General features: G+C 45.4%; 1 protein-coding gene across 3 annotated transcripts; it reads left to right on the top strand.

The window, feature by feature from the left end:
- The first annotated feature begins 31,131 nt into the window (after positions 1 to 31,131).
- On the top strand, positions 31,132 to 48,265 carry LOC143930370 (uncharacterized). Of its 3 annotated transcripts, none has more exons than XM_077454648.1 (6): positions 31,132 to 31,251; positions 32,842 to 32,898; positions 36,545 to 36,894; positions 42,528 to 42,653; positions 45,152 to 45,257; positions 48,014 to 48,265. In XM_077454648.1, the coding sequence occupies exons 2-6, from the start codon at positions 32,844 to 32,846 to the stop codon at positions 48,070 to 48,072; spliced, it is 696 nt and encodes a 231-aa protein (XP_077310774.1). In that variant the 5' UTR covers positions 31,132 to 31,251; positions 32,842 to 32,843; the 3' UTR covers positions 48,073 to 48,265. The 3 variants fall into 3 exon arrangements, with proteins under 3 accessions (XP_077310774.1, XP_077310772.1, XP_077310773.1); XM_077454646.1 differs by having other exon boundaries at positions 36,542 to 36,894; XM_077454647.1 differs by lacking the exon at positions 31,132 to 31,251 and adding an exon at positions 31,253 to 31,315 and having other exon boundaries at positions 36,542 to 36,894.
- The last annotated feature ends 23,824 nt before the right edge of the window (positions 48,266 to 72,089 follow it).

Genomic DNA, 72,089 nt, shown 5'->3' with positions numbered 1-72,089 from the left:
AAGTACACAACTCCAGAAGACATATTTACAAAGCAGTAAAATGTGACATTCTGCTAGGCCGGAGATTGGGCCTATCCTGGGAACATCTGGCTGCTTTGTCAGGGTGGACGGGGCGAGTTAGCTTGACGGGATATAGCATACTGTATATCAAGGACAACTCTCTCAATCGCTTCTTTATGGGATGGAAGGAAGCCCTCTGTTTTTGTGCGGTAGCAGAAAAATAAGGGTATATTGAAATGCGACTTCCATCGACCATTAGCCCGTCCTAGCCCCTCTCAGTATGTTCCTTTAAATATCGTGCCTGGGGGGTGTCTATAGTATGCCTGTGAAGTGGCATATGTTTCCCATGTTTAGAACAGTCCCTGCACAAAATGACATTTCTAACAGAAAAAAAGTAATTTAAAACTGCTTGCGGTTTTAATGTAATGTCTGGTTCCGGCAATACGGATGAAAATCATTGAGAAAAATGGCATGGGTAGCCCCCCTGCCCATTACCAGCCCCTTTGGGTCTTGTACGGATATTAAGGGGAACCCTGTACTCAAATTATAAAAAGGAAAGGTGTAGGGGCTCCCAGGCTCTATATATTCAGAACAGCAGTATACAGGCGTGCAAACAATACAGGAACTGTGTAGGTTTGTTGTGTTAAGTAGAATCTGTTTGTAATTTTGAACTGGTACATTTTTAAAGTTTAGTTCCAGTCAAAAAAAATCTATTTTTAAGCTTTTTGGAAAACATAGGGAAGAGTTATCACCCCTGTATAATTTTTTTTGACTGTCCGTCTTTTTTCATCTCACTTCCTGCTGTCTCCTTCCGTTTGCAAGTAGGAGACATTTGTAAGTTGGATGTTTTAAAGTAGGGGCCTGCTCTATATGCTCTGCAGAAATTTGGGCCTAAGGTGTTGGTGTTGCCACAACACTATGAATGAATGAATGAATGAAATACTTGTATAGCGCACAATGCGAACCGAATCGCCTCCAGGCTATGACTATGACTATGAGCCCTCAAAGTGACTCTTGGTGGGCGCTGGAACAGGCCCTGCTGTGAAATATTATATCAAGAATTGTAATTACATGCACCTGTTAAACACGGGCTGAAAATTTGGGCCTTAGGCACTGGTGCCATGACACTGCAACCCCTCACAGATACTCTAGTTGGAGAGCAGGAATGAGCCCTGCTGCAAAGTATTGCATTAAAAATTGTAATTACTTGCCCCTGTTAAACAGGGGCTGACAGATTGGGCCTTAGGCACTAGTGCCACAACACTGCAACCCCTCACAGATGCTCTAGTTGGAGTGCAGGAATGAGCCCTGCTGCAAAGTATTGCATAAAATGTTTTAAATACATGCCCCTGTTGAACAGGGGCTGAAAAATTGGGCCTTAGGCACTATCAACAGGATCATTGAGGAGGAAGAGGATAGTCAGTCAACATAACAGGATAGTCACTCAGCATCAGCATAGGCAGTCTTGAAGTGATGTGACATTTCAAAAAAAAATATTCGGTTACATCAGCTTCAGGTGCTTTGTAGCTGGTGGTGATCCAAGACTGACTCATCTTTATGAAGGTCAGTCGATCAACCGAGTCGGTAGACAGGCACATCCTGTGATCGGTTACAAAGCCTCCAGCAGCACTGAATGTGCATTTCGAAAGAATGCTGGATGCAGGACAGGCCAGTAGCTCAATTGCATACTGTGCACGCTCTGGCCAGTGATCCATCCTCAAGACCCAGTAACCCAGAAGATTTTCGGTGGGAAAGGTGTCCAAGTCTGACCTTGCCCCTAGGTATTCCTGCACCATGTAAATCAGACACTGGCGATGGTTAGTGGAACCGATCATACCTTGAGGCTGCGGACTAAAAAATTGTCTGAACGCATCGATCAGAAGGCCACCTTCTCCACTGCTCCTTCTGTGACTGACCGAAGCCTCAGCAACACGTCCAGGACCAGGAATTTGTAACCTCCCAGTCTCTGGGAACTAGTTGCACAGACCTTTCTGCAAGGTCTCCCAGAGATGTCTCATCCTCTGCTCCCTCTGCGATGGCAAGATAAGTCCTACAACCTTACCCTTGTACCGTGGATCAAGGAGAGTTGCCAGCCAGTAATGATCCCTCGCCTTGATCCGCTGGATCCTTTCAGGGATGCCATGCAGCATAGGTTAGCTGAGGCATTCGGTCTAGAATCCTCTGGATCACTAAGGACGACATGATCCACAGCCACCTCCTCCCAGCCACGTACAAGTCCACGGGTTTCTTGGGACTGTAAATCATCCCTAAAAGACTGCTGCTGCTGATGCTGAGTGCCGGGCTCCACCTCCATGTTGACACCATCCTCCTCCTCCTCTTCCTGTGTGATTGGCGGGACAGCAGGAACACTGTCTGGATAATTATTATTATAATTATTCCCTGCAGCGTGTGCTCCAACAGGTGGACAAGAGGTACAGTGTCACTAATGCATGCACTGTCACTGAGAAGGCCATGAGTATGGTGAGCAAATGGTGACAGGACAGTACATGCATCCCTGATCATGGCCCACTGGCATGGGGAAAAAAAAACAAGCTCCCCTCACCCTGTCCTGGTGCTGTAGTTGCACAGGTACTCATTGATGGCCCTCTGCTGCGTGTGCAGCCGCTGCAGCATGGCCAACATTGAGTTCCACCTGGTGGGCATGTCACAGATAAGGCGGTTCTTGTGCAGGTTCAATTCCTTTTGGAGCTCAGCCAGCCGAGCACTGGCATTATATGACCAGTGGAAATGTACACAGACTTTCCTGGCCTGCCTCAGGACATCTTGTAAGCTCAGGTCCCTGCCAAAGAACCGCTGCACCGCCAAGTTAAGCACGTGAGCCACACAGGGCACATGGGTCAGTTGTCCCTGTCGGTGGGTGGAGAGGAGGTTGGTGCCATTGTTGCAAACCACCATTCCTGGCTTAAGCTGACATGGCGTCAACCACCTCTCAGCCTGCCTCTGCAGAGCTGACAGAATATATAGTATAGTAGCCCCTTGAACGCCTACGGAGCACCGCTGGTTCTGAGGACAAAGCACAGGAAAAGGCCATGGAGGAAGAAGAAGAGGAGGGGGTGGAGCAGAGAGGTGTGTCACAACCAGTAGTAGCATTTTGGAGGCGTGGTGGCGGAACAACCTCCAACACTACTGCACCTTGTCCTTTATCCTTCCCAGCTGCCAGAAGAGTGACCCAATGCGCTGTGAAAGATAGGTAACGTCCCTGATGTTTTGAGAGATATTTTGCAAATAGCAGCAGTGTGATCTGATGCACTCGTTTCAAAAAAGGCCTACACCAAAGAACTTTTGGAATAGCGTGCAGAGGCAGTGCCCTGCACAAGTGGAGCTCTGCGATGTGATTCAGTCTGTGTGCTGCCCTTAAGCTGGCCCCTGGAGGGCATCCTGCCTCGTTGGAGATCCTCCTCCTCTCTCCTATCAGGCACCCACGTGGAGTCAGTGACCTCATCATCCCCTCCCTCTTCATCACTGGAGCAAACCTGGCCGTATGCTGCAGCTGGTGGAACATGACTGCCAGATTGCTGTCCTTCTTGGGCATCCCCTCTCTCTGGGCTCACGCTACTGCCTTCCTCTAGTTGGGTATCATCATCAGAGCCTTCAAAACGCTGGGAATCCTTCTGGAGCATGTACCCAACACTGTGCTCAAACAGTTCAGGGGACTCCTCAGGAGGACATGATGGGTCTAGGGAAGGAGTGCCTGATGCCATTAAGACGAGAGATGAGGCCGCATTGGCAGCTGTTTTGCCAGTACCCTGAGACTGCGTAAGAGAGGATGAGGAGGGCTTGGTCATCCACTCTACCAAGTCTTCGGCATGTTGTGGTTCAACATGTCCAGCTGCTGAAAATAAGGACAAGTGTGGCCACATGCTGATGATGATGCACCGCGTCCACGACCAGCACTGTTGCCTCTAGACACAGAGCCTTCTTACTCTCTTTTATTGGCTTGTGACTATCTGCCTCTCCTTGTTGGCCTTCCAGACATACAAATGGCCTGCAGGGAGGTGAGAATAGCAGTAATTGGGGTAGCTTTAGGTGCACACTGAGCAAACACCTGAGCACACTGAGCAAATGACACAGTACACCGACTGTAATTACTGCAGCTGCCTGCCTGTGATATAGGATCTGAAGAACACAAGCATTTGGGGTAGCTTCAGGTGTACACTGTGCAGGTGGCACAATACACCGACTGTAATTGCTGCAGCTGCCTATGGTATAGGACCAGAACAACACCAGCAATTGGGGTAGCTTCAGGTAAACACTGTGCGGGGCGCACAATACGCCGACTGTATCTGCTACAGCTGCCTGTGGTATAGGACTAGAACAACACGAGCAATTGGTGGTAGCTTCAGGTGTACACTGAGCAGGTGGCACAATACACTGACTGTAATTGCGCTAGGTTCACAAGAAATGAAGACACTGTCCCTGCCTATCTGTCTCTCTATGAATGACGCAACACACTACACAAGGCTGCTGCGCAGGCGGCCTTATATAGTGTGGGTGTGTACTAAACCCCCTAAGCTATAATTGGCCACAGGCATCCTGCCTGTGGCCTTATGGCTCTCCTAAGTTCAGGCGCTGTGATTGGCCAAGGATGCAGGTCACAGTGCATGCTTGGCCAATCATCAGCCAGCAATGCACTGCGATGCCGTGGTGCATTGTGGGCCGTGAGCGCCACACGAACATGGCGCGAACAGCCCACAAAGTTCTGGCATCTCCGAGCGGGCGAACACCCGGTGTTCCAGTCGAACATGTGAACTGAGCTCATCCTTACTCTACACAAAGCATTTGAGCAATGGGGAACCAACGGCCTCACGAAAGTAACATCCATGTACCAAGGCAAACCGGAAGAATTCCAACCCTTTCAATCATTATCAAGAGAATTTTCCCTACCAACAACGCACATATTCTTCTACCATCAATTAACTGACTATCTGAGGTCTTGCTATAGACCTAAATCTGATCCCTTTAGGAAATCCTTCATAGACACAGTGCTACAGAAAGATGACTACTCCATCACCAACGTGTACTCCTACCTCATCCAACACCAATCTGAAAAATACCACCTCAAACCGTTTCAAAAATGGTCTGTCCTCTTTGGAGATGACAAACTACCGGAAAAGATCCTGGAAGGATACAAACACGTTCGCAAACTCACGATATCAGAAATGTGGCGTGAAACCCAATTCAAGATCATACACAGAGCCTACTACCCATTCTACATCAACAAAGAAAGCCCAATTCAAATGCAATGCCCTTGGTGCTCTCTACCCCATCCCACCTTGCCCCACCGTTTCTGGGACTGCACAGCCATCACCAAATACTGGGACTCTGTATTGGCTCACATTGGCAAAATCAATAAAACACAGATCCCGAAGCACCGGTTGTTATGCTTATTTGGCTAAACACTCCAATCATCCTCTCCAACAGCTAGGGGGCCTATAAATATTCCACAATGGGCTCACCTATGCCTTCTAGTAGCCCGCGGAATGATAATGACTCACTGGATTTCTAAGGCTCCACCTACCCTACCCGCAGTGAAAAAAGCTATGGAGTCGCTTTTCTACATGGAGAGGCTAGAGACACCATCATGCTTAACTTTCTCTCTACTTCACGCTTCTTCACAAGATGGCGTCAATATACAGAAGCCACATTTACATAGAAAGCTCTGCAAGAAGTCATGCGTCCATTCTGTTATATGGACTGGTACTTGAAAAGAGACCTCACCGATTCACTGGGCAACATTAAAGTACCTGACCTGTCCAACCCCCCTGCCTTTCAACGGCCATAAAACATCCAACAATTATTGCAGCTCCTTGACTTCCATGATCCCAGTATCTCTACAACTGGTAACTCTTGCAACTAACTTTGTTACAACTGGGCCAATTTACATGAACATCGTATAATATTTTCCAAATTTTGCTTCAACTCCTGAGGGTAAAAGGATACAAGTTTTTATCTCTGTGTAAAACATGCTGTTTAACTTTATTTTTGTAGTGCGACAATCCGGGGTGATTAGGTTCAAGTAGTGCATACAATTTTCCAGAAACATGTCACTCCAGACTTGCGTTTTTAGGGCATGGCAGCCCATTTTTATTTAAAAGAAACGAAAAAGTTCAAACAAACAGTAATCTTCCCTCGCAGGGTGTTCTACCATCACTGTATAAACAAATGGAAGCTTCCTGGCTTACTGTCAACTTTGTGCTGCTTTAGTCACAGGCTACACCTGCCTGCTTCAGACATACACACAGACTGTCACCTGCAGTCTTAGAAAGAGACCCCATGTCTCTTTCTTCTGGAGGCATCTCCTACTGGAACCCTCCTGGCCAGACTTCCTGTCTGCCGGGCGGAGCTGTCTGCAAGTCTGAGCCCTGACTTCTTTTCCTGGCATGTTTATGAACCCAGTCCACAGGTATGTAATTAGTATTCCTGCCAAAATCAGGCATATACTGCTTATATGCACTTGTGACATGGGGTCGCATCTCCATAGTAGGTAAATAAGACCCACTTGTCACCCCCCCTCTTAATTAGAAGTCCACCTTCTTTACAGAAGTGTATTCATCTATATATATATACCTGTTAACCTGCCTCGGAGATACTGTATTATGCATGTTTATAATATGTAAACCCCAATAAAAAAAAATTTCAAAAAATATCTCCTTTCAAAAGAAAAAACCAGGAGAGTGCCTCTAATGCCGTGTACACACGAGCGGAATGTCTTTTTTATTAACATATAGAAATACTGTGACAAGGATCTGTTCAAGTGATATACAATAATGGTACCAGCATCCCAAAGGAAAATATATGCACAAAAAGTTTGGAGGTAAGGGACTTTTGCGGCACCAAATATTGAAAGTGAAAAACAAAAATTAATTAGAAGAAATATACTAAAAGAATATACAAGTTTATTTCACATATACTTCACAGAATATAAAAGAAGTCAAACATTTAATACAGTTCCCTATGGTCAATAATTGACACCTAGTCCATAAGCACAGGTGGCATTCTCTTTAAAGACCAACAGAGGTTCCATCCCAGTACATTCATCATGTTTTCGCCTGGATCGGCTTCTTCAGGAACAAGGGAGTAGAAGTATTCATATCACACAAAGACAAATATGTTACTCTTTAAACTATACATACAAAGAAAGAAAAAAGAAAAGAAAAACCAATTCAAAAAAATTGCATCAGAAATACAAATCTTTATGTAGATAACAAAGCAGCAAGCATAAAATATAATAATATAGTATCAAAAATCGCAAGTGCGTGAAGGAGAAAAAAAAAACCCAACAACACCCCTCCCAAGATCCAGTTATTAAATACTCCCCTTACCTCCAAGAAAGGGGGAAAAAAGAAACATCTACACCAGAAGGGATTGATCCTCCTCACAAAATATTTTTCCATTCATCAACATCGCAGATAATGCCGATCTGCCCTCATGTATGGCCAGAGAGACCCGCAAAGAGGGTGGTGATTATTACAAATGTCTCTGAAAAATATACATAAAATAGTACCTGTCAGGTCACCTTGAGGCGAGGTGACAGATGCACACCGTAGGGATCAGGAGTGCACCGCAAGGTTGTGGACCCAACGGCTGACTGCTGAAGAAGGGAGACAGAACCCACTGGGGTTAGAGTGTAAGAATCCCTGGGGCGCGGAGTCTAAGAGCCAGCAGGTGTTCACCAGTAGCGATGGACGAACTTCCGACGGGACGTTTCGCGAACGCGGACCGCAAACGTGGCCGATAGTTCACGAACCTTAACGTTCGCGGTGGGCCCCATTGACTTCAATGGGAGCCGAAATTTGCAAACCTACAGGTCAAATTTGCAGCCACAAAATAATTACTAGCTGTGCAAACATAGTCCCACCACATGGCCAATGGCATAACACATGTATGAGGTGAATCTGGGATCGACAACTACAAGCATTCTTTTTTTATATGTGAAATTGTTGTGACAATTCAGGACTGTGGAGCGCATGAAGGCAATGGAGGAGAGGGAAGGTCAGGGTAGGCAAAGAAGAGGGTGCAGGAGATGATCACCAGCAGCGTGACATACAGCAATGACACCTGCACCGTGATAGAGTGATCTGACACCAGCACCGTGATAGAGAGCACTGACATGAGCAGCGTGACATACAGCAATGACACCTGCACCGTGATAGAGTGATCTGACACCAGCACCGTGATAGAGAGCACTGACATCAGCAGCGTGACATAAAGCACTGACACCTGCACCGTGATATACAGCACTGACACCTGCACCGTGATAGAGAGCACTGACATCAGCAGCGTGACATACAGCAATGACATCTGCACCGTGATAGTGCTTTATGTCACGCTGCTGATGTCAGTGCTCTCTATCACGGTGCTGGTGTCAGATCACTCTGACACCAGCACCGTGATATACAGCACTGACACCAGCACCGTGATAGCGAGCACTGACATCAGCAGTGTGACATAAAGCACTCACACCAGCACCGTGATATACAGCACTGACACCAGCACCGTGATATACAGCACTGACACCTGCACCGTAAGCAGCCCCAGGAGGAAGTCAGCATAGCACAGGGATGGTGGGAGCCCCTCATAATGAGCATAGCACAGGGATGGTGGGAGCCCCTCATAATATGCACAGCAGAGGTACAGCCCCAGGAGGAAGTCAGCACAGCACAGGGATGGTGGGAGCCCCTCATAATAAGCAGCCACAGGAGGAAGTCAGCACAGCACAGGGATGGTGGGAGCCCCTCATAATAAACAGCCCCAGGAGGAAGTCAGCACAGCACAGAGATGGTGGGAGCCCCTCATAATGAGCATAGCACAGGGATGGTGGGAGCCCCTCATAATGAGCATAGCACAGGGATGGTGGGAGCCCCTCACAATATGCACAGCAGAGGTACAGCCCCAGGAGGAAGTCAGCACAGCACAGGGATGGTGGGAGCCCCTCATAATAAGCAGCCACAGGAGGAAGTCAGCACAGCACAGGGATGGTGGGAGCCCCTCATAATAAGCAGCCCCAGGAGGAAGTCAGCACAGCACAGGGATGGTGGGAGCCCCTCATAATGAGCATAGCACAGGGATGGTGGGAGCCCCTCATAATATGCACAGCAGAGGTACAGCCCCAGGAGGAAGTCAGCACAGCACAGGGATGGTGGGAGCCCCTCATAATAAGCAGCTCCAGTAGAAATATGACACCGCTCAACCTCTTCAAACAGGAGGGTACGGGCATATAGTACGGTGTGCTTTTTTTGGACAAGGAAGTGAGCCAAATGAAAAAAAAAGGTCTGTGTGCTCCATTAAAAAAATTGTTTATAGACATATACATGGTCTACTGGTCACATGTGTTGAATTCCTCCGAGATCCATGCCTCATTCATTTTTAGAAATGTGAGGTAGTTAACACTGTCGTGAGCTAGGCGAGTACGCTTATCAGTCACGATCCCCCCTGCTGCGCTGAACGTCCTTTCGGACAGGACACTGGACGAGGGGCAAGCCAACAGTTCGATTGCAAATTGGGCAAGCTCTGGCCAGAGGTCAAGCCTGCCCACCCAGTAGTCCAGGGGTTCATCACTCCTCACAGCTTCCACATCGGCCGTTAACCCGATGTAGTCGGACACCTGACGGTCTAGGCGTTCCCTGATGCTGGATCCGGATGACACCTGTCGATGGGTCAAACCGGCCTCTTCTTGCAGGCGCTGTTGGATTGGTACACGCAACTCCTTCTCTGGGAGTGGGAATTGCTCCTCTGCCAGCGCACGCAAAAGCAGAATGCAGCATTTCTCAAAGCAAGGCCTGGAAGTGCTCCATTCTGACAGCCCTCTGTGACGGCGGTAACATTTCTGCCATTTTGTGTTTGTACCGGGGGTCTAAGTACATTGCCACCCAGTACTGGTCCTTTACCCTTATGCTTTTTATACGGGGGTCCCTATTAAAACACTGGAGCATGAAGGCCCCCATTTGCACTAAACTGGAAGCGGTGTGGTGGCCTGGCTCCTGCTCATCATCCAGGATAATGTTGTCCTCCTCATTCTCCTCTCCCCATCCACGCACAACAACAGGGATCCCAGAAAGGTTTAAAGCATGCTCTTCTTGCTCCTCCTTATCCGCCCCGGCACCATCCTCCACTGACTCCTCTTCAGACTCCTGTTGTTCACTTGTCTCAGATAGAGAAGCCCCCCCTGGGAATTCATCCAGCATTGCGACTTCCTCATCTTCCCGCTCCTGCTCCTCCACGGCTTGATCAATGACATGACGCAATGCACGCTCCATAAAGAAGGCATAAGGTACCATGTCACTGATGGCGCCATGCCTGCGACTGACCAGTTTGGTGATCTCCTCAAATGGCCGCAGAAGTCTGCATGCGTTGCGCATGAGCAGCCACTGGCGCGGTGAAAAAAAAAACTGCGGCAGAACAGGTTCTGGGAGCTGAGTTCATACAGGTAGACGTTAACTGCACGTTTTTGTTGGAGCAACCTATCAAGCATATAGAAGGTTGAGTTCCATCGCGTCGGGCAATCGCAAATAAGACATCTGACCGGCAGATTGTGTCGCCGCTGAATGTCAGCAAGGCGAGCCATGGCCGTGTAAGAAATGGGCCGAGATTTTCCTTGCCTGCCGCAAGATGTCCTGGACCCCAGGGTATTTGACAACGAATCGCTGCACGACCAAGTTTAAGACGTGTGCCATGCATGGCACATGCATACGTTTCAATGCGCTAAGCAGATTGGCACCGTTATCACACACCACTTTACCAACTGTCAAATTGAGAAGTGTTAGCCACTGATCTGCCTGTGAACGCAAAGCTGAAAGGAGTGCCGGGCCAGTGTGGCTCTTGGCTTCCAGGCACAACAGACGCAGCACGGCATGGCAACGTCTCACCTGGCATGTCGAATAGGTTCTGGGGAGCTTGGGCGGTGCAGCGGAAGAGACGCTAGCAGCGGAAAAGGAGGAGTCAGCCGAGGAGGAGAGGGAGGAGGATGGAGTATGAGGAGGAGGAGAAAAAGAGCCAGGCCTGTATGCAATCCGTGGCGGTAAAATCAAATCTACACGGGTGCCACGGGTTACATGCTTGACGGCCGTCAGAAGGTTCACCCAGTGGGCAGGAAATGTAATATACCTTCCCTGCCCGTGTTTGCTAGACCACGTGTCTGTGGTCAGATGTATCTTGGCACCGACAGTGTGTGCCAGAGATACATTCACTTGCCGCTGAACATGGCCATATAGCTCTGGGATGCCCTTCTCTGAGAAATACTTCCTTCCTGGGACCTTCCATTGTGGTGTTCCAATGGCCACAAATTTTTGACAGGCCTCCGAGTCCACCAGTTTATATGGCAGTAGTTGGCGGGCTATCAGTTCTGACAAGCCAGCCGTCAACCGTTGGGCAAGAGGGTTATCCGGCGTCATCATTTTTTTACGCTCGAACATTAGGCCTTTTTGCAGAAAAACGTGAGCTTGGCGTGATGGAAGGTGGAGTGGAGGACAATTGTGAGGAGAGAGGAGAAGGAGAAGTAGAAGACGAGGCTGGACGGTGAGAGCCTGGAGTGTGGCTTTGTGTGTTCCGTTGCTCCCACTCGGCTCGGTGATGGCTGCTCATGTGCCTTCTTAAGGCGGTCGTCCCTAGGTGAGTGTTGGGCTTACCGCGACTAATGCGTTGACTGCAAAGATTGCAGATGGCAACACTATTGTCAGCAGCGGACACGTTAAAAAAAGCCCACACTGCGGAGCCATGTGACGGCGTCCTGGGAGCGCCAGATGTGACCGTACATGGTCGATGACTCGCTCCTGATACATTCGCATTCTGCTTTGTCCCTAATGTGCAATGTACGTTCTTCCTGCTTCTCCTCCCTATCTGCTGGTCCATATCTCCCTCTGAACACCCCTCCTCTTCCTCTCTTGTGGGTACCAACATGACATCACTAGACACGTCATCATCGATGTCACCTTCCCCACCGCTATAAGTAGAGATCTCGGAGTAGGCAGCAACACCGGGGACCAACCTCCTCCTTGTGCTGATCTAGGGTACTGTCGTCAGACTGCAGAGTGGCGGTTGTTGCTACCTCCTCTTCCAGATCCAAGGCCAAGAGTGGCTGCGCATCAGAAATGTCTTGATATGGATCGGAAAATAATTCCTGTGACTCAAGCGGAAGGTATGTGGTGGTGGTGGTGTTGTTGGTGGTGGTGTCTTTGGGGGTGCACATAGCAGAGAGTGAAGAAGAGGGTGCAGATCGAGAGGGTGAGGAGGGTGCAGAAGAGTAAGTAATTAAACGCACCTTCTGCAACTTCCCACTTTGGCTCAAGCCTGTTGCTCCTGCCCTACCCCTACCACCCCTGCGGAAGGGCCTGCCTCTTCCTCTGCCTGTCATTTTTTAAAAGACCCTGTGACAAAACTCTCAGTCCCTATACTGATAAAGGACTGCTGCAGAATAGGGCAGCAGTCAGCAGTAGTGCACCCTATATATTGTGGACCTATACCAGTCCTTAAGGGATAGCAGACTGTACCTCACTCAACCCTATGTACTGTAGTACACTATACCTTACCAGTCCTTATAAGGACCTTTGTGGAACTAGTAGGTTGTGATTAGCAGACTGTACCTCAGTCCCTATACTGATAAAGGACTGCTGCAGAATAGGGCAGCAGTCAGCAGTAGTGCACCTCAACCCTATAAATTGTGGACCTATACCAGTCCTTAAGGATTTGCAGACTGTACCTCACTCAACCCTATGTACTGTAGTACACTATACCTTACCAGTCCTTATAAGGACCTTTGTGGAACTAGTAGGTTGTGATTAGCAGACTGTACCTCAGTCCCTATACTGATAAAGGACTGCTGCAGAATAGGGCAGCAGTCAGCAGTAGTGCACCTCAGCCCTATATATTGTGGACCTATATCAGTCCTTAAGGAATAGCAGACTGTACCTCACTCAACCCTATGTACTGTAGTACACTATACCTTACCAGTCCTTATAAGGACCTTTGTGGAACTAGTAGGTTGTGATTAGCAGACTGTACCTCAGGCCCTATACTCATAAAGGAATACTGCAGCAGAAGGGCAGAGTCAAGTATAATATTCTTTCTATATTTGGAAGAAAGAATATTATACGTGTACAAGCCTATTACCATACCAGTCCTGAAAAGAACCTTTGTGGACCTAATAGTAACAGCTACTGATTAAACTGACTGTCCCTCACTGCCACACATAGCTTCCTGCCTGTCCCTATTTAAATTGACAAAACACAGGCTGCTGCAACAATAAATTGAATAGCACTCAAAACTATATCCTGTACTACTTTACCATACCAGTCCAGAAAAGGACTTTTGTGGACCTAATAGTAACAGCTAATGATTAAACTGACTGTCCCTGCTGCTCACATTGTCCTGTCCCTCTCTCTACACTGACAAAAGACAGGCTGCTGCAACAATGACTTGAATAGCAGTGCCTCAAACCTATATCCTGAACTACACCTAACACCTATACCATACCAGTCCTTAAAATAACTTTTTGTGGACCTAATAGCTAGCGATTTGGGTCACTGCAGTCTCTCCCTGCTCCACACAGCAACCTCTCCCTATAGTGACATACGAAAGAATGTAAAATGGCCGCCGGATCGGGTCTATTTATAAGTTAGGGAGAATGTCCAAGTGTCCATGTGCTGTAATGTCTCAATTGGCTGTCCTGTACCACATGATGGATGTGTCATCATAGGTCAAAGTTCTTTTACACAGTAAACACAGAAGTCCGCCGGGCGAACAGCGGCAATAGTCCGCCGATCGGGCTATCATATAAATGTACTCACCGAGGCCAAGATGCCGAGAGCGGTCGCTGTTGCGACTCGGCGCAGACCACCCCTGAAGGTGGCACAGAGGGTGGTTGCACCAAGAGGCACAAGCTACCAGTAGGACAGTCAATTGCTAGTAGATTAGCAGGTAGCTTGAGCAGAGCTGAAATGTGATGTCCCGTGGGAAGGTCCAGAAGCAAAAGTAGCAAGTCCGTAAGGCAAAGGCAGAATCCAGGAGACAGGCCAGGGGTCAAACACAGTCCAGATCAGAAGACAACAACTACCAGGAATGCTGAGACAGAAGGATAATCCAAGACAAGCCGGGGGTCGAACACAGGAGATAGCAGGTAAGTCCAGATGCAGGCTGAGGGTCAAACACGTTTAGAAAGCGGGAGTCCAAGGTCAAGCCAGAGGTCGGGTCAGGAGAAGATCAGCGAGGTCGATGAGGCAATCTGGGTCACAACGGGTAATAGAGATCACAGGAACAGACGTGGGAATCACAGGAAGCTGAAGACAAACCAGCAGTGTGTTTGGATTACCTCACTTCCTTTATAGGTCAGCGAGGGGTCACACCCTGTGTGTGTGTGCTTGTGTGCTTTCGTTTATTCCTATTGCACACATCTATGTGCCAAAGCGCTTTACCCGTGCGAATCCTATGACACGGGCGGACCGCGAACAGCCGAAATTTGCCGCGAAACGACCGCCGGGCGAACCGTTCGGCCATCCCTATTCACCAGCGCCTCTAGTGGTGAGGATGGACTTGGCTGCAACTGGCTCTAGGGCGCGACCCCCAGGGTCCCCCAGCTCACACCTACAGTAGGCAACTGGAGGATAGGGAAAGTGCTTGTGGCCCCGACCTTGGCTTTTTCCCTCAGACAGGAATAGTCAGGGACACGCCAAAAGGTCAGGATCACAGGCAAACATGTATAGTCAAGGACGCGCCAAAGTCGGTAACGGAACAACAGAAGAGCACACGGCAGGTAACAGGAAGCTAACACACAAAGGTTGATCAGCAGCGTTGGCCTGCAGTGCACAGGTTAATATAGAGCTCCCTGATAGGAGCTAGGGTGGAGCCATGCCAGAGGATGGATTACAAAAGCAGACAGGTGAGGGTCGGCTGGTCTCTAGATGGACACATGGAAACAGGTGAACAGACAAACTATTGCATAACCATGACAGTACCTGAGTGAACTATGAAACAAAACTATCTCCTGGATCATAAAGACATAAGTATACAGGCCAGTGGAGGTCCCACCCAGATGACCATTAAAGGGACCACACCTACCCACCTTATAAATCAGTTAAATGGAGTTACTATAGATCAGGGAGCTTGGGAAAAAGGCAAAAGATCCTTTTTTTTTTTTCTCCTTCACACACTTGCAATTTTTGATACTATGTTATTGTATTTTATGCTTGCTGCTTTGTTATCTACATAAATATTTCTGATGCATTTTTTTTAAATTGATTTTTCTTTTCTTTTTTCTTTCTTTGTATGTATAGTTTAAAGAGTAACATATTTGTCTTTGTGTGATATGAATACTTCTACTCCCTTGTTCCTGAAGAAGCCGATCCAGGCGAAACATGTTGAACGTACTGGGATGGAACCTCTGTTGATCTTTAAAGAGAATGTCACCTGTGCTTATGGACTAGGTGTCAATTATTGACCATAGGGAACTGTATTAAATGTTTGACTTCTTTTATATTCTGTGAAGTATATGTGAAATAAACTTGTATATTCTTTTAGTATATTTCTTCTAATTCATTTTTGTTTTTCACTTTCAATATTTGTTGCCGCAAAAGTCCCTTACCTCCAAACTTTTTATGCATATATTTTTTATTAAGCTCAAGGTTGGTGTCCCTTGTTAATTTGACATTGTCTTCTTTAAATGTACCTGCTTACTCACAAACTGTCCTTTTTGAGTAAAAACACATAGGGAAGTATTTTCTACAAATAAAATATACATTTATTCTGGGTAGCAAAATAAAAAAGGAAGTCAACACTGGAGAAACTTTTGGAATTTGCAAAGCCTTTTGGTCCCCAGGGCACACATCACGTCTGTGGAAAAGAAAATTGTAAGCTTGAGGAGTCCATATAATAGGGAGCACAATCTGGTCCAGGAATCCCAGAGATCAGGACCAGAAGCAGATGACATATCTGTCCCCAAGCTGTGGTACTACACCAGCCTGCGTCTTCTGTCAGACCAGACTGAACCCAGGCCATCACTTTCTTGTCTTCCCTGCAGCCTTCCTTGGAGGCTGTGGCTCTGGTGGTGGACTTGTGGCAGCAGGAGGAGGAGGATAGGCTTGCTCATATATGTGGCTGTTCTCAGTCAGCTGGCCCCTCAACCCCTTCTGAAGGGCATCAAAAAAAATTTCCTTAAAGAGGAAACGTTGGCCCTTCTCCAATTCTAGCAACCTGGTGGCTAGATAGCAGCCACAGGCCTCTTCAGCGTTGTGGGGGGGGGGGGGGGGTGCTCCTGAGGAAATCACTGGCTTCCCTAATGAGGCCCAGTGCTGCCTCCTCCATCATTGTCCCCTTCCTGGGCCTTTTGGTGGTAAGGCAGAGGGGAGGCACCTGGGATTGGATGAGGCTCCTACTGGGCCCAGCCACCTCCTGGCTGCCACTGAGCTGGCTGGCGCTTTGCAGACCCTCCTTCTGGCTGAGCTCATCCTGTGTATAAAAAAGGGACATAGTTTTAGTTTTTGCTTCATCAATTGCACACAATTTTCAGCTCATGACTTGCAAATTGAATGTTAATAGAAAAGACTATCATTCTGACCCCAGCATTTTTCAAGCTGGTCCCAAACATTTTTGGCCACTACTGTTATCAGAAACCATGAAACAGACTGAGACAGATGTACAATCAAATCACACTTGTTTATTAATAAAAATAAAAAGGTAAATAGAAAAAAGCGTAGTCAAGCATAGCCAGAGTCCTTTAGCCAGATCGGGTAGTCAGCCAATCCAAAGTTCATTAACCAGATCCGGTAATCAGCCAGGCCGGAAGTCAGGGATCCAAGGAGAGCAACTGAAAGCAGGATAAGAAGCCAGGTGGGATGTCAGCAAGCCAGTCTTGAAACAAACAGCAGGAGATGGTTCCCTGTGATGTGACCAACGCGAAGGCAAATGAAAAAGAGAGCAGGAAGGCTTTAAATAGGCAGGTCAGATGAGCATCATCGGGGACAGCTGGTAACCGTGGAAAGAGAAGAGAGCTGGCAATTAGCCGACAGCCTAGAGGAGGAAAGGCTAAGCCAGCCCTGACATCTGTCACGTATCTGGTGTGACCAGAGCTGTGTGGACAGCAACAGAGGAACAAACGCAGATAAAGTAAAAATATATAATTTATTAAGATAAGTGAATAAATACAACCGCCTCCAATATACTATAATGTGCAACCAACCAACCCACAGAAACCCACAAATAGTAGGGTCGACAACAGGGGGTCAGCAGCTGGGAATGGAAGACAAACAGGACAAGGAGAGGATGGATGGGTCACCGGAGGGACAGATCAGATACAAGGCTCATGGTCCAGGGTTCAGGGCACAAGGAAGATACCAAGACAAGGTATCAGTGTGTCTGCCGGGTACTTATACACACCTCCTGCAATTACTTAGGTGAGGCCTAATTGCAGAAGGTGATGTTGTTCCTCATCAGCCTCTGCTGGGGTTGAGGGAACGGTGGCGGGAAGGGTCAAAAGAGATTCCATGACTTCAGTCTGGTCGTCCAGAAACCGAAGTTTGTTGAAGTACCACAGCCTGGGGACATAAACATTGTCTGCTGATGCTCCTGATTGGAGTGATTTATGGATCTTATTATGCTCCTTCTTATACATGTTCCTCAAGATCCCAATTTTAGTTTCCAAAAACTTAATGTTTGAATCGAGGACCAGAGTCTTCACAAATTCCAGAAGTTTCGCCAGCGATGACCTCCTAGCTTGTTTATTATAATATAAGCTGTGTTTCACCTCCCAGAAATTCCTCATCTCCCTGTATCTGTCTATGGAACTGGCCATGAATTCTGGGTCCTTAAAGTTATTCATATTTGATACAGTATAAGACAATACACAAGACAAAAACACTAATCCATATTAATAAAAATAAAAAGGTAAATAGAAAAAAGTATAGTCAAGCATAGCCAGAGTCCTTTAGCCAGATCGGGTAGTCAGCCAATCCAAAGTTCATTAACCAGATCCGGTAATCAGCCAGGCCGGAAGTCAGGGATCCAAGGAGAGCAACTGAAAGCAGGATAAGAAGCCAGGTGGGATGTCAGCAAGCCAGTCTTGAAACAAACAGCAGAAGATGGTTCCCTGTGATGTGACCAACGCGAAGGCAAATGAAAAAGAGAGCAGGAAGGCTTTAAATAGGCAGGTCAGATGAGCATCATCGGGGACAGCTGGTAACCGTGGAAAGAGAAGAGAGCTGGCAATTAGCCGACAGCCTAGAGGAGGAAAGGCTAAGCCAGCCCTGACAACTGTCACGTATCTGGTGTGACCAGAGCTGTGTGGACAGCAACAGAGGAACAAACGCAGATAAAGTGAAAATATATAATTTATTAAGATACGTGAATAAATACAACCGCCTCCAATATACTATAATGTGCAACCAACCAACCCACAGAAACCCACAAATAGTAACAGACAAATATATACAAGTAAAGGGGAATACCGGAATCATAAACAGGGCCAGGCCAGGGTCGACAACAGGGGGTCAGCAGCTGGGAATGGAAGACAAACAGGACAAGGAGAGGATGGATGGGTCACCGGAGGGACAGATCAGATACAAGGCTCATGGTCCAGGGTTCAGGGCACAAGGAAGATTCCAAGACAAGGTATCAGTGTGTCTGCCGGGTACTTATACACACCTCCTGCAATTACTTAGGTGACGCCTAATTGCAGAAGGTGATGTCGGCCCCATACTGCCAGGAACCCCCCCCCCTCCCGCTGGTGGACGCTAGTACTGCGGCCCAAGGATCATATAATACTATTAACAGGGGAAAGCTCCCCAGGCAGTTCCAGACTGCCCGGAGACACCTGCTGGTGGACCACAGTACTGCACGCCAAATGTCAGACAGTATCATCAGCAGGTGGAACCTTTCCTGACAACTACTGTCTAGTGATATGTATTGTACAGGATGCCGTGGCTGGGTCCTGGAAGGACGCTATATTTCCCCTCTGTTTGGGTTGTGGTCTCTTTAAGGGAATAAAAATTGATTAACCCACCTGTTAAGGAAGTGTCTTTAAAAAACAAGACAGGAAGTGGTAGATGGGTGTGGAGGAGTGGAGAAGACATGGTGGATGGTGAATGGTGTTTATTTTGGACTGCAGCAACTGAAGTGGACAGCAGTGTCCTGTTTGGAAGGCTCCTGGCAGGGGAAGCTACCTGCCATCAAGATCAAGCTCTGTTTTGATAAGGACAGCTGTTCTGGACTTTGCAAGTCAGTGAGACTACAAACCTTTTTCCTTTTGTTTTTGGCTGCTGTAAAGCTATTTAAGTTAATAAACCCTTTGTTGTATGAAAAGCCTGTGTCCTGCGATCTACCTGGTCCCCCGAACATCATTTTTTGGATAAAATCATTGATTTTATTAATGATGTTAACATCTAGTTAACATCATTAATATTAGGACAATAAATATGTAAAAAAAATTTTTTACCTGACTCCAGCTGGGCACATCCACTTCTTCCAGGATGGAAGGCCCAGGTTGTTCCTCATCAGCCTCTGCTGGGGTTGAGGGAACGGTGGCGGGAAGGGTCAAAAGAGATTCCATGGCTTCAGTCTGGCCGTCCAGAAACCGAAGTCTGTTGAAGTACCACAGCCTGGGGACATAAACATTGTCTGCTGATGCTCCTGATTGGAGTGATTTATGGATCTTATTATGCTCCTTCTTAAGCCGCGTACACACGGGCGGACTGTCTGGCCTACTTAGTCCGCCGAAACACATTTCAGCGGACAGTCCACTCGTGTGTGGGCTTCAGCGGACTTTTTCAGCCTGCAGTCTGTCGGACTAAGTATTTCAGAATTTCCGTAATACAGTCCGTCGGACTCGCATTTCAGCGGACAATCCGCCCGTGTGTGTGCCAGTCCGCCGTACTTTTGAAATGAGCGGACTTTTCCCGCCCGGAGAAAAGTCCGCTCATTTCGAGCGTGTCTCCAGGTAGGCGGGGCCCGCGAAGGAGACGTCGCTGGCCCCGCCGCCTGGTATAGACTTAAAGGGGAACCCCAACGCCGAAAAAAATCGGCGTGGGGGTCCCCCCCAAGTCCGCAACAGACCCTTGTCCGAGCACGCTACCTGGCCGGCCAGGAAAGGGGGGCGAGCGAGCGTGGCCCCCCCACCCCAAAGCACCTTGTCCCCATGTTGATGAGGACAAGGGCCTCTTCCCGACAACCCTGGCCGTTGGTTGTCGGGGTCTGCGGGCGGGGGGCTTATCGGAATCCGGGAGCCCCCTTTAATAAGGGGGCCCCCGGATACCGGCCCCCCACCCTATGTGAATGAGTATGGGGTACAATGTACCCCTACCCATTCACCTGTGAAAAAAAGTACAAAAAAAACACAACACAGGGTTAAAATATTTTATTGCACAGCTCCCGGGGTCTTCCGTCTTCGGGGGTCTTCTCGCCGGACTCCTCCGCTATCTTCTTGTAGCTCTTTTGCTAGCGGAGGAGTCCGGCTTTCTTCCTCGCCGCCGGCCTCTTCTCCCGACTTCGGGGGTCTTGTCCCCCTCTTCGGTTCTTCTGCCGGGCCACCGCGCCTTCTTATAGCTCTTTTACAGGCGGTGGCCCGGTCTTCTGTCGCCGCTGTCGCCGCCGCCTTCCGTTCTTCTTCTTCTTCTTCTTCTTCTTCTTCTTCTTCTCCAGGAGATGTTGCCTCGACGATCTCTCCGGCCGGAATGCCAGGGACGCACTGCGCGGCCACTTATATAGGGACAATGGGGCGGTGTCACATGGCTTTATGTCACATGGGTTGGTCACATGGGTTGATGTCACATGGGTTGATGTCACATGGCGACAGTCCCAGCATCCTCCAGGACTGTGACATCGTAAGGGGGCGGGGTCACCATGTGATAATCAACCCATGTGACATCAACCCATGTGACACCGCCCCTTGTCCCTATATAAGTCGCCGTGCAGCACGTCCCTGGCATTGCGGCCGGAGAGAACATCGAGTCAACATCTCCAGGAGAAGAAGGAGAAGAAGAAGAAGAACGGAAGGTGGCGGCGGCGACAGAAGACCGGGCCACCGCCTGTAAAAGAGCTATAAGAAGGCGCGGTGGCCCGGCAGAAGAACCGAAGAGGGGGACAAGACCCCCAAAGTCGGAAGAAGAGGCCGCGGTGACGAAGAAGAAAGCCGGGCTCCTCCGCTAGTAAAAGAGCTACAAGAAGATAGCGGAGGAGTCCGGCGAGAAGACCCCCGAAGACGGAAGACCCCCGGAGCTGTGCAATAAATTATTTTATCTTGTGTGTTGTGTTTTTTTTTTGTACTTTATTTTACAGGTGAATGGGTAGGGGTACTTTGTATCCCATACTCATTCACATAGGGTGGGGGGCCTGTATCCGGGGGCCCCCTTATTAAAGGGGGCTCCCGGATTCCGATAAGCCCCCCGCCCGCAGACCCCGACAACCAACGGCCAGGGTTGTCGGGAAGAGGCCCTTGTCCTCATCAACATGGGGACAAGGTGCTTTGGGGTGGGGGGGCCGCGCGGCCCCCCTTCCCCAAAGCACCCCCCATGTTGAGGGCATGCGGCCTGGTACGGCTCAGGAGGGGGGGGGGGCGCTCGCTCGCCCCTCCTTTCCTGGCCGGCCGGGTAGCGTGTTCGGACAAGGGTCTGTTGTGGACTTGGGGGATACTGTGGAGGCTGATCCACCCCGGACGGGGTCGTATTTCTGGTGAGAGCAAAATTCATAAACACGAACAGATAAGCAAAGTTACTCCCTCCATTCCTCTTCTATACATAGAAAATCTCTTTTTTCACTATCTAATTTCCATTTTTATTTGTATTTTTCATTTTTCAATTTTTTACCCTATTAGACTTTCAAATCTGATTTGTCGCTGCAAGATTTTTTCATATTATTTATTTATTTTTTATATTATGGACTAAATCTCTATTTCTTATATTCTTTTATATTTTTTATTATGGACTAAATCTCAATTTTTTCTTGTATTTTTTCCCAATTTTCATATCTATAATTGGGAATTTTTTGAAACCTAACACAGTGTGTATATATTTGTTGCACTTTTCTTATTTCATTTTTTCACTTGTGTTTCACAATTGTACAAATTTGAATTTTTTTGTTTTTGCTTTGTGGTCATTTGATTGAATTTGTATACCAAAGCTCTTGGTTACGCCATCACCACAGTCACAGGCACATTGAGTATTTTTTAGTATTTTTTAGAATTTCACTGTTGATTATAGATTGTGTTTAGCAAACATAGCATTAATTATTCATCCATTTATTTTAGGCATCTAATTCATTTATTGTGTAATTCACATCTATATATATATATATTTTTTATTCCTATTCCTATTTTCACCCTTATTTTTATATTAATTTTTTATATTAATTTATTAACCAGCACGCTGGAAAATTTATATTCATTTTTGTATTCACAATTTAATATTGACTGATACTTAGCACTATATTATTTATTGGGTCTATCATTTTAGTATATCTTGGTTCTTTTAGAGTTTAAAATCATTAGCCAGCAAGCTGAAAAATCTGTACATTTCTATGACATTTATATTTAGTGAGTTCAAAAAGGTATAGCGCCATATCTATTTTCTCTACCTCACCTTTCTTACTGTTCCATCCATTAGGACGGAAACAAAATAGAGGCTGCTCTTACCTACATTACATTATATTCTATTATATTATATATACTCTCTGTTTAACAAATTCCATAGCGCGCCCTATCCTTTTATTTTTATTCTAATATATAGTATATCTACACTATTTGGCCAAATATTTGTGGACACCTAACCATCACACCTATACAAGCTTGTTGCACATCTCAGTCCAAAACCTGGGGCATTTATATAGAGTTGTATATAGTATATATTCTATAAAATATTCACACATAATTTCTTACTAAGCGGCAAATACAACCTGTGATTTGGAACAAAATATATATCAACTGATTCATGTTATGAAATGTTGGTAAACCAATTGTGGTCGTTGAGTATCAACAAGACATACTTCTCCAAATATTATCAGCTACACACATTTGCAGTGGAACTAACAGACCATATTATAGCAATATCTTATCAGGAACTCCATAACATCACAATAGGTTTTACTTTACACTGTAAGGTCAAATGCTTGTGGACACTTGACCATCTCACCTATGCTTGTTGGACATCCAACTCCAAAACTACAGGCATTAATAAGGAGAAATCACCCCAACTCTCTTTTGCGGCTATAAAAAAACCTTCATTCTGGCTGGAAGGCTTTCCACTAGATTCTTGAGTGTATCTGTATTAATTGGTGCCCATTCAGCCATTTATGAGGTCAATTACTGATGCTGGATGTAAATACCTGAATGCGTGTTTGTACTTTGGACTTTTGTGGGGTGGATTTGTGTACTGACAATATGAAAATCTGACAACAGACTGTTGTCTGCCGAAAATTTACTAGCCTGTCATCCAACATTTGTTGGCTGAAAGTTGGACAACAATTGTCAAAAGGAGCGTACTTAATAGAGTTGTCCGGATACCACACTGACAGATGACAGGCACTGACAGATGGCAGATGGCACTGATGGCTACCACTGACAGGTGGCTGGCACTGATAGATAGCACTAATAGGTGGCATTGACTGCTGGATGGGACTGATAGATGGCATTGATAGGTGGTGCTGGCACTGATGGCACTGACAGATGGCTGGCACTGATAGGCAGCACGTATGGGCAGTGGGCACTGATAGGTGGCATTTATGGGCACTGATGGGCAGGCACTGAAATGCCATGAGGAAAGGCTGCCTGCGACGGCCCATCTTGGTACTCCTTGCACTTGGCCACATAAAAGCAGAAGCAGCCACCTTGTTACACCCAGCCTGAACACTATGGGCAGGGTGTAACAAGATGTCTGCTGCTGGCTTACCTCGGCCGAGTGCAGAGTGTACCAAGATGGGTGTCGTGATGTCCAACTGCTGAATTTGACACGGAGCATCACTTCCGGTTGCGCCGGGTCACTTTATTTATTTCTCCCAAGTATCAGAGTTTTTCAGGCGCTACAGCGCTAAAAATAGCGTCTGCATAGCGCCTGAAAAAAGCCTCAGCTGCAAACCCAGTGTGAAAGCCCGAGTGCTTTCACACTAAGATGCTGTGCTGGCAGGGCGTCACAAAAAGTCCTGCCAGCAGTTTCTTTGCAGCGGTGGAGAAGCGGTGAATACACCGCTCCTCAACCGCTTGGCCCATTGAACTCATAAGGGCAGCACTGTCATACTGCCGGAAAAACGCTGCTACAGCGGCATTTTGCGACTGGATTTAACCCCTTTTCGACCGCTGGCAGGGAGTTAAAACCGCAGTGCTAGCCATCGAATAGCACCACTTTACCGCTGACGCCCGCAGCGGAGTGTGAAAGGGGTCTTAGGTCAAACAGACAAGTCTTTAGGACATAGCTAACAAAATCAAGACAAATGCATATACTTTCAAACAGCTAAGTAAGTATATCAAAGAAAAAGGCAAGTTATTAGTCTAAACACACATCCTTCCAAATACATACTACAATTACATACATTTACCTCCCTGTCTTATGTGTATCATGCTACACTTTCTAAGAAATTGAAGGTTAAAATAGGTAACCGCTAAAAAAAAATTTGTAAACAATTCTTATTAGTGAAGTAACCAAGATTCCCATATATTTTGAATAGTTACTAAATTCTAAGCAATAATAAAAATAATGCCTGCATAACAAAGTATACATACAGCAAGGTTGCCTAACTTTAGGTGAATGTGTACAAATGCTGTTTGGTGCGAACATGTGCGCGTGCGCATGCGCAATGACAATTCTCACATGCTGCCTGTTCATTTTCACACGCACAATGAAAAATTCTCCACTTAGTTAATATTGAAATACCTCAAAAAGGTGGGATTTTAAAGGCAATGTCATTAGAGGTTATATAAAAACAATATATTTATTGAAACAAAACAGACCATTTTTCAAAATACATACACAATTATACATACAAATTTAACACAATACACCATACATTATATACAAAAAAAAACAACAAAGACCGCCTTTTCCAACGCGTTTCGATTGACACAAAAAATTATCTTCTTCAGGGAAGCCACTCTCTGGAAACCCAAAATATCCAATCAAAAAAAAAAATATCAATAGAAGAAAAATCAAACCAGAACATATATAATGTCCATGCTGGACTACTCACAGCACCACCTTCTGGCTCCAGTTATATTTGTCTCACAACCCAAGCGGACAGCCTTATATGGATCATTTGAATACACTGCAAAAAAGCCCGCAAGTCAGATAAGACACTTTGGTAGATGTATACAATGCTCCAAAATTGATGTCACCAAATACAGATATGTAATTGTATATCAAGGCAAGGGGGGGGGGGGGGCATAAAACCTAAAAAAAATCACAAATAGATATTCAATTCAATTCAATTTGATATGACATATGTGAAGGGGGAGAGAAAAAAAAATTGTGCCTACAAAAGGCTTTTAATCATGTAAAAAATCAGGATATACATGAGCTATTGTTCAAAAAGAAAAAAATCCCAAAAAGTGAAGATAATACAAGAATAATATTACGTTGTTCTAATGAACACCATCAAATAAGAACAATTCTTACCAAACATTGGCCAATACTTACAGGTGACCCAATCTTTTCAGGTTTGATCACCTCTAATCCTCAAATTACCTTCCGAAAAGCGGGTTCTATTGGGAACCTAATTACCCAGAGAGAATATAAGGGTAATCAACGACTTGACCCCTGTAAGCCCTTGTACACACGGTCGGACATTCCAATGGACAATGTCCGATAGGACCGTGTTGTCGGATAATCCGACAGTGTGTGGGCTCCATCGGACTGTTTCTGTCGGAGTATCTGACGGACCAAGTTTTCCAACTTCGTTATAACATTTTCCGACAACATGCTCCGATCTGACATAGTCTGATCATGTGTAGCCTACTCCGACGGACAAGGTGCCACACATGCTCACAATCAAATTCGGACACGGAAGCACTAGCTCAGGTAAAACTACCGCTCGTAATCGATATAGCACATTCGTCACGCTGCAATGTTAAAAATTCTTTCATGCAGCGCATTCTCTTGTTCTTTAAAATGCTGCAAGAATGAACTTGTTTTAATGCTCATATTCACACACACTTTTCCCAAACGCATTTCTTTCTTCTTTTTTCTCATTTCAGCAATACAATATTTTAAATCGTCTTCTAAATCTTTTTCTTTTTCTTTTTTATTTTTTTATTTTGTGGTTGGTTTTTTTAATCAACATCTCCTTTTTTGACAGTTTTCTCATCTTTGCATTTTTTTGGGTGTGTCTTGTGTGTCAACTTACCACAACATTATTATCTTTTTAATTTTGTTTTTCTTTTTTAATCTACAGGAGGTTGTTTAGTGTTGGTGCCCCTTGTTATTCATTTCACTTTGTATTTTTGAAATGTACCTGCCTACTCACAAATAAACTGTCCTTTTTGAAGTAAAACACATACGCAAGTATTTCTTCAACCAAATAAAGAGGGAGGCAGTGCTGGAGAAACTGGTCAATTTGGCGAAGCCTTTGGCCCCCAGGGCAGACATGAACTAATTGGAAAATGCAAAATGGTGGCCTGAGGAGTACATATCTCAGGGAGAGCAGTCTGGTCCAGAAGTCCTAGAGATCCCCCCGGCTGAGGTCTTCCTGTGTATGAAAATGGGACATAGTTTTAGTTTTGTGCTCATCAATCACACTATTTTGTGCTCATGACTGTTGCAAATTGAATGTTACCAAATAGAACAGACTAGCATTCTGAGCCCAGCATTTTTCATTCTTGTCCCAATCATTTTGGGCCACTATTGTCTATTGATATGTAAACCACTTTCTTAAATCACAACTTACTGATCAATAATAACATCTAGTTAACATCATTAAATGTTCGACAAGAAATATGTTCAACAATGCTATACCTGTCTCAAGCTGGGCCCCTCCACATGTTGCTGCCTGTAAGGCCCAGGTTGGACATCGGAAGCCTCAGCTGGGGGTGAAGGAAGCCTTGAAGGAAGAGTGGAGAGTGGTGGCCTGGGTTCCCCCTTGTCTGCCATAAAATGCAGCCTCTCGTAGTACAACATCCTGGGGTAATAAATGGCATCTGGATCTCTTGATCTCAGGGAATTCTGGTGCATCTTTCGCTTCCTGAGATATATACACCTCAGAGGACCAACTTTGCCCTTCACATAGGTCATGTCTGCCGTGAGGACCATGATCTTCACCAAATGTTCGGGAAGAGGGGATGGGCCTAGGACTGGAGTGGCAGGCAGCTCATATAAGGAGCCCTGACCAATCCCCAACTGGAATTGACAGGGGGAAGGCCCCCCATATAAGCTGAGGTAACAGGCCACTGGGAGGTGTTGTCGGCTGGGAGAAGTGGATAATGGAGTACTAGACAGCAGCAGGGGGCCCGGGAAAGCTGTGAGGGAACTTCACCTTTAAATGGTCATGAGTAAAGTCCTCATCTTTACATGGTCATTGATGAGGAGTTCCTAGAGCAGAGGGGCAGGAAAAGCTGTCAGAATGTACGATCCAGGTAAGTTCTCTATCATGGATTCTGGGCAGAGAAAGGCCTATGAGTGTACCACAGTGGAGGGCTGGATGTGGAGACATGCCAAGAAGTCTGGGAGGGAACTTCATCCTTGCACGGTCATGGATGAAGTCCTTATCTTTACATGGTCATTGATGAGGAGTCCTGGAACAGAGGAGAGACTGTGGGGAATAGTGTCAAATTGATGTGGCCCGAGGGTGCAGGATTTGCAGGCTGGACTAGCTGGGAACAGTAGTCCACCATTCAGCACATGCTACTAAACTACTATGCCTCCGGGGAGAGGTACTGCAGACCTCTGGCCTAGTAGCAGCAACCAATCAGAGTCACCATAAGAGACTATTCAGAGTGGGATCTTTTTGCATATAGAACAGGATATGACAAGAAACATAGGGGGTTATTTACGAAAGGAAACTCTGCTTTGCACTGCAGTAAAGTCACTGTAGATCTGATGGGGACATGCAAGGAAAACAAAAAACAGCATTTTAGCCTGCACATGATTGGATGATAAAATCAGCAGAGCTTCCCCTCATTTATGCAGTGCAAAGTGGATTTGCTTTTCGTAAATAACCCCCATAATGTTCTACAGAATACGTTTTTGCAGGAGGTAAGGATTCCTGGGAGCAATAGTCTGCAGGAGTTACGCAGAGGAGGAGCAATAATCTGCATGGTGATGCAGGGAAAAGACTGTAGTTGTTATACATGTGCATCATTTCTTCAAGGCTTAATCAAAGCTCTAATTTATAAATATTATGGCATAATAATAATTCCATTTATAGGCATCTTATATACCCTTTTCCCTCAACCAAGTTATATCCCTCCAATAAACAAAAACAAAACAAAGAAAATGACTGTTCATTGTCTCAGAAGTGATATATGGAGGTCTGGCAGTAGGGTGATATGGTGGATGTTAGTTACTAGTGGCAAGCACACCGCTACACATGTACCCACCAACCTGGGGACTGCCAGGGGACCAAATACTGTATAGCCCACTGGGACCAAGAGCACATATCATAACCTGTGTGGCCTACTGAGCAGTGTACTTACTGGGAGATCACCTCCCCCCCACCAGGAGAATACAGTACACACCGAAGACCCCTTCCTCTATACTGTACAAACTAGAGGACTCCCCTGTCCCCCCATATTACACCAAGAGACCTCCCTCCACTCCCCAAAAATGACATGGGAGGTCCCCCCAAACATTACACTCTACATATACACTATATTGCACATTACATACACCTGCACTATATATACACTGTACAGGAAGTCCCTGAGTTACAAACACAATAGGGGCTGTAGGTTTGTTCCTAAATGGAAGTTGTTTGTAAGTTGCAACACTGCATTCGTAAGTGTAACTGCCACCTGTGCATAGATGTGGGATGTTCCAGGCGCTTATGTTATCTGGGGCATAGTACGGCAGTGTTTGTTTTGTCCGGAAGTGCTTAAAAGGTATCCAGGTCCAGCGTGGAGCACAAGTGGCCGGCATTTGAGGCCGTTCGTAAGGAGGAGTCTTTCGCAACTCGGGTGTTCGTAAGGAGGGGACTGCCTGTATTGTACATGACATACTTCTGTACTATATTGTACATGACATACTTCTGTACTATATGGTACAATACATACTTCTCTCACCAAAGTCTTTATTGTCTTAACAGTTGCTGGTTGCTATGCTGGCCCTGAATATTTTAGTGAAGGTCTTCTTTAAGGTTGATTCAGATAAAATGTTAGTTCTCAGACCATTTTCAGTGTACACAAATCATGTGTAATTGAAGAGTTTTATTTGTTAAAAAAATATTGTGCTGAGATTTATATATGTTTGTTAGACTCTTACTTGTGGCAAAGCAATCTAAGCATATTTTATGCAAGAATGCATTTGTTTTATTTAACCATGCCCCTTTAAGCCTCTATCACTGTTAATGCAATACACCACACCCACTGTTCGGCGTGGCACGCTGTTCGGGTTTGGCTCGAAGAAAGGTGGCAACTCTACAGTAAGCGCTGTGTACCAAGCTGTCATTATATGGCTTGGTACACAGAGACACTTTACCAAGAGGATCCAAGAGCCTGGATACCATGTGATCGCTGTGATCAGGGCCGCTGATAGGCCAGTACAACTGGCCCCGTTGTACCGGGCCCTGCCAGCAGGGGGGCCCGGGCAACCTGATCAGATAAGTCATGAAATAAAAATCCTCCAGCAATGACCGATCAGAGTCCTAAATACAAACAACTAACCCCCTCCCCCCCGGTTTACTTTTTACGTTTTTTTTTCTTTACTGATATCTATGTGGAGAAAAGGTGGCGGCAGGGGAGGGACTATTTTTTCTATTTTGGGCGCGGAAGATTCTCTACCGCGCCCGCTCCTCATCTCCTCATGCTGGCTCAGCTGGCTAGTGCCGTCCCCCTGGCGCTGCTGAGCTATTCCTCTTTCCGCGTGAGAGAAGTAGTGGTGAGGCGGCGACTCAGACAAGCAGCGGCAGCAGAGGACAAAAAAGAAGCAGCTGGCATCGGCATCCCACCTGACTGTAATTGTTGGTGCACACTCCGGTCCAGGCAGCAGCAGGATTAGGGAAGAAGTGACTCCTTGGGCCCAGCTAACAATGACAAAGGTGTGTGCTTGCTTGGGGGGGGGGGGGGGGGGACTTCAAGATCTACTACTACTACTGCAGAAGCATCTATACATTATGGCATTAATGGCATGGGTGGCACTGTCTGCAGGTAGCACCCATGACACTGATCTCGTAATGTGCTTCAGACAGTGCCACCTGTGCTGCCAATGCCGTAAAGTGCTGCAGACGGTGCCACCCATGCTGCCAATGCCATAATGTGCTGCAGACAGTGCCACCCATGCTGCCAATGGCATTATGGAGGGGCCAGGGGTGGAGCTGAAGGGGGCCCCGTCAGGTAGGCTGTATGGGGCCCCATGATTTCTATCAGCGGCCCTGGCTGTGATTGGTCATTACAGTGTTCACATGGTACCATTTACAGTATTAATCCCTCCCCTTCCCCATACAACAAAGGAAGGAGAGAGATTGTTTGTGAATGAGGACACAATGAATGGATCGGCAGCTGCAGATTCATTCATTTTGTTTCACTGACACAGGGATTATCCTTTTTTTTTACCTTCTCATGAGCCTCTCCTCTTCAACACATACTATGTCTATTCTGTTTGTTTGGTGGTATTCAATGACTAATTTTTTTTTTTTTTTTTTTTAGATTTTACTATAAAAAGAAAAAAGACCAAACAAAGGTTGTACCTGTCTCAAAATGAAATAAAATAAATGTAAAACCCATTTTGGTACAGAGTGACATAATGGAGTAATTGTCAGTTAAACTATCACATCACTGAAAAATGGCCTGGCAATGAAGAGGAATTTCAAGCTAGCACAAAAGTGGTTCACCTATAGAGAAATAAATATGTTTGATTGAAATGAGCCAAAAATGTGAAAAAAAATTAGAAACCAAGCAATTTGGACAGCTGTACTTGGGTAATAATAACCAACAGCAAGGTGTTTAGAGATTATCAGTCATCATCTTTGCAAAACAGATTGCCTTATCTATGGCATGATTTCCAAACAAAACCACAGCTACTAAAACCAAGGTATAAAAGAGTGATGTGAGGTCTCTGAGAAGAAAAGAAGAATCTTAGAGAAGAACTCACAGACAGCTGAAGACACAAGAGCTTCCAGACTCTAAAGGTAAATGACCACAGCACTTTCCTCCCTGGAGTTATATCGCTTGGAGAACCTTCATCTCTTCAATGTGCGTTTTTTGTTTTTTTCTTTGCTTTGCATTTTACTGTTGTTGTTGTTTATGGGAATGTTTTTTTTTTACTTTATGTACCTTTCTTGACTTTCCTCTTTTTTTTCACATCTGGTTTAGATAATAAAGTCGGTATGACTGAACAGTTGTAAATGATATATGTAAGGACAGTGCAGCTTATTGCTGTCTGTGCCCCCATTGGGGAGATTGACCCTGCAGAAAATGATGAGAAATCCAAAATTTTACATATATGACCAGAAGAAGAGGTTGGGATAGTCTTCCAATGTTCAGAGGACAACTGTCTAAGAGGGGAATTCTCCTTACTCTAATAACAAATGTATCTGTAGTCCCTTGTATCTCGTTTTTCCAGCTCACTGTCATGCCAGTGCAATGAATTATTTTTTGTAAAAAAAAATAATGATTCCCACTGCAGCCTCCATAAAGATTCTAGACAAGTACTAACTATCCCCTAATAGTAAACACATGCACTTTGCAAGTTATGCCCCAGTGAAAAAGCACTTGGGCCTGATAATTGGCTGCTCATGTGCCAGGCACTGCATTGAGTGTTCCCCCATATCCAAATGTCCTGCAATTTTCAAGGTGGCTGCAGATGGGAGGAAGGAAAGTGTGTTTGGTCACCTGGAGGTGCTGGTCATTCATTAGGGAAGGGGGGGGGGGGGGGGGGTTAACACAGCTTTGCATAAAAAGACTGTGTCTGTCTAAAGGCCACTTTATATTCCCTCTACTGTGGCCATGACTGCAAAACACCCAGTGCTTCTCAGCATGGGGGTGATTGTGACCTCCTCCCATGATACAACGCTTGGCTCTGAGTGGCCAATCTATAGAGTCAGAAGTACTAAAAAATATAAAAATAGGGTGACATCACCACTCCATTTTTTGGCAGTTTGATGGTGGCTACCCCTGAGAAAGGGTTGGTGGTGTAGTGCTAGAGAGATGAGCATTACGTCATCTGGAGTATGGTGACAAAGTCCTTTTAAGATGTTAGGCACCATCAAGCTTGATATTCTTGAGTAGAGAGTGGATCAGCTGGTTTCTTTTATTTAGAATTATATTATGATATATTATATTTTATAGAAAATAGTTCTGAGAGTGTCCATAAAGTGCCCACCACTATCCATAGCTCTCTCATGTATAGCTGTATGATTTCCACCTTGGGTCTATCCTCTGCAAGATCTGACCACCCATTGATTTTCAAAGTCCAGTTGAAGCTTTGTTTTTCATTATTGCAGTCAGGTTGTAAAGGTCATAAAAAGTTAAATTTAAACAAATTATAGGAAGGTAACTTGCTTGGGGGGTTTTGTAGGATACACAGATGTGGGTCCTTCTGAAATCTTATGAGAAAGCAATTGGTACAATGATGTACTGGCATAACAACCAGCTAACAGTTCAGGTCAATGACAGATTAAATGTGACTGGTTGCTACAGGTTACTTTGCTTTGTGCTATCTTTTGGAATATGCCCGATGAAGCCATGTGAAAAGACATATTCTCCCTTTGTCTCCGTAGACATGCACCATCTACTGCTGCTACTTCTGCTGGGAACAGCCTATGCTCAGGAACCCGGTGAGCTCACAACACATATATATCATATATATATATCATAGTCTGAAATGTCATGATCTATTGCTTTTTTGTTTCTCCTGTATTGTGTATTATATTTTTAAAATCATGTTTAAAACTTTGCGAGTTACATCCTCCAGTGGTCACTGGTCATCCATAAATCAGATGGACCATCCGCAGATATCCATATGTTAAAAACGTGCAATGGCTATCAGTGAATTGATTAGAGCCTCCACTCTGCTGGCTGGAGTTTTGGTTTATCTACAGCCCAAGTGGCATTAAACCCTAAAATAAAAATGTAATATATTGCAGCTTACTAATTCTTGAAACTAAAGGCAACATTTGTTTTGTTTTTTGATAGCGTAGAGATGGATTAGAACACCTTTTAGGATTCATTGCTGTCTGTGCCCCCGTTGGGGAAAATTACCCTCTTTATTTGTCCTGTTTATTATTATCATTGAAAAGAAAAGACAATCCCAAATATTGAGTTGTCCCCAAAAAAATGGTCAGGGGAGTTCCACTGAAACGAACTTGCCTACACACGATCACACCAAAGTACGTTCATTTAGAATGCAATGACATATGGGACTAGAAAAGGAAGTTCAATAGCCAGTAGCCAATAGCTGTCCTTGCGTTGTTTTTGGTCCGTCTGAATAGCATAAAGACGAACATTTTTCACGATAGGAATTGATTCCGTCGGAAAGATTTAAAACATGTTAAAACACAATCAGAATATCTGCCGGAAAGTCCAGACGTGTGTACACGGCATTACTCTATCCAAAGTGAAAAAAAAAGTTGTGCCTATAGTTAAACTTTAAATGTGGTGGCTGCATTTGTTTTCCTTTTAAGGCAGTTTTTTTCTTTAATTTTACCTGGTGATCCGGCCAGTAATACACTTCCTGTCCTAGCAAGGCTCCGCTCTGTATGAAGGAACATCGGAGACACCTTGAGACAGCGGAATAGTCAGTCTGTCAGATGCACTTGCAGATTTAGATGGACTTAACTAACAAATTAAAGCTGAATGTTTTCCCTTTTGAGATGAAGGTTTTACATACATAAATAAATAAAATCTTATCATTGTAAGCAAAGGAAGATGAAAAATAACAGACTTACTGGCTGCACCACCAGGTGAAAATCAAAGAAAAAAAAGCTTAATAAAAAACAAAAAACAAACAAACGCAGCCACAAAATCTACGAATTGGTATGCTGTGATATAATATGAAAGAATTATATGTTTAATAATTGTTGGGTCTAGCGTCACTTTCAGTTAAACCTCTTTTACCCCCCCTTCATGACCAGGCCATTTTTTGCGCTACATCACTGTACTGCTTTAACTGACAATTGTGCAGTCGTGCAATGCTGTACCCAAATTTATGTCCTTTTTCCCCCACAAATAGAGCTTTCTTTTGGTGGTATTTGATCATCATGAAAAAAATTGAAAAAAATGTATTCATCATTTTAGGCCAATATGTATTCTGCTATATATTTTTGGTAAAAGAAATCCCAATAAGCGTATATTGATTGGTTTGCACAAAAGTTATAGCATCTACAAGCTATAGGATTTATTTATGGAACTTTTATTATTTTTATTAGTAATGATGGTGATCAGTGCTGCAATGTCGCAGTCCAGCTAAAAATCAGACAAATTGGACACTAAGTGACACTTTTTGGGGACCAATGACACCAATACAGTGATCAGTGCTAAAAATATACACTGTCACGGTACTAATGACACTGGCAGGGAAGGGGTTAACATCAGGGCGAGCAAAGAGTTAAATTTGCTCCTAGGGAGTGCTTTCTAACTGTAGGTGCTTTGACTGTGGGGAGACAGAGGTCTGTGGTTCTGCTTAGCAGAAACACAATATCTTCATCTTTCCCTCTCACAGAACTGTGATATGCCTTGCTTACATAGGTAGACCACCGTTCTGCCTCTCTGGAGAATGATCGGCGGGTCCCAGCAGACATTGGGTGCACCGGACCCGCTGACTGGCTCCTAATGTGTCCAGTCACAGTGGGAGTGGGTTGCCGGTGGCGTGCGCCCCAGACCTAGTGCCCAAAATCATGTTCAGATAAGCGAGTTTGCACAGGAGGGCCACCCTGCCACAGTATATCTGCGTGGGGCAGTACTTAAGGGGTTAAAATTAGCTACATGCATTCTAGGAGCTTCAAAACAAAAGACATGCAATGCCTTACAGTTTGTTTTCTTCAGAAATCAGCCTCAACCTGAGTAGACAAGCCTGTCTGATGGCAGCATGCTGCAGAATAGGCCACACTCTCTTTTTTGGAAGCAGTACGCTCTCTGCAGTGATCCAGCAATTCCCTGCTGAGTTAGGGTCATGGCATTCCAATCAGCACCGAATATGGGCTTTGCTTATTGCAGAGCTTAAGGTCTGACTCAGCTCAGGGAGTGTTGGACCTCTGCAGAAAAACCACTGCGTCCATACAGAGGGATTATTCTCTGCAGCATGCTGGCATGGGACCGACTTTTCTACTCAGGCTGTGGCTATTTTTTTAAGGACAACAAACTGTAAAAACATTTTACACCTTGTGTTTGAATGCACCTGAAAAATAGTTAACTAATGTAAACTGAAAGAATAATTGGGCTCTAATATTATGGAGGTGCATAGAGGTGGGAACTCTTCTGATTGTCAGATTTGGTTATGGCTGGGTTCACACCTAAATCGGATGCTGCTCACTGGAGGGGCCGGGTGCGTCCCTGTTTTCCTTTTAGGGATGAATTAGAGCCAAATTTTTGCCTGAATTCGGCCCTGAAATAGAACTAAAGTCGCACAAGTGCAAGCCTTTCCGCAGCCGCATCGGTGATATATGAACGGCTCCATAGTGAACCGGTCACAATCCCCTGTCATGCAAATTGGATGCAGCATCCACCAGCCGCGTCCAAGTCGCATAGGTGTGAACCCAGCCTTACAAAATTCTTGAGGGATCTGATATTAAAGTGTTACTAAACCCACAAAAGTAAAATCAGTCTGTATATGCAGTAAAGCATGCTTGCTATACTCACTGTGAAACCTAAGGGGTTAATCCTCTGCATTGTGTAAAAAGGCTGCTTTATCCTGTATGCACAGATCCTCCACTCCATGCACAAGTCCAGATAAGACAAAGCCTTCGGAGTCAGGCTACACATGCTCAGTTTGGTGTGTATTGCTGGAGAGTTTTTTTTTTTTTCATGGGAGAGTGCATGTGATCAGCACAGGGCCAATCAGCACTTTCCAGACAGAGGGTCAGGAGCCCTGCAGCCTCATAGGATAGCTCAGAGCAGTATGAAAACTCCTCCTACAAGCTTCACCAGGAACTGATGGAAGTCACAAGACTGTGATATACTGCTGATGAGAAAAGGTATTTAGCAGTTTATATTTACAAAAACGATTGCATTTCCATGTTCTATGTACTGTGGAAGACCAGATAAAGTGTTACTAAACCCAGGACCCTTCATTCACTATAAGTGCTGTTCAATTACCCCCAGAAGTATTAAATCAATTTTAGGCAGAGAAACTGCCAATCCTATTAGAATGTCAGATGAATCTGTCTCCACACTTCCCACTCAGAGATCAATTGGCACAGTGAGATTTATTGTGGTTTGGCACCAGTTGAATTCCTAATTTTTAAACACTTAAATATTTTTCAGAAGATTATTTTGAAAATGATGTTGATGAACTAGTTGATCCAAGCAGCCAGGAAAATTACAATGACATGCCCAGGGACCTAGAGGAGGCTGATGACATGCCCAAGAACATAGAGGAGGCTGATGACATGCCCAAGGACATAGAGGAGGCTGATGACATGCCCAAGGACATAGAGGAAGCTGATGACATGCCCGATGATCTAGAGGAAGCTGATGACATGCCCCATGATCTAGAGGAGGCTGAGCTTAATGACCTTGAGTTAGAGATGAGCCACAATACTTCACTGGAATGTGACTCAGAATCCACCTGCCATTACAAGCTCTTTACCTGTGGACAGGATTTCAGAAGTGCTCAGGTGTGTAAACATGATGGAATGTGCTCTGTTTAGGAAGGCAGACATACCCCAATCAGGAGGGACTAGTGACCAGCTGTCATTTTGTCATTTAGATAGTGTATAGCCCTATGATCAGGAAATGATATGGTGGCTCTGTGTCCTGTGATGTACAATAAAGAAATAAATATATTTTTCACTTGCAGAAGACATCCGAAGGGCTTCAATAGACATTTTTTTTTTTTCAGTGAGCCACCAACTTTTATCTTTTATATAGTATAGAGTGTGGACAATTCCAACATTCCCCCACTCTACTAACAAATACATTCTTGTGGCTTGTGTAACCATTTGATTTATTTTCCCACTTCCTGTCCAAGCGAGTGTTGGTCACCAGAGCAGGAAGAGTTTTTTTGTTTTCCTGCACTTCCTGTTCCAGTGACATGATTATCTCACATTTCACAGTTGTCATCGGGACAGTTTTTTTCCACCGGAAAATTTGCCCTCTCCTCCCTTTCTGGTCACACCTGTAAAATGTTCAATTTCCCATCACTTTGTCTACTAGACCAGTGGCAAGGATCACCACGACAAATAGAGAGGATTTATTTCCTCCACATAGATTCAAACAACAACAAAAATCTGCCCGAGGCTCCCTCAATAACCTCTTCCTGCAGAGTGTACACATACATGAGGCCCCATGGAAGTGGATCTATATCTGTGGGGCAGTATAAATACATACCTGTGTTTGTGTTGGGAGTATGAGGCACAGCGCCCTTCCAGCTATATTATACTAACGATCATGAAACAGAAGGACCTGTTCCTAATCACCTCTTAAGTGGAGAAAAGGATCCACTGTACCTTTTTTTTTTTTTTTTCCTTTCTAGAGAAGAAAAGTGTAAACAAAGAAATGTGTGTGTAAAAATAAAAATAATAGAAAATAGCTAGATCAGGGTATGGGTTAGGGTCAGAGTGAAAGGTTGGGGTCAGTGTATTTTAGGTAGGGTTAAAAACATAAAACATTTTTTAATTTTAGTATCAGTGTGTTTTAGGTAGAATAAAAAATGTGTACTGTTTGTTCTTTTTTTGTTTTTTCTTTTTAAACATTTTTATTATGTTTTCATAAGTTTAAACAACAGATGTACAGTAATATCATATGTGGAAATACAATGTTTGCTGGAATAGAAAATAATAGAAATTACGCTCATTAGTAATAAACATTAAAATAAGCTATAAGGTAAAAATGAGTAGATGATACAAAGTTACTTGTAACATATATGACTGAAATTAGGTTACTTCTTATTTCAGGAATGAGTATGTAGAATATAAATAATTCAATAGAATATTGTACCTATGGTTTTGAGTGAAGAGCCAGGTAGCTAAAATATGAGTGAGCTGGTACATTAAGAGTGTTACAGGGCAATCAAGAGAAATAGGTACGTTTTCCAGAGCCAAGCTCCTGCAAATTGGCTTGGCATTATCTGTAAATATGAGTAATATTTCAGATTATCCCGCAAGACTCCTATTAGAGTAAAAATAACTAGTGTAAAGAGAAGGGGAAGCCTAAATAATGCCATGATGAAGAGTCATTGGGATGTGAAATGGGGTATGTCACCAGAGGGGGTCAGTAGACTCCGGAGGTAAAAAAATGTATGAATGATTTAAATCAAATGACAGATTCACTTGATGTATCTATAATCTGTTTTCCAAGCTTTCGCTATGACCTGTTTTGCTGCTGTAGTTACAAAGAGCATGAGTTTAAACAAGGGATGTGGTTTATTATTCATGAGTGCAATAGGTGCTTCAGGCAGTAATATAGCTTTGAACATTGTGGAAAGAATATTAAATACTTCTGACCAAAAGGATCTGACAATATTACATCCCCACCACATATGTACCTGAGTACCCAGAGTAGAGCAGCCACAAAAGCAATGGGAAGGATATTGTGGAGAGAATTTAGAAATTCTTGCTGGAACTAAGTACCATCTTGTGAGTACCTTATAATTGGTTTTGAGAGCCTCTACATTCGGGGAGGCAGACTTTGTTGTTTGCCAGATTTGAGACCAATTTATGTCTGCAATTTTTTTTCCCATTTGGTAGTATAGGTTGGGGGCATAGAGGTAATGTGTGCTAGTAAATGGGTGTATAGCTTGGAAATGAGACCACGTTTATGTGGATCTGATTTACAGGCTTGTTCGAATATAGTGAAGCTTGGTTTCTTATCAGAGGGAGTATTGTTGTAAAAAAAAAGTTTTTTTATTTGAAGATATCTGAAAGTTTCTGTATGTGAGAGATCATAGTTTTCATGAAGAGTTGGAAATGGTGTGATTAGAGAATATTTATAGAAATGATGAGTGCAGGTCAAACCAGCTCTTGACCTTGCCACGAGTGAGTTTGGGGAGGACAAAGCCAGGTAGAATGAGGGATTATGGAGGAAAGAGGTAATGGGATTCTTTACTGTTCGGCGTTGCATTGTGTTTGGCCAAAGAAGATTTGCGATGGATACTGCTACCCAAAGTGTTAATTCTGTCTTAGCGTGGTATTTAGAAAGTTGTGATAATTGGGCTGCATATTAATATTTTGTAAAATCTGACACACCCAGACTACCTTGAATTTTAGGAGCATATAGGAATTTGAGGTTTTGTCTTACCCCAGATGTTATGTAAGGTTTTATGTTGTGTGATGGTTTAGATATAGGGAGTACTCAAAAGAGTTTTGGGAGGATGGACATTTTTAGCACTGTTAGCCCTTGTACACACGGTTGGAGATTCCGACGGAATGTGTCCAATCGGACCGATTTGTCGGATATTCCGACTGTGTGTGGTGTACATCGGACTGTTTCCGTCAGAGTATCCGACGGACCAAATTTTCCAACTTGTTGGTAAAATTTTTCGACAAAATGCTCCGATCGGACATACTCCGAACATGTGTAGAGAATTCCGATCGGACAAAGTGCCACGCATGCTCAGATCAAATTCCTACACCAAAGCTATTGGCTACTAGCGTGAACGTAGTCCTGTCGTAACAAAATAACGTCATCACTTCGGATTTTCCGACAACTTTGTCCGACTGTGTGTATGCAACAGTTTCGGACAAAATCTGACGGACAAAATCTGACAGATTTGGTTGTCGGAATCTCCGACCGTGTGTACAAGGGCTAATTCTTCCTAACCAGGCCAATATTATGGTTGACCAATTATTGAGAAGTTTATTAAGTTGTGAAAGCATAGGTGGGTAATTTGTTGCATAGAGCTCTAGAGGTTTGGCTGTAAAGTTAATACCCATGTAGGAAATAAACATTGTAGACTAGGGGAATGGTAGAGAGTGAAGAAGTTGGGTTTGGATGGCAGGTGTCAACAATATATTTAGAGCTTTAGATTTGTGGGGGTTCATAGAAAGGCCTGACACTTGTTCAAATTTAGAAAAGACGTTCAGAAGAGTTGGATCTGAGGTTATGGGTGAAGTAAGGAATATTAAGAATTCATCTGCAAACAGACATCATTTATGTTGATAACCACCAAGAGTTCGAGTAATTTTATGTTTGGGTTGGATCGAATGAGTTGGGCCAGGGGTTAAATTGGCAATGCAAAGAAGAGAGGGGATAGGGGGCATCCCTGCCTGGATCCTCTCTCAACATTAATACGATCAGATTTAAAACCCAAGTAAAACCCAAATAGGAGATATACGCTTTCAGGTGTTGATATAAGGCAGCTATCCATTTCAAAAAATGTGGTCCAAAACCCCAGTGATAAAGAATTGAGTGTAGATAAGGCCATGATAATGAATCAAATGCCTTCTTATATCCAACGAGAGGAAACAGGCAGGGATATATGGCGTGAACAAGCTGTGTAGGCCAGAAGTGTAGCTCAACGAATATTATCGCTAGCTTGTCTTGAGGGAATAAATCCTGTTTAATCTCTATGAATAAGGGTGCCAATAATTGGATTAAGTCTGGAGGATCATATTTTGGCCAATATTTTAATATCAATTTTGAGGATAGATATTGGTTTATAATTAGACCAAGATGTGTCATCTGTATTGAGTTTAGGGATCATGGATATAGAAGCTGTAAATGTGTGATTATAGTGATTTTATAACTTGTTTTATTTCAAATTGAGTAGTAGGTTTATCAAGAGTATCTTGATGAGATGAGGAAAGGCTGGGGAGATGAACTGAAGATAGGAGTGAGGTCAGTTAAGAATGGTGTAAGGTGTTAGGGTCATTGTATAATTCAGTTAATTTTTTAATGAAATTCTTTTAAAATCTTTAGTAGATTACTAGTGTACGTGTCTTAACTTTTAGATGAATAGGTTTAGGGTTATAGCTGGTCTTCCGCAATGCCAGGGCTAGAAATGTGTTTGTAAATCCAAGCACACCTTTTATATAAAAGCTAATAAACCAAAGTGTTGTTATTTCTGATTCCATCAGAAAGAGGTCCAATTCTAGGCATGCTTTGTCATATATAAGTTTATTCGGCTGTGTGGGTTTGGTCTGAACGTCCACCGAAGATTTGTAAAATGTGCCTATATAATATAGACATAGGAGACAAATTCAAGTCATATTAAGCCTCAGTGCGCTGAAGAGGGAGACCTGTGATGCTGCTGTGTAACAGTCTGTGAGGAGAGATGTGATGGTGCCGCCACCATTTTAGATACCATTCTAGTCAGCTTTTCCTGTGGCTTTGTTATTTTCAGCTTCGCTTTTCTCCAGCTGTACATGTCACCAAAATGTCCCAAGTTTCAGGGATTAATGTGGTGATGTGGGGAGGTTATGGTCCGGTGTGACTCTGCTTAAACGGCTGTCGGGTCCCGGTCGGTGCGGAGCTCTAAGCAAACATGTCCTACTTAGCAGGCTTTGCGCATGCGCCTCTGTGTACTATTGTTTTTGGTACCTACTATGGGTACAAACAATGAATATGTGGTATCACTGTGATCATCAGAGGCAGAAGAATTTACTTTGCGTTGTTCTTTGGTATGTGTTAATAAGACTGTACATATCATCACAATACCATAACCTACCACCAAAGTTGAATCTCCTCCCTTCCCATCCTGGTGACCACAGAAGTGTTCTTGGGTGTGTAAAAAGTCCATCTCACTTGAAAGCAGTTTTGAAATATTTAATATTTAAGAATATCAGATACAGCCAACTTGTTTTGAGGGTGGGACAGGTGGAGGGCCCTGCCCTTCATCAGGTCTTGAGTAGATGATGTTAATGAAATTGCGACAGGATGCTCTAGGAGACCCATGTTAAGTTTCGATGAACACTAATGTCTTCTGACAGCACTAAAGGCAGTCGGATGATCAGATATTCCAAATGTTGTACTGGCACCAATGCCGACCTTTGAAGAATGAGAATAAGTCAGCCTCTCCAAGGAGCACATTGTGAGAGATACATCGTTGCTCTAGAAGCTAAGCAGATTGCACCCTGAGCAGCAGATTTCCCAGTTACCCCAGAATAAGCACCCCCTATTAAGGAATAATATGGTGACTTTCAGGTCCAATCACCTGTAGATGACACATAAAACTAGAAGTAAGAAATAATATAGTGGTTCTCGGGTCCAATCCCCTGTAGGTGACACATAAAACTAGAAGTAAGAAATAATATGGTGGTTCTGTGTCCTTTGATGCACAATAAGGAAATGTACTTTTGTGTTGCCTCCCCAGAGTGTGTGCAGACGTCAGAGAGGAAATCTGTGTTCTGTACGAAATTCTTGTGTCAACAACCAACTGAGAGCTTTTGCCAGGCGCTATAATCAGAAGCTTGCATGGATCGGTGTCTGGAAACCATCTGTAAGTATCAGTCTACTCGTTGTTTTATTTTCAGTTGCTGAACCACTTCTGCAAGAAAATTGGCTGGGAAAGTCTCTATTTACCTGTGTAAGTGTTTTTGGGCAGGACTGCAGTCTCTTGTCTCTTGTCCACAGAAAAATGCTTCCAACCTAGAAATTAAAGGTTCAAAATGTTCATCTGCTTGTTGTAAATTACATTTAGTTGTGTGGTGAAGTGCTAAAGGGAAATTACCTTTTCTAAAAAAAGAAAAAAAATATTTCTTTTTTTAAATCATATGTATGAATTATACAGCCTCAGACTGAATAAAGATCCAGATAACAAGCATCTACAAAGAGGTCTCCAGGAGCAACAACAGTGAAGGCCGCGGACAGCCATTGAGTCCCCACATATCACTTGTGGACGAACCTAATGGAAATGTACACTCACTGACACTTTACTAGGTACACTTTGCCAGTGGGGCCCCTTTTAACTTCAGAACTGTGTGGCAAAGATTTAACAAGGTGTTGGAAACATTCCTCAGAGATTTTTCATACTGACATGATAGGGTCACGCAGTTGCTGCAGATTTGTCGGCTGCACATCCATGATGCAAATCTCCCATTCCACCACATCCCAAAGGTGCTCTATTGGATGAGATCTGGTGAAAGTGGAGGCCATTGGAGTACAGTGGCCTCATTGACATGTTCAAGAAACCAGTGGTGAGATGTTTTGAGCTTTGTGACATGGTGCATTATCCTGATAGAAGAAGCCATCCGAAGATGGGTACACTGTAGTCATAAAAGGATGGGCATGGTCAGCAACAATACTCAGGTAGGTCATGGCATTTAAACAATGCTCGATTGGTACTAAGGGGCCCAAAGTGTGCCAAGAAAATACCCCATACACCAGTGGTGGCTGGTGCATAATATTTTTTTGGGGGGGTTGGCCTCTGACCCCCACCCAGCCAGCCAGCCTCCCCCCCTTCCCCCAGCCAGCCAACCACCCCCTATCGATCAAACGCTGCTCCCCCTGTCTTTCAAACTATTGGCGCTCCGCTCGTCCGTCAGGCCCGCACTTACCCCATCCATCCCTGCGTCCTCTTGAATCCTTGGAGTTGCTTCTCCTCCTGGTCAATCAGGACTTAGGACTTTCTCAGGACCAGCTTCCCGATTGGCCAGGAGGAGAAGCAGAAAGACCGTAGTGAATATTAATTCTCTATTGTCACACAAATGGGTGGGCTCAAGTTGCAGTGCTCTGCGCCCCGAGCCCTCCCTTTTTTTAAGCCAATTAGCCTCCGGCTCTAATCGCATACTTAAAAAAAAAAAAATCATTGGAACATGATTTTTAAATTAGGCATGTAAATTAGGGGCTGGGCGCATGGATGGGGGGAGGGGGCAGCATCCCTAATGGAGCAGCCGCCACTGCCCCACATTATTACACCACCATCACCAGCCTGAACTGTTGATAAAAAGCAGGATGGATCCAGGCTTTCATGTTGTTTACGCCATATTCTGACCCTACCATCTGAATGTCACAGCTGAAATGGAGACTCATCAGACCAGGCAACTTTTTTCCACTCTTCTATTGTACAATTTTGGTGAGCTTGTGTGAATTTTACTGTTCTTAGCTGACGGGAGTGGCACCTGCTGTGGCCTTCTGCTGCTGTAGCCCATCTGCTTTAAGGTTAAATGTGTTGTGCGTTCAGAGATGGTATTCTGCATACCTTGGTTGTAAGGAGTGGTTATTTGTGTTACTGTTGCCTTTCTATCATCCTAAACCAGTCTTCCCATTCTCCTTTGACGTCAACCAAGGCATTTTCATCCACACAATACCCGCTCACTGGATATTTTATCTTTTTCAAACCATTCTCTCTAAACCTTAGAGACGGTTTTGCTTGAAAATCCCAGTAGATCAGCAGTTTTTTGAAATACTCAGACCAGCCCGTCTTGCACAAACAACCATGCCAGGTTTAAAGTCACTTAAATCCCCTTTCTTCCCCATTCTGATGCTCGGTTTGAATGTCAGCAAGTCGTTTTCTTCACGTCAAGATGCTTAAATGCTTTGAGTTGCTGCCATGTGATTGGGTGATTAGCAATTTGTGTTATGAGGCAATTGAACAGGTGTACCTAATAAAGTTGTCGGTGAGTGTATATTAGTTTTAAATATGTTTACTTTCCTTTTCCAGAGGCCAGAACTGAAATAAATAAGGTTGGATAATTATGAATATGCTTTTTATTTTTCTGTCTAGCCATTAGGTGGAACTCCGTAACATGTGTTTACCTGTTTATGCTTAGCTGTTCTGTTGAAAAAAAAATCTGTTGTTTACAGAAGCTAAGGCTGACATTTAAACCCATAGCTATGTGACTTAGCCTTTTACCTTCAACCGTTAACCTCCTTGTCTGCTTAGTATATATGGAACTGTAAGAGGTTTCAGTAAGAGCAGTTGTGATCATTCTGTAGAAAGGCATTATTATATTTTAATTTATGTTTGTGGAGATTGACATAACCTCTTTCTTGCAGTGCGGCGGATACCGCAATGTTAATGGGAAAAAATTGAAATATACCAACTTTGGCCACCGACAGCGCAAATGTGTAGGAAGATGGTGCGTTGCCCTAAATGTAGCAAGTAAGTGCCATCAAATATCAACAATCAACTACTACTGAAATCAACGACTGGTATCTGACTAAAGTAGATATCAGCAACAAGTTCCCTTTAATGTTTCCCCTCTTCAGCAGCACATACTCACCTACCCTTTGCCTCCCCCCACTCTGTTCAGCTCTGGGAGCAAAGAAAGTTCCCAGACCTTCCAGATTTGTAAAAACGTGGGAATAACGCATTGTAACATAGCTTGGTGATTGGCCCAACGCTGTCACATGGGTATGGGTAGGTTCCATAGTTTAGCCATAGTTTTTCCATACAGTAGAAACCTGGTCCTTACACAGAGCCTCCTCTCTTACCTCCCGTTATCCAAACAGCCATGTGATGGAGTGAAGGAAGCTGGGAGGGAGAATTTACCTGAACTTGTTGCTTCGTCCTGTATGGACAATGCTCGGGTTCTTCTCTTAAAGTGGAACTTCGCTTAAAATCAGAAGTTCCATTATTCCCATTCCCCCCACCCTTCTGCCACTAATGTAAACATGTAGCATTGCATATTACGGTTGCTTTTATTTGCACATTAATTTTGCACAGCAGCACTTTAATGTGAGATATTTTTATTTTATGTGGATTTCACCCATATTTATTAATTTATTTTATTGCGTTTATGACAACTCTATAAATTTATGTTAAATATTAACTCTAGGAGCACAGCGCCACCTACTGTTTTATTTCCTTTCTTTTGGGTAGAGTTTGACCCCTACGGTGTCTGCAACACCTATATACCTTGTTCACATTTCCTCTTAGCGCAGGAGTACCAACTTTCCATTGACCAAAGATCTTCCTTAACCAGTTGAAGACCATGCATTTTCTGGCACTTTTTGTTTACATGTGAAAATCATTTTGTTTTTTTTTGCTAGAAAATTAGTTAGAACCCCCAAACATTATATATTTTCTTAAAGCAGAGGCCCTGGAAAATAAATTGGTGGGTTTTGCAATTTGTTATGTCGCACAATATTTGCGCAGCAGTTTTTCAAACATAGATTTTGGGAAAAAATTACACTTTTTTAAAAATTCTAATGCAAAAAAACACAATACTTAACCCAATCTTTTTATAAAATATAAAAGATGATTTTACGCAGAGTAAATCTGTACCAAACATGTCACACTTTATAATTGTGCACAGCCTCACAACAGCGACAAACAACGTACATTTTACTATCCGTAGGCGATGCTTTAAAAGCTTTTACAGGTTACCACTTTATATCTACATATATATCTGGTGCTAGACTTACTTCCCATGATCTGACATTCACAATGATACTTCACATGTATGGGATGATTGTGGTTTGTGTGCTTTCAGGACCAATGCACCAATGTTTTTTATTATTAATTTATATATATTTTTTATTTTTACACTGTTAATCACTTATATTGCTGTAACAGGGAATGTAAACATCCTTGTGACAACAATAGGAACAAAACAGTAATTATTATAGAGGGATCTGGGGTCTACAAGACCCTAAATTCCTTTTTTGCCCTTGAAAGCATTCAAAAACGCCAAGATTTGAATGTTTTGATTTTCTAAAACTGATGTCTTTAAGACTCCAGTAATCCAGAAGCAATGTCATGACATCGCTTCCGGGTTACTACATCCAAGACCCGATCAAAGCCGATTCTGGCTTTCTTCGGCTCTCCGGTCAGCCGGCGGACGTACCTGCTGGTCGCTCAGGCCTCCCTTGGTGAGACGGGAGAGCCCAGGCGAGCGGTGGAAGGTAGCGGGAGGGGGGTACATCCCCGCCCACCACATGTAATAACAACTGAGTGGCTGCTTAGCCACATCGATTGCTATTACAAGATAGCCGACTGCCGGCTCTAAAAAACAGTCCCGGGGCGATGGCTGCAGCTGCTACCTGATTTGGCGGCAAGCGGTTAAGCATAACACCAAGAACAAAATACATAAAGAACAAAAGTATTGTAGCTTACAGGTCTTTAAATGTGGTTTCTGCATTCTTTTTATTTTTCACAACTTTTTCCCTTTATTTTAACCAGTGGAGACTTGGGTGCTCCATTTTTGGGGGGGAGCAAACAAACACGACCCCCCCCCCTCCGTTGCTCACTCGTCTGTCGGCCCACAAGCCCTGCACTTACCCCCTCTAGGTCGCGGGCAGCTTCAGATCCTTGCTGCATCTCCTCCTCGGCGGCTTCCTCCTCAGCAGCCAATACTGTTGCTTCTCCTCTAGGTCAATTGGGTCTCAGGACCTGCTTCCTGATTGGCCTGGGAGGAGAATCAGGAGAACAATAGCAAATATTAATTTGCTATTGTCACACAAGTGGGTGGGCGTGAGCCCACCCTTTTTGAAGCCAATAAGAATCTCTGGCACTAATCACGTGCTTAGAAAAGAAAAAAAAAACACTGAAATCCATGCACCCGGTGCCCTGTATGTAGATTAGGAACCAGGCGCATGGATTACGGGGGCTGCACCCCTATGCCCCGTGGATGGGCTGCCATTGATTTTAACCTGGTATTCCTGCCATCAACGCACTTCCTGCCTAAGGTGACAACCATACTAAGCAGAGTTGTCACCCCAAGATAGGGAGTGTGTTATGTAACACTGTGTTAGGACTATATATCACTGTGTTGTGTGTATGCAACGCAGGTATAAAAGAGCCTTGTGTAAGGAATTTTGAAGTACGAGCACCACTTCTTAACCAATTCTCTACTGTAAGATCTTTTTCACAGGAGCGCCTGTTTAATATCTCTCTTATTTTCTTCCCTTACTCAGATGGACAATGGATTTCTGTCAGATGCTGGAAAAAACTGCCTTATATATGCAGAATATAAAGCTTCATACACCTTACCTCGTTTGGACCCAATCTGCCTTTTATATGCAGACTATAAACCTTCATACAACCTTCAGGCGTCTCACCATGTTTAGACCCACCTTGCCTGTTTGGACCCCTCCTGTTCTCTGTCCCTTCCAGCTGCATGCATTTACCTTAATACAATGATAATAAATGACAAACAATGAACAATACTGTGACTGTTGTAATTTCTTCATGAAAACCATTAACGGTTATATGGTTATCTTGTTCAAAGTTACAGTGGCTACTAGAGTGGCTACATTTGTTATCCATGGTCCCACTGTATGTAGGAATCTCTCTCGCTCCTGAGATGCTCCATGGACTGTGGGATTTGTACCAGTGCACTTGACTGCAACTAACCATTCCAAACAAATGGAAGAGCCATACGCAGCCAACATATTTGGAGGGGGTTCCACTTTAATGGGACTTAACACTGTATATAAATAAATAAATAAATAGAAAACCAATCAGTTGGACCGAAGGTATTGATGAGCTTACAGGCTTATGTGTGCTGCTAATGCTATGTATAGATGCTAATCATTGCAGCCTATGCTGATATCTCCACTCCATCTCAAGGTTATCTATATATCCATTTAAAAAGGCAATTAAAAATAAATTCAAATAAGAAAGACTAAGAAATATAAGTCATCAATTTGCACAGCCATTGAGACTAATACATCTGAAATGTTGGTTGATAGAGACTTTGTACAAGACCAACACCCTTTTCTCAGTCTATGCTACATGATTATAGATCATGTTTCCCCCATTACAGATAGGTAGATACTTAAGGCATTCCCTAATGAATATAAGTGGATGGGTGGGCACTACTTAGAGACTACATGGTTTCTTCACAAGTACCTGTCCTGGTTTTGTATCTGCTTGTGTATTAATAGTGGCAATCAAAGATCACTCAAGGACATTCACCAGTCTCTTTATAGTATAGACACTAAACACTCCTCCTATGTGCTGATTGAAAATCCCTCCCATCTGCTGAGGTTATGTAAAATATTTATAAAAAGACTAGGGATGAGCCGAACACCCCCCGGTTCGGTTCGCACCAAAACTTTCGAACGGACCGCAAATTCGAACGAACGTTAGAACCCCATTGAAGTCTATGGGACTCGAACGTTCGAAATGAAAAGTGCTAATTTTAACGGCTAATATGCAGGATACTGTCCTAAAAAGGGTTTGGGGACCTGACTCCTGCCTCAGGGGACATGGGTCAATGCAAAAAAAAGTTTTAAAAACGGCAGTTTTGGCGGGAGCACTGATTTTAATGACGATTAAAGTGAAAAAAAAAGTGAAATATTCCTTTAAATATGGTGCCTGGGGGGTGTCTGTAGGATGCCTGTGAAGTGCCACGTGTTTCCCGTATTTAGAACAGTCCCTGCACAAAATGACATTAAACGGAAATAACACCATTTAAAACTGCTTGCGGTTTTAATGTTATATCTGGTTCCTGCAATATGGTTGAAAATCATTGAGAAAAATGGCATGGGTAGCCCTCCCTGCCCATTACCAGCCCCTTTAGGTCTTGTACGCATATTAAGGGGAACCCCGTACCCATATTAAAAAAAGGAAATGCGTGTGGCCCCCAGGCCCTATATACCCAGAACAGCAGTATACAGGCGGTGCAAACAAGACAGGGACTGTGTAGGTTTGTTGTGTTAAGTTAAATCTGTTTGTAATTTTCAACTGGTACATTTTTAAAGTGTAGCTCCAGTCAAAAAAACTATTTTTAAGCTTTTTGGAAAACATAGGGAAGGGTTATCACCCCTGTATAATTTGTTTTGTCGTACATCTTTTTTCATCTCACTTGCTGTTGTCTCCTTCCGTTTGCAAGTAGGAGATGTTTGTAAATTGGATGTTTGAAAGTAGGGGCCTGCCCTATATGCTCTGCAGAAATGGCGGAACAAGGTGTTGGTTTTGCCACAACATTGTAAGCCCTCAAAGTGACTCTTGGTGGGCGCTGGAGCGCCCTGCTGTGAACGATTATATCAAGAATTGTAATTACATGCCATTGTTGAACAGTGGTAGAAAAATTGACCTTTGGTGGTTGTGGTGCTGGTGCCACAACACTATAAGTCCTCACCGTTACTCTGGGTGGGCACAGGAAGGGGCCCTCCTGTGAAATATTATATCAAGAATTGTAATTACATGTCCCTGTTAAACAGGGGCAGAAAAATTGGGCCTTAGGCACTGGTGCTGGTGCCACCACACTGCAACCTCTTCCATATACTCTAGTTTTATTGCAGGAATTAGCCCTGCTGCAAAGCATTGCATCAAAAATTGTAATTAAACGCCCCTGTTAAACAGGGGCAGAAAAATTGGGCCTTAGGCACTGGTGCTGGTGCCACCACACTGCAACCTCTTCCATATACTCTAGTTTTATTGCAGGAATTAGCCCTGCTGCAAAGCATTGCATCAAAAATTGTAATTAAACGCTACTGTTAAACAGGGGCAGAAAAATTGGGCCTTAGGCACTGGTGCTGGTGCCACCACACTGCAACCTCTGCCATATACTCTAGTTTTATTGCAGGAATTAGCCCTGCTGCAAAGCATTGCATCAAAAATTGTAATTAAACGCCCCTGTTAAACAGGGGCAGAAAAATTGGGCCTTAGGCACTGGTGCTGGTGCCACCACACTGCAATCTCTCCCATATACTCTTGTTTGATTGCAGGAATTAGCCCTGCTGCAAAGCATTGCATCAAAAATTGTAATTAAACGCCCCTGTTAAACAGGGGCAGAAAAATTGGGCCTTAGGCACTGGTGCTGGTGCCACCACACTGCAACCTCTGCCATATACTCTAGTTTTATTGCAGGAATTAGCCCTGCTGCAAAGCATTGCATCAAAAATTGTACTTAAACGCCCCTGTTAAACAGGGGCAGAAAAATTGGGCCTTAGGCACTGGTGCTGGTGCCACCACACTGCAACCTCTGCCATATACTCTAGTTTTATTGCAGGAATTAGCCCTGCTGCAAAGCATTGCATCAAAAATTGTACTTAAACGCCCCTGTTAAACAGGGGCAGAAAAATTGGGCCTTAGGCACTGGTGCTGGTGCCACCACACTGCAACCTCTGCCATATACTCTAGTTTTAATGCAGGAATTAGCCCTGCTGCAAAGCATTGCATCAAAAATTGTACTTAAACACCCCTGTTAAACAGGGGCAGAAAAATTGGGCTGATGGCATCAACCAGAACCAGAAATGTTCTTCCAACATATCAGCGGAGGAGGAAGAGGATAGACAATCAACATTACAGGACAGTAACTCAGCATCAGCATAGGCAGTCTTGAAGGGATGTGGTATTTCAAAAAAAATTATTCGGTTACATCAGCTTCAGGTGCTTGGTAGCTTTGGGTGATCCAAGACTGATTCATCTTGATGAAGGTCAGTCGATCAACTGATTCGGTGGACAGGCGCACCCTGTGATCGGTAACAAAGCCACCAGCAGCACTGAAGGTGCGTTCCGAAAGAACGCTGGATGCAGGACAGGCCAGTAGCTCAATTGCATACTGTGCAAGCTCTGGCCAGTGATCCATCCTCAAGACCCAGTAAGCCAGAGGATTTTCGGTGGGAAAGGTGTCCAAGTCTGACCTTGCCCCTAGGTATTCCTGCACCATGTAAATCAGACGCTGGCGATGGGTGCTGGAACCGATCATACCTTGGGGCTGCGGACTAAAAAATTGTCTGAAAGCATCAGTCAGACGGCCACCTTCTCCACCGCTCCTTCTGACCGATGCCTCAGCAACACGTTGTCCAGGACCAGGAGTTTATAACCTCCCAGTCTCTGGGAACGCGTTGCACAGACCTTTCTGCAAGGCCTCCCGGAGATGTCTCATCCTCTGCTCCCTCTGCGATGGCAAGATAAGGTCGGCAACCTTACCCTTGTACCGTGGATCAAGGAGAGTGGCCAGCCAGTAATGGTCCCTCTCCTTGATCCGAAGAATATGAGGATCCTTCCGCAGGCTTTGCAGGATCAGGGAGGCCATGCAGCGTAGGTTAGCTGAGGCATTTGGTCCGGAGTCCTCTGGGTCACTAAGGACAACATGATCCGCAGCTACCTCCTCCCAGCCACGTACAAGTCCACGTGTTTCTTGGGACTGTAAATCATCCCTACAAGACTGCTGCTGCTGCTGATGCTGATGCTGAGTGCCAGCCTCCACCTCCATGCTGACACAATCATCCTCCTCCTCCTCTTCCTCCTCCTCATCCTCTTCCTGTGTGATGGGGGGCACAGCAGGAACACTGTCTGGATAAAGGGGGCCTTGAGAGGCAAGGAAGTCCTCCTCTTCCTGCCTCTGTTCTGCCTCAAGTGCCCTATCCATTATTCCACGCAGCGTATGCTCCAAGAGGTGGACAAGAGGTACAGTGTCACTGATGCATGCACTGTCACTGTTCACCATCCTTGTGGCCTCCTCAAACGGTGACAGGACAGTGCATGCATCCCTGATCATGCCCCACTGGCGTGGTGAGAAAAAACCAAGCTCCCCTGACCCTGTCCTGGTGCCGTAGTCGCACAGGTACTTATTGATGGCCCTCTGCTGCGTGTGCAGCCGCTGCAGCATGGCCAATGTTGAGTTCCATCTGGTGGGCATGTCACATATAAGGCGGTTCTTGGGCAGGTTCAACTCCTTTTGGAGCTCAGCCAGCCGAGCACAGGCATTAAATGATCGGCGGAAATGCACACAGACTTTCCTGGCCTGCTTCAGGACATCCTGTAAGCCGAGGTACCTGCCCAAGAACCGCTGCACCACCAGGTTAAGGACATGAGCTACACAGGGCACATGGGTCAGTTGTCCCTGTCGGAGGGCGGAGAGGAGGTTGGTGCCATTGTCGCAAACCACCATTCCTGGCTTAAGCTGGCGTGGCATAAACCACCTCTCGGCCTGCCCCTGCAGAGCTGACAAAACATCCGCTCCAGTGTGGCTCCTGTCCCCCAAACAAACCAGCGCAAGCACGGCATGGCATCGTTTTGCCTACGTACTTGCGTAGCCCCTGGAACGCCTACGGAGCACCGCTGGTTCTGAGGACAGAGCACTGGAAGAGGCCATGGAGGAAGAAGAAGAGGAGGGGGTGGAGGAGAGAGGTGTGTCACAACCAATAGTAGCATTTTGGAGGCGTGGTGGCGGAACAACCTCCAACACTACTGCACCTTGTCCTGCATCCTTCCCAGCTGCCAGAAGAGTGACCCAATGGGCCGTGAAAGACAGGTAACGTCCCTGTCCATGCCTGCTGGACCATGAGTCAGCGGTAATATGCACCTTACCGCTGACCGCCCTGTCCAGCGAGGCAAGGACATTGCCTTCCACATGCCGGTAGAGAGCCGGAATCGCCTTCCGTGAGAAAAAGTGGCGTTTGGGGACCTGCCACTGAGGAACCGCACATTGTACAAACTCACGGAAAGGGGCCGAGTCTACCAACTGAAAAGGCAGCAGTTGAAGTGCTAGCAATTTAGCCAAGCTAGCATTCAACCGCTGGGCATGTGGATGGCTGGGAGTGAACTTCTTCCGCCGGTCCAGCAGCTGGGGCAGGGACATTTGCCTGCTATAATCGGACGTGGGTGTACCGCTAGCAGAGTTCCCGGAAGCACTTGGCTGTGACACACCTAATTCTACACCTTAATTCCTCTCAGAGCAGGTTTCAGAGAGGACTGAAGGTCTAGTGGGGTTGGAGATGCCAGCTGATGAAGAGCAAGGAGAGGTCCGCTTTGTTCTTTGGTGTGGGTCTTTGAGGTACGCTTGCCAACGAGCTGCATGGCAGGTCAACATATGTCTGGTCAAGCATGTGGTGCCCAAGCGGCTGATGTTTTGGCCACGTGAGATACGCTTGAGACATATGTTGCAAATAGCAGCGGTGCGATCTGATGCACTCGTCTCAAAAAAGGCCCACACCAAAGAACTTTTAGAATAACGCGCAGAGGCAGCGCTCTGCACAGGCGGAGCTCTGCGGTGTGATTCAGTCGGTGTGCTGCCCCTAAGCTGGCCCCCGGAGGGCATCCTGCCTCGTTGGACATGTGCCTCCTCCTCCTGCTCCCTCCTTCCAGGCACCCACGTGGAGTCAGTGCCCTCATCATCCCCTCCCTCTTCATCGCTGTAGCAAACCTGGCAGTATGCTGCAGCTTGTGGAACATGACTGCCAGATTGCTGTCCTTCTTGAGCATCCCCTCTGTATGCGCTCACGCTACTGCCTTCCTCTAGCTGAGTGTCCTCATCAGAGCCCACAAAACACTGGGCATCCTCCTGGAGCATGTACCCAACACTGTGCTTAAAGAGTTCAGGAGACTCCTCAGGAGGACGTGGTGGGTCTAGGGAAGGAGTCACTGATGATGACATTGAGAGGAGGGAAGACGATGCGTTGGCAGCTGCTTTGCTACTACCCTGAGACTGGGTGAGAGAGGATGAGGAGGATGAAGAGGGCTTGGTCATCCACTCTACCAAGTCGTTGGCATGTTGCGGTTCAACATGTCCAGCTGCCGAAAAGAAGGACAAGCATGTCCCATGGCCACGTGCTGAGGACAATGCACCGCGTCCACGACCAGCACTGTTGTCTCTAGACACAGAGCCTGCTTGCCCTCTTTTATCGGCTCGCGCCTGTCTGCCTCTCCTTGCTGGCCTTCCAGACATGGTAATGGCCTGAAGGAAGTTGGGTAAAACAGCAGTTGGGTAGTTTATATTGTGCTGGAGGCACACAACACCCACTAACTCCTGCAGATGCCTTTTTTATAGAACACCAGAGATAAAGGGGTATATACAGATGTATACTGTGCTGTGCTGGAGGCACAGACAACTTCCAATAACTCCTGCAGATGGCAATTGGGCTCAAATAGAGAACAGCTATGTAGGTGGATATAGCGGTATGTACTGGGTACAGAGCACGCAGACAGCACGCACTATCTCCTAACACTACTGACTGCAAGCTCTATTATTAAAGATAGATCACTAGCTATATAGGTGACGTGAATATAGTGGTGTATACTGCGGTCAGGGCACGCAGACAATAACCACTACACAACAGCAAGATAGAAAATCAGCCGAAAACGATCGGTGTGTACTGTGTTGAAGGTACACAGAACACCCACTGCTTCAGACGCCAACACACTACACGAGGCCTACATGGCCTACATGGCGGCCTTATATAGTGTGGGGCGTGCACTACACAGCCTGAGCTATGATTGGCCACAGGCATCCTGCCTGTGGCCAATCATGGCTCTCCTCGCTGCTGGCGCTGCGATTGGCCAAGCATGCGGGGTCACAGTGCATGCTTGGCCAATCATGAGCCAGCAATGCACTGCGCCATCGCAGTGCATTGTGGGCCGTGAGCACCACGCGAATTTGACGCGAACGGACCAAAGTGTTTGGATTTCGCCGAACGGACGAACAGCCAATGTTCGAGTCGAACGTACGTTCGACTCGAACACGAAGCTCATCCCTAAAAAAGACACTGATTTTAGAGATATGGAGAAAGGCCTCACCTTTCACAAATACAGGTACAAGCTCATAATGGCAATTACAAATTTACAACCAAGTCAGAGGCACCTCAGGTGCTAATAATTACTAACATTTCCCAACATATATTACCTCCCTACCCAACTCTGCAGGGTTGGTGAGGCTCTTAGATGGCTGTATAAACTCTAAAGTCTGTCCAGACACCAATATCTACATGAGCATAACCCCTGATGCACCCATTACAATATAAGTGTTGATCATGGTAACTCAAAGGCTAACGTTTGGCACTGTGCCAATTGGTTTTTTGATGGATCAGCCGACTATACTTGTCTGACCCCCTAAGGGGCCTGTGGGAGCTCTGGTTGCCCCCCCCCCCCCAGCACCCAACCATTCCAAATCCCCCCCCACCTTTTACCCACCCAAAGCCCCATGACCTCCCCCCCCCCCCCCATTGCCAGAATGCACTACAGCAAACTGAAATGTTTGAAATTGGTGCACGAATATGGGGCTAACAGTGGAAAAGTAAAAGATTTCCCTGAGTTGGTGGTGTCACTAAAAGGAAAAAAATTCTTAAGTTGGTGATGTGGCTGGAATGAAAAAATGGCCTATATACAGTGGTGTCACTGAAAGGAAAAAAAATGTTTCAAAGTCGGCGGTGGCGCTGGAAAAGGAAAAATGTCCCTGAGTTGGCGGTGTCACTGGAAGAAAAAAATGTCCTTGAGTTGGTGGTGTGACTGGAATTGAATAATGTGGTGTCACTGAAAGGAAAGACTTACTGTGGGTGGTGTCTCTGGAATATTAAAATGTCTCTATGTCAGTCGTATCACTAAAAAGAAAAATGTCCCTGCATAAATGGTGGCACTGGAAGAAAAAATATCAGTAGTGGAAGAAACAGAAGGCAGAACTGTCATTCTTATTAGGGCGCCCTGTAGAGAGAGAGAGAGAGAGAGAGAGAGAGAGAGAGAGAGAGATCACCGCTCCAGGTAGGTCAAGTGACAGTGGAAAACCTTCTCATCCAGCTTGGAAGCCCAGGTGCTGGCAATGCATATAGCAATCAAAAACAAGAATTTTTGAATAAAAGGCAAAAAAACTTTTTTGAGTGCGGCTGTCCAGATCTTTTTCCTGTATTTTTAGGGTGCTCTGTATATAACATACAGTATATATTACACGCACACACACACATATATATACATATATATATATATATTTGTTTGTTTTTTTATTTTTATTAAGGGATTTGAACTTAGATAGGGATGGGAATATATGTGATGCATAGTAGAATTTTAGAACAGTCAATTTGTGACAGAACTATGTACACTCCTTGCACTCAACATTTCTTCAAACTCCTACTACAGCTGGCACATGGTTAGATCCAACATTGACTCAGTCAGGCCTTAGAAGTTGCCATTTGTAGGCAGGGACTGTGGGTCCCTTTTTGTGTAGCAAAAATAGAGTTTTTACTGCTAGCTGTCCTATGGGGGACTACTGCTCCCAGCAATTCCTCTTCAGGCCCTGCCAGCCCTCCTGGCTGCCACTGCCTGACTCCGCTGCCTGTGACATTGCAATCCTCACTTGTTCCACACCCAGCTCTGACTGTTGCCTCTCAGTCCTCTTTGGCATGCCTCTCCAGCATTCCCAATAGCACATGTCACTCACCAGCCCTCCTGGCTTTGTGCACACACCTGTCGTTCCCTCCTGAAAACTTGCCCAGCAGCACTGGCTCCTGCTGTTCTCTCTGACTCCTCTCTGTGCCTCCTGTCCAGATCCTCCATGCGTTCCTGAAGGGATCCTTCCTGCACCCTAGTCCGAGGCCCAAGATCATCCCCCCCAGAATGAGGAGAGACATCAAAGGCCCCGAAAGCCTAGTATTCCATCTTCAGTTCTTCCACCCAACAACTCCTCCCCAGCTGGGCTAACTAGGTATTTAAGGAGGCCTGCCCCCTGCTAATTCAAGTTGGGGATTGGTCAGGGCTCCTTAGAACACCCCAGGCAGCTCCATCTCTCTTCCTTCCTCTGGAAGCCAGAAGGAGGTAACCAAGAATGATGCTATCTTTGAGTCTCCAGCCTACTCTAAACCACTCCCAGCCCAGACAGAACAGAACATACAGACCTAGCTTCCAGCTAGGCCTGCCTAAATTTACCTGCTCTTACAAAAATCCTAGTTCTAGCACGTACCCAAGTAAAGGGTGCTACATGTATATATACAGGTGCAGCTCAATTATAATATCATCAAAAAAATGTATTTCAGTAATTCAATGCAAAAAGTGAAACATATATGTATACAATATATATATATATATATATATATATATATATATATTGATGATTATGGCTTACAGCTAGTGAAAACCAAAATTCTGTATCTCAGAAAATTTTAATATTATATAATATCAATAAAAAAAGGATTTTGAATACAGAAATATTGATGTATTGAAAAATATTTCCATGTACAGTATTGTATGCACTCAATACTTGGTCCGGGCTCCTTTTGCATGAATTACTGCACCAATTTGGAGTGGCATGGAGGCATTCAGCCTGTGGCACTGCTGAGGTGTTACGGTAGCCCGGGTTTCCAAAGTCAGCGCAGCCCTCAGGAAATTCCCAGAGCAGTGAGAGCACTTCATGCTTCCCTCTGCTGACCAGCTTCATAGAGATGCTGATTTCATTTTCCAGGAGGACTTGGCACCTACCCACATTGCCAAAAGTGCCACTACCTGTTTTAATGATCATGGTATAAATGTGCTTGATTGGCCAGTAAACTTGCGTGACCTAAACCCCATAGAGAATCTGTGGGGTATTGTCCAGAGGAACATGAGAGACTCCAGACCCAACAATGCGGATGAGCTGAAAGCTGCTATCAAAGCAATCTAGGCTTCCATAACACCTCAGCAGTGCCACAGAATGATTGCCTCCATGCCACGACGCACTGATGCAATAATTTATGCAAAAAGATCCCCAGCCAAGTATTGAGTGCATACAATACTGGACATACTTTTCAGTAAGCCAACATTTTCTGTATTAAAAATCTTTTTTTTTTTAAATTGGTCATATGTGTAGGGGTGGCCGAACCGTTCGCCCGGCGGTCGTTTCGCGGCGAATTTCGGCTGTTCGCGGTCCGCCCGATCGGCGGACTATTGCAGCCGTTTGCCCGGCGGACTTCTGTGTTTACTGTGTAAAAGAACTTTGACCTATGATGACACATCCATCATGGGGTACAGGACAGCCAATTGAGACATTACAGCACATGGACACTTGGACATTCCCCCTAACTTATAAATAGACCCGATCCGGCGGCCATTTTACATTCTTTCTTCTGTCACTATAGGGGGAGGTTGCTGTGTGGAGCAGGGAGAGACTGCAGTGACCCAAATCGCTAGCTATTTGGTCCACAAAAGTTCTTTTCAGGACTGGTATAGGTGTTAGGTGTAGTTCAGGATATAGGTTTGAGGCACTGTTGTGCTACTGATTTTTGCAGCAGCCTGTCTTTTGTCAGTTTAGAGAGAGGGACAGGATGCTGTGTCCTGCAGGGACAGTCAGTTTAATCATTAGCTGTTACTATTAGGTCCACAAAAGTGCTATTCAAGTTATTGTTCCAGCAGCCTCTGTTTTGTCAGTTTAAATAGGGACAGGCAGGAAGCTGTGTGTGAGGCAGTGAGGGACAGTCAGTTTAATCAGTAGCTGTTACTATTAGGTCCACAAAGGTTCTTTTCAGGACTGGTATGGTAATAGGCTTGTACACGTATAATATTCTTTCTTCCAAATATAGAAAGAATATTGTACTTTTTTTTTTATATATATCTTTTATTTTAAAGTTTAATACAATACATTCCATAGATAAATTATACAGATTATCGATCTTACCAACACATGTATAGCTTAAACTGCTATGTTTACCATTCCATTTATCTAAACTTAACATTACCCTCCCTAACCCAAGAGGAAGAAGAAAGAAAAAAAAAAAATAGGACCCCCCCATCTCCCCTTCTCTCACACCACACCTTCTCAGTCCTCATTACCCTCTAGCATCAAACAATATCTCTCCATTTTCATAAATGTAAACCATTGCTGCCATGTCTTTTTTTCGATCCTATCTCCAGTTATCACAGATATTATTTCTATTATTTTATCCCAATAAGTTGTTATTTTAGGGCAGTCCCACCAAAGATGTTTGAAAGTCCCCGGTACCGTACAACCCCTCCAGCAGTTAGTCAGGCCGTCTCCTCTGATTTTCTGTACCCTTTGGGGAGTCATGTACCACCTTGCTAATACCTTGTAGGACATTTCTATCGTTTGTACGTCTTTTAGTAATAGGTATGTCATTTTAATTATTTTGTCCCTATGCTCGTCGTTTCTTATTGGACCTAACTCCCTTTCCCATTTCTCAAGATAAATCGGGTACCCATGATCCGTCTCCCGTCTCAGTATTTTATATATTTTGGATATCCTTCTCTCTAGGCTCTGCGGCGATCGTAGCAATTTCTCCAAAGGTCTGAGTTGTGTTATACCTCGTAGTGGCTTTGGTAAACCTTGTGTAAAATGTAAAATTTGCGTGTGTCTCCATTTATCTAGTGGTTTGTGCCCCCATTCCTGTGAAATCTCCCTATAAGTACATATGCTATTTCCCCTCATCACATTTTGCAGTGTTATTTCCTCCCTCTTTGCCCACCGGCTAATTTGTGTCTAAAAGAGACATTAGTGGAGAATTATGGCTCCACGCATGTCTCTTATTTATTTTGTCCCAAATTTTTAATGTATTTATTGTTAAAGTGCTCGTGCTTACTCCTAAATCCCGAAACTGGGGTGGTATCCATATCATCTTGCCTGTGTCTGTCCTACTCAGTGTGGTTTCTAACTGCACCCAGCTCTTCTCTTTCTTATTGTGGAGCCAGTCCGCTAATCTAGAAATTGCTATTGCTTCGTAATATTTTTTAAATTCTGGCAGTGCTACTCCTCCCCTATCTTTATTTTTCACCAAAGTGCTATACGCAATACGTGTGTTTTTACGCCCCCAGATAAACCTCACCACTACAGATTTTAGTTTACTGAAATAACTCGAGGGGAGGGGTACTGGTACCATCTGAAATGTGTAGATTGTCATTGGCAATATAAACATTTTAATTGCGTTTATCTTGCCCAACCAAGTAAGTGTTTTGTATTGTATACTGTTCAGCTGGTCTTTGATTTTATTGAGAAGGGGCAAATAGTTGGCTTCATAGAGATTGGTCATTTGCGCTGTCAATTTTAATGCGCAAATAACTCAGCTCTCCCCTACACCACTTTAACGGCAGGTGGGCTGTAATGGCTCTCTGTTCTACTTCTGTTAAATTCAGATTCAAGATCTCTGACTTAGACATATTTATTTTAAAATTCGATAATCTCCCATACTGCTCTAACTCCTTGAGGAGTGTCGGGATGGTTGTTCTTGGGCGGGTTATGTAAAGTAATACATCATCTGCATATGCCGATGCTTTGTATTCTCTCTCTCTCTCACCCGAATGCCCTGAATGTCCGGATTCCTCCGGATTGCCACCAGGAGGGGCTCCAAAGTAATTACAAACCAGAGTGGTGAGAGTGGGCATCCCTGCCTCGTCCCGTTGAATAATTCCAAGGGGCGGGACAGGGAGCCATTTACTCTGATTCTTGCCGTCAGGTGAGTGTATAGCGACCTGATCCATCCCATCATCTTCTCCCCTAACCCCAGGTGCTTCAATGTCTCATACATAAACTCCCAATCCACTCTATCAAAAGCCTTTTCGGCGTCTGCCGACATAAGTACTGTCGGGATACCCATCCTGGTGGCTTCCTGGATCAAGAATATAGACTTCATGGCATTGTCTCTCCCCTCTCGTCCTCGGACAAACCCGACCTGATCTGTATGTAGCCATTTCGGTAGAAGTAATTTCAGTCTATCTGCTAAAACTTTTGCAAAGATCTTTATATCAGTGTTTAGTAACAAGATGGGGCGGTAGCTTTCCTGAGCTGCTGGATCCTTAGCCTCTTTCAATAATAAAGTGATATTGGCGAGAAGAGCCTCCTCATGGAAGCTCTCTCTGACTCCCACTGCATTAAAATATTCACAGATCTTAGGGGCTAGATACTCCTGGAACTTTTTATAGTACAAAATAGAGTATCCATCGGGACCTGGACTTCCCCCCAGGGCTATGCTCTTGATTACTCTTATGACTTCTTCTGTTGATATGGGGGCCTCCAGTGCCTCCATATCCTCCTTTTCCCCCCTGGGGAAGTCCAGGCTCCGAAGGTACCTCCCTATTATTTCTCTCTTTTTTACTATGTCTCCACCTCTGGGGTTTATGTTATAGAGGGTGCTATAGTAAGCGTGAAAATTTTCTGCGATTTCCGGGGTGGAAAATCGCATCTCCCCCCCTCTATCTCTTATCATTGGGATGTAAGTCCTGTTTTTACATTCCTTCACTCTTCTTGCCATCCATTTGCCTGGCTTATTTCCCCACTGATATCTATCCTTATTTATTTTATGAAATGCTGACTTCATTTCTTGTTCTAGGCATTCCTCTAGCTCTCTTTTTTTTCTATCAGGTCCTGTCTTTCCCTGAGCCCCTTAGGTCTAGTTTTTTGCTCTAATTCCTGAATCTCCCTATAGAGCTGAGCTTTCTTTTCCCCCCTCTCCTTCTTTTTCCCAGCTCCAATTCCGATCATGTTCCCCCTTATGACTGCTTTGTGTGTTTCCCAGAGTATCGCTCTGGGGGTTTCTGGCCTATCATTTAAATCAAAAAAAGCCTTCAACTCCTGCTCTATCTTACTGCACACTTCCTGATCTTGGATGAGTGAGTCATTCATCTTCCACGTTCTCACAATCTCCTTATCTCCTTGTACCTCTAACTGTATTTCCACTGGGGCATGATCTGACAGGGTTATGGGCCTGATTTCTGCCTTTTTGAGGGTTGTCACTAATTGATGCTCTATTAATACATAGTCCAATCTAGCAAAAGAGTTGTGGGTAGCAGAGAAATGGGTGTAATCCCGTTCTTTTAAGTGACTTATCCTCCATGCATCTTGTAACTGCCAGTTGGACAGAGCTCTTTTAACTGCTCTTTGTCTCTGATCAGACACCCGGTTTTCTCCCCCCGAAGTGTCTAATCCTGAGTCGAAAGACCAGTTCAAGTCTCCTGCGACAATCAATTTACCGGCCTTAAAATCCTCTAGTCTATTTAAGACTTTCTTTAGAAACGTATCCGGTTTCCTATTTGGTGCATATATATTTACTATCGTACATTTCATGTCAAACAGTTTGCCTTTTATAAACAAGTACCTTCCCTCTGGGTCAGCCAAGCATTCCTCTACTTCGAACCTGGATGTCTTATTAAAGCCAATTGCCACTCCTCGAGAGTGAGCTGATGGTGTGTCCCCATAGAACCACATTGGAAAATGAAATGAGTTTAGTTTAATCCCTGACGCATGGGTGATATATGTCTCCTGTAGGCATACTACATTTGCTCCCCAAGTTTGGAGTTCATTACTCATTTTGTATCTTTTTTCCTTTGTATTTAAGCCCCGGACATTATACGTGATCACATTAATCGCCACCATGTATCTTTATACCCGAAGTTCCCTGGTCCATGTGTACTGACCCAGAGGGCTCCAAACCATACGATCTGTAGTGAGTGAGAGAAGGAGAGAGAGAAAAAAAAGAAAGAAAAGGGTTCCCTCCCCAACCCCCTCCCTTCCCCCCCACCCCTCCCCACCCACATCCCCCCTCCGCAACAACACGCCTAATAAGGTTGGCCGGAGTCCCCCCTATTTCTTTGTTGACTGAATGGGTTAGACAAACAACTTCTTGATGTCGTCTTCTCTCCATTCCGACCCTGGGGCTCACACCTCCGGCCATCTGGGCAGACCCTCCCCCCCACCCCGCTCCCCCCCCCCCCGGGTTCCCCAACTGCTTTTCACCCTAGTTCCTCTTCACTCCATAATTTTACTTATCTATTACTGCTATTTTATCTCATTCCCCCTCTCTATTTTCTGCTCCTCCCCCTCTCCTCCATCTTGACTTTCTCTGTGAGGGCTTAATTCCCTCCTCCTCTGCCCACCCTGGCAATATGGGTTGGGAGATATCCAGACACTCACAGAAGCCCCTCAAATCTTCAGGGAAGCGCAGTACGGCCGAGTGACCATCCTTATTTCCTTTCAGACAAGCCCACTGGTATGATATCCCTGAGGCTACCATCCATTCAGTGAGTGGTTTTAATAACCTCCTTCTTGCTAGAGTCTCCATTGCTAGATCTGAGTACACTTGTAATTCTACACCTTCATGGGACACCCCTGCGAGTGTCCTTAACTTCCCCATAATTTGCACTTTCTCTTCTGCACATCTCTTGGCCCCTGTCCCCTGTCGTGTGATCCTGTGCACTCTATCTATCTTTAAATTTTCATTAGACTCTCTTCCTAATAGCGGGTTAAATAGCTGTTGAACTATATTCCTTAATTCCCCATTGCCATATTTATCCGGAAGGCCTTTAATCCGTATGTTCTTCCTCCTACTTTGGTTCTCTTGGTCCTCCAATTTATATTGGAGGGTTCTATTCGCTCTCTGAAGATTTATAATTTGTTCCGTTACTTCATCTAACCTTTTATCTTGGGTATCTAACCTTTCCTCGATCTCCTCTACTCTTTCTAGGACAAGGCCTATATCTGCCCTTACTCCTGATATTTCTGCTTTTAAAGATGCTTCCATTTTTGAAAACATCTCTACCAGCATCTCCTTTATTGATGGGACTTCTTCTTGAGGATGGGATTCTGCTCCCCTAATCTCCCCCCTTCCCTGATGTAGTTTAGTACTGCTATGTGGGCTAGTTTGTGAGTTACTGGCTATATCCTTTGGTCCTATAGTCTTGGCTCTGTTTACTTTCCCCCCTTTGCTATCTTCCAGGGTCTTCTGTCTAGTTACACCTGATCTCCGGGGTACTCCTGATTTGGGGCTACCCTGATCATCTTCCATTACACTAGTGTTACTTGCCATATACCGCTGGATTCCTCCTGGACTGGAGGCCGGCGGTATATTTTTACCCGATATACCTGTCTTCCCCCTCATTTTATGTAACTGCGAATGATGCTCCCTAAGACCTTAAGACCCCTTTTAATTAAGAAAACAACCCTTCTACTGAAAATACTCTATCTTTTCTTGGGCCCACACACGCTCTCGTATTTTAACTTAAATACCACCCTCAGTCCAGGGAGGGTAGGAAGGGATCACCCTCCCTAAGCCCCCGTCTAGAGAGTAGGTGCGAGATAAAAATGGGGGCGTAAAGAGAGGGGAAAAAAAAAGGAAAAAAAAAACGATACACAAAAATCGTATCTTTTGCCAGGTTCCTATCTTCTCACAGCCTAACAAAAGACATCTGGGACCGACCAGCCGCTCCTCCCTCCCAAACATCACATTCTGTTCAAATCTTGTTATCTCTTAACATAACATGCCCCTTTTGTATTCTCTTAAAAAAAAAAAAACAGGAGAAATAAATTTATTAATTAATACCGAGGGCACATAAACAATAATAAAAAAAAAACTAAAAAAAAGAAAAAAAAAGGCAAAAATAGGTCCGCCACTACTTTCAGTTGAAAGTCCTTAGTAGTCTCTTATGACTGCTGCTCCCAATTAGGTGAGTGGATACTCGGGTGCTCCCCACCCCCTTCTTAGGGTGTCCTTAAGTTCTCTTCTTGGGAGTTTGGGCACCCCCCCCCCCCCCTGTGACTGCGCAGTATTCAACCTTTAGTCCCGTATCTAGTCACTGATGGGGTTTTTAATTACTCGTAAAAAAAAAAAAATAGAGGGGGGAACAAAACAATTCTTGCCAAGCTTTCCAGGCTGTACACCTGTATTTCTGTTGCTGCTTTTAGGTCAGGAGGAACCAGGGGAAATCACACTACTGACCTCTCTGCCTTTCCGGCTATCGTTATGGTAGATATCACCCCAATGTCTTATACTGGGAAATTTGAAGCTTATAGGCATCAAAATAAGAGTCTATGTAGTGTAGTGATTTGAAGGTGGAGTTTCCAGCTGTAAATCGATTAGAAAGAGGTCCTGTTCTCAGGTGCACCCTAGCATTCTCTAAGACAGAAGATATAATGTGTCTTAATACTGGGTTGCATTCACAGTCTCTTGCATATAGGACTCACCACTCCTGTGCTGCTCATTATGCTGATTCCCCGACCTCCTTCTCTCCCCTGTGCAGATCTGGAGCCAGTCTGTCCAAACCTTGGTCCTCTTCCTGGGGGATTGAGGCACCGCTCCTTGCTGCTCACCAGCGCGCCTCAGCTATCCAATAAAGAGCATGCCCCGGCCGTCCATCTGCCTCATAGCGGTCTCCTTGTTGCCTCCTCAGCCGTCTCGAGGGTGTGTGGCGCTTCTCCCGAACCGGGCGGCTTCAGTCTATCCACTTTCCCCTCCTCTCAGAGGCCCGTCTCCACATATCACTGCTCACCGCACCACGAGGGGGGGGGGAGGGGGGCTGCGCTCGTTGCAGAGCTGGTGGCTGTCTCCTACCCTTCCGTATCACAAAGCAGTGGGGCACAGGCGTGAGCTCCGCGGCATCTTATCTAGAGGTTTACCCTCTCCCCATGCTTCCTTATCTCCTGTCACGGGGCTCGTTCGACCGGGGGTGCTCCTCCCAGCACGCACTACGTCAAGGTCCTCCGCCCCATCCCCGCCAAGAATATTATACTTGACTGCTGCCCTTCTGCTGCAGTATTCCTTTATCAGTATAGGGACTGAGGTACAGTCTGCTAATCATTCACAACCTACTTCTTCCACAAAGGTCCTTATAAGGACTGGTAAGGTATAGGGTACTACAGTACATAGGGTTGAGTGAGGTACAGTCTGCTATTCCTTAAGGACTGGTATAGGTCCACAATACATAGGGTTGAGTTGCACTACTGCGGACTGCTGCCCTATACTGCAGCAGTCCTTTATCAGTATAGGGACTGAGGTACAGTCTGCTAATCATTCACAACCTACTTGTTCCACAAAGGTCCTTATAAGGACTGGTAAGGTATAGGGTACTACAGTACATAGGGTTGAGCGAGGTACAGTCTGCTATTCCTTAAGGACTGGTATAGGTCCACAACACATAGGGTTGAGGTACACTACTGCTGACTGCTGCCCTATACTGCAGCAGTCCTTTATCAGTATAGGGACTGAGAGTTTTGTCACAGGGTCATTTAAAAAATGACAGGCAGAGGAAGAGGCAGGCCCTTCCGCAGGGGTGGTAGGGGTAGGGCAGGAGCAACAGGCTTGAGCCAAAGTGGGAAGTTGCAGAAGGTGCGTTCAATTACTTTAAAGGACGCACCAAACTTGGTTGAGTGGCTCACTCAGCCTTACTCTTCTGCACCCTCTTCATCCTCTCGATCTGCACCCTCTTCTTCACTCTCTGCTATGTGCACCCCCAAAGTCACTACCACCAACAACACCACCACCACCACATACCTTCCGCTTGAGTCACAGGAATTATTTTCCGATCCATATCAAGACATTTCTGATGCGCAGCCACTCTTGGTATTGGATCAGGAAGAGGAGGTAGCAACAACCACCACTCAGCAGTCTGACTACAGTACCCAGATAAGCCCAAGGAGGAGGTTGGTCCCCGGTGTTGCTGCCTACTCCGAGATCTCTACTTATAGCGGTGGGGAAGGTGACGTTGATGATGACGTGTCTAGTGATGTCACGTGGGTGCCCACAAGAGAGGAAGAGGAGGGGAGTTCAGAGGGAGATATGGACCAGCAGATAGGGAGGAGAAGCAGGAATAACTTACATTGCACAGGAGGGACAAAGCAGACTGCTAATGTATCAGGAGCAAGTCATCGACCATGTACGGTCACATCTGGCGCTCCCAGGACATCGGCACATGGCTCCGCAGTGTGGGCTTTTTTTAACGTGTCCGCTACTGACAATATCATTGCCATCTGCAATCTTTGCAGTCAACGCATTAGTCGCGGTAAGCCCAACACTTACCTAGGGATGACCGCCTTAAGAAGGCACATGAGCAGCCATCGCCGAGCCCAGTGGGAGCAACGGAACACACAAAGCCACACTCCAGGCTCTCACCGTCCAGCCTCGTCTTCTACTTCTCCTTCTCCTCTCTCCTCACAATTGTCCTCCACTCCACCTTCCATCACGCCAAGCTCACGTTTTTCTGCAAAAAGGCAGGCTTCCGTGGGCCTAATCTTCGAGAGTAAAATAAATGATGACGCCGGATAACCCTCTTGCCCAACGGTTGACGGCTGGCTTGTCAGAACTCATAGCCCGCCAACTACTGCCATATAAACTGGTGGACTCGGAGGCCTTTCGAAAATTTGTGGCCATTGGAACACCACAATGGAAGGTCCCAGGAAGGAAGTATTTCTCAGAGAAGGGCATCCCAGAGCTATATGGCCATGTTCAGCGGCAAGTGAATGTATCCCTGGCACACAGTGTCGGTGCCAAGATACATCTGACCACAGACACGTAGTCTAGCAAACACGGGCAGGGAAGGTATATCACTTTTACTGCCCACTGGGTGAACCTTCTGAAGGCCGTCAAGCATGTAACCCATGGCACCCATGTAGATTTGGTTTTATCGCCACGGATTGCATGCAGACCTGGCTCTTCTTCTCCTCCTCCTCCTACTCCTACTCGTTCCTAGACGTTGCCATGCCGTGTTGCGTCTGTTATGCCTGGAAGCCAAGAGCCACACTGGCCCGGCACTCCTTTCAGCTTTGCGTTCACAGGCAGATCAGTGGCTAACACTGCTCAATTTGACAGTTGGTAAAGTGGTGTGTGACAACGGTGCCAATCTGCTTAGCGCATTGAAACAGGGCAAAATCACGCACGTGCCATGCATGGCACACGTCTTAAACTTGGTCCTGCAACGATTCGTTGTCAAATGCCCTGTGGTCCAGGACATCTTGCGGCAGGCAAGGAAAATCTCGGCCCATTTCAGAAGATCTTACACGGCCATGGCTCGCCTTGCTGACATTCAGCGGCGACACAATCTGCTGGTCAGATGTCTTATTTGCGATTGCCCGACGCGATGGAACTCAACCTTCTATATGCTTGATAGGCTGCTCCAGCAGAAACGTGCAGTTAACATCTACCTGTATGAACTCTGCGGCAGAACCGGTTCTGGGGAGCTGGGGTTTTTTTCACCGCGCTAGTGGCTGCTCATGCGCGACGCATGCAGACTTCTGCTCCCATTTAAGGAAATCACCAAACTGGTCAGTCGCAGCCATGGTGCCATCAGTGACATGGTACCTTATGCCTTCTTTATGGAGCGTGCATTGCGTCATGTCATTGATCAAGCTGTGGAGGAGCAGGAGCGGGGAAGTCGCAATGCTGGATGAATTCCCAGGGGGGGGCTACTCTATCTGAGACAAGTCAACAACAGGAGTCTGAAGAGGAGTCAGAGGAGGATGGTGCCGGGGCGGATGAGGAGGAGCAAGAAGAGCATGCTTTAAACCTTTCTGGGGTCCCTGTTGTGCGTGGATGGGGAGAGGAGAATGAAGAGGACGACATTATCCTGGATGATGAGCAGGAGCCAGGCCACCACACCGCTTCCACTTTAGTTCAAATGGGGGCCTTCATGCTCCAGTGTTTTAATAGGGACCACCGTATAAAAAGCATAAGGGTCAAGGACCAGTACTGGGTGGCAACGTACTTAGACCCCCGGTACAAACACAAAATGGCGGAAATGTTACCGCCCTCACAGAGGGCTGTCAGAATGGAGCACTTCCAGGCCTTGCTTCGAGAAATGCTGCATTCTGCTTTTGCGTAGGGCTGGCAGAGGAGCAATTCCCACTCCCAGAGAAGGAGTTGCGGGTACCAATCCAACAGCGCCTGCAAGAAGAGGCCGGTTTGAAGATGTGTTGGTGACTTCGGATATGAGGTCATTCTTTCAGCCGACCCATCGACAGGTGTCATCCAGATCCAGCATCAGTGAACGCCTAGGCCGTCAGGTGTCCGACTACATCGGGTTAACGGCCGATGTGGACGCTCTGAGGAGTGATGAACCCCTGGACTACTGGGTGGGCAGGCTTGACCTCTGGCCAGAGCTTGCCCAATTTGCAATCGAACTGTTGGCTTGCCTCTCATCCAGTGTCCTGTCCGAAAGGACGTTCAGCGCAGCAGGGGGGATCGTGACCGATAAGCGTACTCGACTAGCTCACGACAGTGTTAACTACCTCACATTTCTAAAAATGAATGAGGCATGGATCTCAGAGGAATTCAACACATGTGACCAGTAGACGATGTATATGTCTATAAACAATTTTTTGAATCGAGCACAGAGACCTTCTTTCTTCCTTTGGCTCACTTCCTTGTCCAAAAAAAGCACACCGTACTATATGCCCGTACCCTCCTCTTTGAAGAGGTTGAGCGGTGTCATATTTCTACTGGGGCTGCTTATTATGAGGGGCTCCCACCATCCCTGTGCTGTGCTGACATCCTCCTGGGGCTGTACCTCTGCTGTGCATATTATGAGGGGCTCCCACCACCCCTGTGCTGTGCTGACTTCCTCCTGGGGCTGTACCTCTGCTGTGCATATTTTGAGGTGCTCCCACCATCCCTGTGCTATGCTCATTATGAGGGGCTCCCACCATCCCTGTGCTGTGCTGACTTACTCTTGGGGCTGCTTATTATGAGGGGCTCCCACCATCCCTGTGCTATGCTGACATCCTCCTGGGGCTGCTTATTATGAGGGGCTTCCACCATCCCTGTGCTATGCTGACATCCTCCTTGGGCTGCTTATTATGAGGGGCTCCCACCATCCCTGTGCTATTCTGACTTCCTCCTGGGGCTGCTTACGGTGCAGGTGTCAGTGCTGTATATCACGGTGCTGATGTCAGTGCTCTCTGTCACGGTGCTGCTGTCAGTGCTGTATATCACGGTGCTGGTGTGAGTGCTTTATGTCACACTGCTAATGTCAGTGCTCTCTATCACGGTGCTGCTGTCAGTGCTCTCTATCACGGTGCTGCTGTCAGTGCTGTATATCACGGTTCTGGTGTGAGTGCTTTATGTCACGCTGCTGATGTCAGTGCTCTCTATAACGGTGCTGGTGTCAGATGACTATCACGGTGCAGGTGTCATTGCTGTATGTCACGCTGCTGGTGATCATCTCCTGCACCCTCTTCTTTGCTTACCCTGGTCCCTGACCTTCCCTCTCCTCCATTGCTTTCATGCGCTCCACAGTCCTGAATTGTCACAACAATTTCCCATATAGAAAAAAGAATGCTTGTAATTGTCGATCCCAGATTCACCTCATTCATGTGTTATGTAATTGGCCATGTGGTGGGACTATGTTTGCACAGCTATTAATTATTTAGGAAGTTCGCCTCCCATTGAAGTCAATGGGGCCCGCCGCGAAAGTTCCGGTTCGCGAACTATCGTCCGCGTTCGCGTAACGGCCCGTCGGAAGCTCGTCCATCACTAGTCAAGACTGACATCTGGACTGATACCCGCTCAGCCTCTCAGTGAGCCGCTGAGAGCATGAAATGGCCACCCTTCCCCCTCCACAGCTCAGCGCTCCAATGAGTGAGGGGGGAGAAGAGCAGAGAGCTGTCATCGAGGAGGGGCGGAGCACCATGTAGGCGCGCTCTGGGCGTCCTCTCTCCTCCCCACCCCCTGGAATCCCCGCGTAACAGCGCTCCCATCCCCGCCACGCCGTGTAAGCCGGGTATGCCGAGTGTAGAGCGGACCGGACAACCCCGCTAAGCCACGCTGAAGGACCCTGTGGATGAGAGCCTGCCACCGCTCGTACCACTCTCTCTGTCCTCACTCCACACCGCTTAGCTCGGAAGTGGGGCGAGCAGCTCAGGGACTGAAGGTGGTCATTCCCCTGACATTGCGACCGGACGCCATTCCGAGGGTTTAGGTGATGGGGGGTCGAGCATCCCGTGCACCCTGCACGCATCGAGGAGTGGAAACCCGGGCCTATCTTGTTGCAGGTCTGCTGCACCTACTTGCAAAACGTAGAACAACACACCGGACCTCCTCAGCCAGGAGAGAGACATCCACCTCTGGTAAGAGAGGGAGAGGACCCGACGCTCAAAGCTGCTAGTCCCTGGGCTGGGATGCTCCAATCAACAAAACGTGAGTTAATGTTGGGATGGAGGAGATTTGGTCTGTAAGAGGACTGGCAGAAGTGTGTGAGCTTCCTGAGCGGTGAACTGTATCGCATGTAGAGCTGCCTAGTAACTACAATAGCTGTTATAAAATAGACTCTTTCTTAAAGCAGGCTCAATGACTTTTGAAGCAAGATCACATAATAAGGAAAAGACTGAAAGCAGCGGTAGAATGGCGTCAAGAGAGTGCAAAACTCTCTTTCTTCCAAAGGACTTGTATGCATTATTAAGGCCACAATAACTCGCTGTCTATGTCTTTGGCTTGACACCCACTGTGAGGGACAGTATTTTGGAGAAGTAGCTGGATAAACTGAATAAGCCACTCTAACCCCACTATACTGCAGACGGTGACCCCAACCCTCCTATTTTAAGTCCTAAAAACTGTTAATTCGTTTGTGAAACCTAGAGTGGGGGGGCCTGCCTAG

Source organism: Lithobates pipiens, unplaced genomic scaffold (genome assembly GCF_037356315.1).
Source record: "Lithobates pipiens isolate NorthernLeopardFrog02 unplaced genomic scaffold, aLitPip1_a1.2 Scaffold_25, whole genome shotgun sequence".
Taxonomy (NCBI): Eukaryota; Metazoa; Chordata; class Amphibia; order Anura; family Ranidae; genus Lithobates; species Lithobates pipiens.
Note: the sequence above shows the minus strand (reverse complement) of the source record. Positions and strands in the feature narration are given on the sequence as shown.

Excerpts from the sequence above, each read along its gene's own strand:
- LOC143930370 (XM_077454646.1), top strand. The coding sequence starts at position 32,844 with ATGCACCATCTACTGCTGCTACTTCTGCTGGGAACAGCCTATGCTCAG. Across the intron at positions 36,895-42,527 it reads AGGATTTCAGAAGTGCTCAG|AGTGTGTGCAGACGTCAGAG; the intron begins GTGTGTAAACAT and ends TTGCCTCCCCAG. Across the intron at positions 42,654-45,151 it reads TCGGTGTCTGGAAACCATCT|TGCGGCGGATACCGCAATGT; the intron begins GTAAGTATCAGT and ends TCTTTCTTGCAG.